Source organism: Ptychodera flava, chromosome 10, assembly GCF_041260155.1.
Source record: "Ptychodera flava strain L36383 chromosome 10, AS_Pfla_20210202, whole genome shotgun sequence".
Lineage (NCBI taxonomy): Eukaryota > Metazoa > Hemichordata > Enteropneusta > Ptychoderidae > Ptychodera > Ptychodera flava.
In genome coordinates, this window is record NC_091937.1 from 32,697,665 (window position 1) to 32,761,810 (window position 64,146).

At 39.1% G+C, this 64,146-nt stretch overlaps 4 protein-coding genes across 4 annotated transcripts; all 4 read right to left on the minus strand.

The window, feature by feature from the left end:
* Nucleotides 1–532: 532 nt before the first annotated feature.
* On the minus strand, nt 533–12,770 carry LOC139141615 (vesicle transport protein SFT2B-like). Its single transcript, XM_070711208.1, has 7 exons — nt 12,627–12,770; nt 8,477–8,563; nt 8,176–8,192; nt 7,884–7,967; nt 5,540–5,657; nt 1,094–1,152; nt 533–699 (listed from the first exon to the last, which is right to left on the minus strand). The coding sequence occupies exons 1-7, from the start codon at nt 12,693–12,695 to the stop codon at nt 630–632; spliced, it is 504 nt and encodes a 167-aa protein (XP_070567309.1). The 5' UTR covers nt 12,696–12,770; the 3' UTR covers nt 533–629.
* A 4,920-nt stretch (nt 12,771–17,690) lies between these two features.
* On the minus strand, nt 17,691–30,211 carry LOC139142562 (snake venom 5'-nucleotidase-like). Its single transcript, XM_070712540.1, has 8 exons — nt 29,749–30,211; nt 24,654–24,870; nt 23,659–23,844; nt 23,131–23,334; nt 21,667–21,921; nt 20,946–21,101; nt 20,116–20,319; nt 17,691–19,620 (listed from the first exon to the last, which is right to left on the minus strand). Exons 1-8 carry the CDS (start codon nt 30,085–30,087, stop codon nt 19,379–19,381), a joined length of 1,803 nt encoding a protein of 600 aa, XP_070568641.1. The 5' UTR covers nt 30,088–30,211; the 3' UTR covers nt 17,691–19,378.
* Nucleotides 30,212–33,868: 3,657 nt separating this feature from the next.
* On the minus strand, nt 33,869–41,923 carry LOC139142545 (leukocyte cysteine proteinase inhibitor 1-like). Its single transcript, XM_070712507.1, has 3 exons — nt 41,763–41,923; nt 35,389–35,490; nt 33,869–34,648 (listed from the first exon to the last, which is right to left on the minus strand). The coding sequence occupies exons 1-3, from the start codon at nt 41,847–41,849 to the stop codon at nt 34,538–34,540; spliced, it is 300 nt and encodes a 99-aa protein (XP_070568608.1). The 5' UTR covers nt 41,850–41,923; the 3' UTR covers nt 33,869–34,537.
* Nucleotides 41,924–49,997: 8,074 nt separating this feature from the next.
* LOC139142546 (cystatin-B-like) lies at nt 49,998–54,978 on the minus strand. Its single transcript, XM_070712508.1, has 3 exons — nt 54,793–54,978; nt 51,764–51,868; nt 49,998–50,735 (listed from the first exon to the last, which is right to left on the minus strand). Exons 1-3 carry the CDS (start codon nt 54,868–54,870, stop codon nt 50,625–50,627), a joined length of 294 nt encoding a protein of 97 aa, XP_070568609.1. The 5' UTR covers nt 54,871–54,978; the 3' UTR covers nt 49,998–50,624.
* Between the last annotated feature and the right edge of the window lie 9,168 nt (nt 54,979–64,146).

Sequence of the window (64,146 nt, forward strand, 5' to 3'; positions counted from 1 at the left end):
TTTACACTAAATTTTTCCAAAATCGAAAATTTTACTTACACAGAGATGGCGACCATTTTGAATTTCAAATATTGGTTAATGTCAGGTAATTTGTTTCTCTAGTACCAAACTTTGCACTGTGGCCCCTGATTTTCATTCTTGATTTGGTCAGAGAATAGCTGAAAATTTTATTGAGGAAAGTTTGGGAAAAAAGTTTCTTTCATTTTCGAGGGATGTTCTACCTTAAATAAGTTCTATCAATGCCTGCAAAATATACAGCTCTTGATGTACACATTGAGTACATATGTACTAATGTGATGTCACATACAACATCTACTGTCAAATCAATGGGTGTTAAAATCACAGCACTGCTGAAATGGTACAGGAGAAGATAACGTACAAGTCCATTTCACTAACGGTATTAACAATGCAGCAACAACAGTGTCCACATGACATCAAGCACTGGTTTACATTTTACAGTGGTGATTATTTCAAAAGAATCATTCTAATATACAAATAAAAACACAGAAAATATGCTGGGAGTACCACAGCAAAGATGTTTGGATAACCTACAATCTTGCACAAATGTCCGCTTTGGTGCATGGCAACAGTAGTGGTTGGAGGGTTAACATCAGTCCAAGCCTAACTTGTTAATCCATACACGAGGTGAAACACTTTTTGACCGCATCTCTTGCAAAGGGGATGTACGATAGAGCATACCTGTTGCAAAAAAGAGGAAGCAAAAAAAATTGAAGTCAATACCGCGTGTAAATGAGTACATGTGTGCCAAAAAAGCTACAAGCGTTTCCTAAATTGTTGGGAAAATAACGTCTCCAACTCAGGCTACTTAACTGACTTGATACTTTCGTAGAGATCAAGTTGGTTATCACAGTTTTGAATAATCATATTCTCACTCTGAACAAGACATTAAAATGAAGAAGTGTCATTTTGGGTTCAGCCTTTTTTTAAATTTAAAGCCTATAAGGAGGATTTCATTCCAAACATATCTTATTATATAAAGGTTTTTGTGTTCTTCTTTCCCTTCTTCACTGACACTTTTAATTCTCATTCTTTAGGTTTCATTATTTTACTGCTATTGTTGTTGTTTACTTACCACGTCAAGGCAAGAAACTGTATAATACAAAACACCAAGGCCAGTGCACCAATTTTCCACTGAAACAAAATACAATAATATACATGAACAGAAAATGTGCAGATCTAAGCACATAGCAGATTCAGCCTCAATTTACACCACAAAGAACTATCTCATTACAAAATTTTCTCAGTAAATCAATATCTGTCCAGTCAGCTGTTTAATATTACAACAGGGCCTTGTTAACACTCTAGTGTAGAGTAAGATTTTCAATTTAATTTCAATAAATTGTTGCCATACTTCTAAACAGTGATGGTATACCTTTTGATAAAAATAATTTTCAAGCTACTCACGTTCAATGACTTGGCCACAGTACATGTATGTAATGTTCTAGATACTAAATTCTATAGAGGGCGCTTCATCCAAGGGTACATTGTGCAAGTGATGTGACTATTGACACAATTGCTGATGGCTGCAGTCTAACCATGTTTTATTTTGCATTCCAATGCAAATACATATGCTTTTTAATGTATTTTTAAATGTTAATGTTATTGCAGCTGCGTTATTGCTTGCTTATCTTGATCAAAGAAATACAATATTGATGACGACGCTCTGACTGCTGCATAATACGGCTGGGCTAGCAATAGTGGAGACTATGTATCATGGAAAAAAGTCTTATGGTCTGGTAGAATGGATGCTTGAGTACAAGTAACCCACTTGCAGTCACCTCTGGGGGCCGCTGTGCAAGCTACTGTACAAGTATTAGGACTTCAGCAACACACATTTTTAGAATAGCAGGCTAGAAGTGTAAACACTAGACAACAGACAGAAACTATTCAACAGAGCAATACTATAGCCAGTTTTATTACAAAGAAGCGAGATACATGTAGACCACACATTAGCAAAATACTTTGTTCACCAATCAGCGTTGCAGCCAGGGGTCACTGTGTCCCGCTACCATTTATTTTTTGGGACATTTTGCACATTTTTTGGGACAATATGTGTCACATGTCAACCAAATTTTGTATTATTACATTATAAATTACATGTAGTTTAACAAAACAAAATTCAAGCTACCGGAACCACCTTGCTATGCTTTAATTTCAGGCAATTATAACTAACAGTATACCGTATCTGCCTCCAATCAGAGCTCTGTCGGACTTTGCTGCAGATCCGTAACCCTTCCACTCCCTGACTGTTTGTATTGGACAGTCAGGGAGTGGCAGGGCTATGGATCTGCAGCAAAGTGCAGAGTTTTGGTTACTTTTAAAGGGGAAGTTCACCAAGGATGAGTTTTACATATGTGCTAGCTTTGTGGTCATTTACTCCGGAAAAGCTATTTACGTCACTTGTAACTCGAGCAATTTTTACAAACACCTCTAAAAATAGTACAGGAAGTTGCTCATGTAATTTGCATCATGGGAAAAAGCTCCAGGCTTGGAGCTTGCATCATGTGATATGGAAGGGACCATCTTCGGAGTGGTATGGCACCGCATTGTTCACTCACAGCAACACAGTAGTAAACAGCAACACAAGATCTGACAGTACCGGTATACAGTTTATAATAAGTGATTCATTGTTTATGCAAGGATACTCAGTATTAACAAAAGTTATGTAAATATGCACAGCCTGGTTTGAGCGTAGGTGAGTGGACAATGTCATACCCATGGGAAGATGGTCCCTTCCATATCATGTGACGCAAGCTCCAAGCCTGGAGCTTTTGTCCCATGATTCAAATTACATGGGAAATTTTCTGTACTATCTTTATTGGTTTTTGTAAAAAAAACGCGCGAGTTATAAATGAGGAAAATAGCTTTTCCCGGGTAAGTGACCACAAAGCTAGCACATACGTAAAAATCATCCTTTGTGAACTTCCCCTTTAATAACACATCAAAAGTACGCAAATATAAGCCTCAAAATAAATAGCGTTCTCACCAGGCTGCGATTCAGCGATATTCTTGCGTATATTTCTGTTTTGTCGCGGATTTCTGGGGCCGTGTGCGCCAATAAGTGGCGCGCATTTAAAATTATAAACTTTCGTGGAGCTAGCCGTATGGCTAGCCGGCCGTATCATGCATATGTACACCTGGTACTTCTCACCATGGACGTAAATGATTGACGTGATTAATTACATTTCCTGATTGGAACCGAGACAATCTGGAAGCAATGCCCGTAGCGGGTGTACTTTAAACCACAGTCACTTGTGATTCCATACACGATGGCCGCTGTGTGGTATGCATTATGTATACCACAAAGGGGCCGTTGTCTATTGAACCACAAGAGACTGTGGCACTGATGCACTACACATGTTCGCGTTGCACATGTCCACGGAATTCGCGGAAGCTGGAGGCGTCATGGCACAATCAATATTTTCACAGATTATGACAATAATAGTCCAAACTACGAAAACACAAGAACGTAACGCTTGTATATCCCTAAATTTTTGAAAACAATGCGAAGCTGGTCGCATTATACCATGGGTTCCGCATTGCAACCAGGGTATGGACGGGCGCCACGTTTGTGTTCGCGCCGTTGAGATTCAGTCGATTTTTGTTCTCGAAAAACAACACAACTTTGTCTGAGATAATTTTTTTAGGTCTTTGCTATGTTTGAAACTGTGTATAAACTTTGCGGGAGGTACGTGTTGCGTGATGTCATCAGGTATTTGCTCCATTCCTCGCCCACACGACCTAGTACCTATGACTGGAAATGACTGACAACTTGCCCACTGCCGATTGATGATATTGTTCTAAAAGTAGTTCAGAGGTTTAAACGTGGAATAGTTGGGGAAAAGTTTTCTTATTTTGCAAAAAATTATCAATTCTTGGCTTGTGCATGTGATAAGTACATTATTATAGGTGAACTCATACGTGAGATCATGAGCGTCTTTTTTTTACGTCCATGCTTCAATCGGCAAAATTTGTAGCTTTGGCTGGCGACCAAAATTCCACGTCAAAATGTGATGATTATTTACAAACATCATAGGGATATGTTTCCTAACAAGAATAGCTGCCATAGCACTGATTTTGCCAGTTCATTCTGCTGACTGTGAAAGGGGATTTAGTGTGCAAAACAACCTAACTTATGACAGAAATCAACTTAGCGCTGAACGGCTGGACACTCTAGCAGCCGTTATGGTAGATGGCCCCAAAATGGAAAAGTTCAAATTTATCGGTGCACTTTAACACTGGAATGAACAAAAGTCCCACAGAATTTTCATTAAAAGGCACTGATATTCAATATCAGTTGTGTTTACCGAGTGTTTATAAAAAAGTTATTAAGATGAATGATTTGTTGAGTCCTTATTTTTTCCATGCATAGAATAAGGTTCGTATTTGCAGTGTGACTTTTTTAACATATTTATTTAACATATTTATATTGTCCCACAAGTCTTCTGCTGTCCCGCTTTTTTTGGGTCAGAGGGACAAAATGTCCCACAATATTTTTTTTCTGGATAATCATGCAAAACAAAGGCCACCGCCAGTAACAGACATTACTTGCAGACTATACCTAGACTCTCCACAGTCGCTGTGCCTTGTTTTGTGCGCGCCCACGATGGGCCCGTTCGAAGGCTGTGCAGCAGTGAGCACGCGTTGCCAGACACAGCGACTGTCGGTTTTTTGCAAGTATATGAATATTCATAAGGGTAGTGACGTCAAAAGAAACACCTATCTCACTGGGCGGAGAGAATATATACTAGCTGGTAGACCTATATAATGGGTATGTTTTTATTTTTCATTTTCCATTTTATTTGGCTATGGTACTTGCCATTTGTTTTTGATTAACGGATGTGTGCAGTTCTATAAAGTACCCGGATAAGGCAGAAATCAAACCGGTCGCTTGCAAGAACGTCCAGATCCTGGGATTCGCGTCACGTCGCGTCTTTGAAGGACGCGCGTGTGTTCCAACTGACAGGGAAGAACGCAAATCACAGGGTCTCTGCCAGACTAGACTATATCCATTGAATACAGTCGGCTCATGAGTGCGCCAAAGATGACCCGCAGACTGCAAGAATGCGGGACAACTGGATGTTTGGGGGACATTGTCGCAATGGCGCAGCCTGGCTGCAACACTGATCAATGATCAATTTCCTGTGTGCCCCTGTATATCAAAACAGCACTGATTTCATTAAATTTCAGTACAGGAAAAATGAATTCTTATTTGTACAGAGGTATTGACCCTTTGAGAGCTGTTATTTTCTCACCAACATTTCAGTGCAACATTTTACCAATTTTTATGATTTTTTTCTGTAATTTGTTTAGAGTTTTGGACCAAATAGATAAAACTATTTTCAATGGCTACAGTTTTTGACCAAAAGTTTGGGAAAAAATCTGAAAAAATTGTTGGCATTCATGATTAATATAATACTTTATTGTTTAATATTAATAAAGGCAACAAAATTTGGCATTGGCATGCAAAGGGATAAACCCTATAGCTTGACAAGAACATTGATGTTAGCTGACTTACCCAGAGACCTGCACATAAGGTGAGAGCAAAACTAATTATAACAATAATTGTTGCTATGATCCTTTTTTCACTAAACATATTCTTGAGTTGCCTCACTGGTCCCATCAGAAAGCAGGTACTGCAAGGTAGATGCGACAATATTTGTTACATAAAGCATATTATATTAGTAACACGAAGTGCAACCAAGAAGGCATACACTGCAACTTTTAATAATTTTTACTTTTGCTGTGTTTGTAAATTGCAATCTCTCGTTCCACACATAAAGTCATAATTAGTTACTGTGTGTTCAACTTGTTTGTACATCCTGTATGTATGGTATGCAATGTCCAGTATTATTGGTGACAACTGAATTTCTGTCTGGACTAGAATTCAAATATCAACAGTAACACTGCACACTGTACGCAATGACTTGTGTACACCAGGTTAATACTTCATATTCCAATAAAATTTCAAGAGAAAGATAAGACGTGTTCACTTTACTGAACAAAGGTGACAAAAATAATTATAACAAGTCATCGTTGATGACACAGTCCCCACTTGCTAATAATGGGTACTTTGATTACATGTCCTCAGAGAGGATAGAGTCCTCTTCATTATAAGGTCTGTGATAAAAATACTTTGATACACATGGCGCTCAATGGCCAAGAATGAGTTCCATGGTGATGAAAACATAGAACCAATGTAGGCCACCATCCTAAAGTTCATAAAATGAGTCAACTAGGAATTAATCAACAGGATGTTGCAAAACATTTTTGCATACAATTCTAACACTTAACAGATTATCACTGGTACCATATTTCATAAAGTTTGATGCAGTATTTACAACACTATGAGATCAACATCTGTATCAAGTTGCATCACATTGACGTTGTATTAATTTGTGGCTATATCACCCTATTAGGAAAGTTCATTACTTACGCAATTACAAATTAATTAAAATGACACTGATAAATGTCTTTTTCAATGTTAAAGCCATGTGAGCTTAACATCAGTTAACATCTGTATAAAGTTTCATGAATTTGATGCAGTACATATTTCTTGACATATCAGCCTACTTACGAAACTTCAATAATTGACATGTTACTGCTACATGACGTGAAACAAATTGACGAGCATATGTATGAAATAGGTCAATGTCAACTTTGAATGATACTGGTGGAAATATGTCTGAGTTATGGCTCTGTACATGAAAACATTTTAATAAATGGCTGCCTAGCGACCATATTGGATCGTATCACATAAAAATCGACGTAGATATGTATGACATAGGTCAATGTCCTTGTACCAACTTTGAATAAAATCGGTTGAGATATGCCTGAGTTATGCCTCTGTATATGAAAAAATCGTAACAAAATGGCCACACAGCAGCCATATTGGATCGTATCACAAACAAATTGACGTGCATATCTATGACATTGGTCAATGTCCTTGTACCAGCTTTGAATAAAATCGGTTAAGATATGCCTGAGTTATGCCTCTGTATATGAAAAAATTGTAATAAAATGGCCGCCTAGCGGCCATATTGGATTGTATCACAAAACAAATCGACGTGCATATCTATGAAAGTGGTCAATGTCCTTGTACCAACGTTGAATAAAATCGGTTGAAACATGTCTTGAGTTGTGGCTCTGTACGTGAAAAAATCGTAATAAAATGGCCGCCTGGCGGCCATATTGGATCGTATCACAAAACAAATTGACGTGCATATCTATGACATTGGTCAATGTCCTTGTACCAACTTTGAATAAAATTGGTTGAAACATGTCTGAGTTATGGCTCTGTACATGAAAAAATCGTAATAAAATGGCCGCCTGGTGGCCATATTGGATCGTATCACAAAAAAAATTGACGTGCATATCTATGACATTGGTCAATGTCCTTGTACCAACTTTGAATAAAATTGGTTGAAACATGTCTGAGTTATGGCTTTGTACATGAAAAAATCGTAATAAAATGGCCGCCTGGCGGCCATATTGGATTGTATCCCAAAACAAATCGACGTGCATCTGTATGACATATGAAGTAATCCTTGTACCAAGTTTGAATGAAATCGCTTCTTGCATCTCTGAGATCTCTGTGTGAACGGACGGACGGACGCACACACGCACGCACGCACGGATGCACGCGCGCATGCACGGACATGACCAAACCTATAAGTTTCCCCCGGACGATGTCCGTGGCGACTAAAAAGTGACGCCTATCTTCCTTTTATGACAGGGTCATGAAGTCTTATTGATATTTTTCTGATTTATTTTTCCTTACACATACATGTACTCAGCTTCTTTTCAATCACTAGTGTCTGTTTTGGCATCTAGAGCATTTTTTGTTGGATATCATATCTCACCTGACCATAGCTATAATGTTTCCCAGCGTGTAGAAGATTGCAAATAAAACCAATCCGTTGTCCCCAGAAACAAAAGGAAACACCCTGAAATGAGAAAAAAACCCACAGGTTTGATACCGAGTAATTCAGGGCTTTTCATCATAATTATAATATCTCTCAATATGATTATTGATGAATGTTTCTAGAAATCAACATGTATGATTCTTCATGTACCTTAATTTTATAGAATAGTTGAACATAAAATTTAGCATATCAGTGACCCAAAATTCTGCTACACTATGTGAGAACTGACTCCAAAATTGTCATTTTCTGTACTATTTTTCATATAAGAAATTTATGCTATAAAATTCAGAAATGATAATAAAGAATTAATGAATAAATGAAAGAATAATATTCACCCTAAAGGCTACTTATCACAGCTATTCCCTTTTCAAGAGATTTTTCCAAACTTGGAACACAAATGCAAATGAAAGCTTTTGCTGACAGTCAACCCTTTCCCCACCATGGTTCGGTCCGAACCCGTCATTTTAAATGGCCATTGTGGACGTGTTTACAAAGAATTGGGGTGAACAGGTTGAAAAATCTTTACTTACCAAGAATGAACAAATCATACCGATACAAAAACATATGACGAATCCCTTGACTCGCGTGGACCAGCTAAGAGTTGTGGCATCTGAAAACTGAGCAAAATTGGTGACAAAAAAAAATTAATGTCACCATTTCCAAACTGCAAACTTGAACTTGAACTATGTTGAGGTACTGGTCTTAGAAAGATGCATCACTACAAACTGTAGTTATTCAGAAAAACATAACAACGCTCTGGTCTTGGCAGAGACAGGTCACTATTACCATGACACACAGGGTGCCGCACAATGTCCTTTTTCAAGTGAGCAAACAGACGTTCACCATTGGCAAAGACAATTAATGAGCATCTTTCATGTCTGGGGTCCATCAACTAACTTGGTGCGTATTTAATTTATGGTGATGTGAAATCTGCTGTACCATGGCCACATGTTCTGTTTTGCTGACTTTAGCAAACTTGAACAATGGATGAAACCACTGGAAATGGGTTATTCTGATGTACAAGCAGTTACAGCCTGGTGTAGAAATATGGGAAAGCGAAACTGAAAGTTAGAATTCATAATATGGTAAATGTACAGGAACTCTAGTGTATAGACCTTAGTCAGCAACATACAAGTTTTATTACCCCAACTTTTCTAACGATCACAGCAATCAAGAACTCTACACCGTGAACTATTGATTTTTCAACTCCTTATACTTATGAATGTACTTGGGCACAACTTACAAAGTCAACAAAAAACGCTGTTGTTTCTAACAATAGAGGACACTGGGGCTAGTCAAAGTTACATGTAGCTATGGCTGTGGTTGAAGTAAATACATGTGTGAATGCTGTATGTCTGCCTTCTGCCTGAACATGTGACTACACTGGCTAAAACTTTTAATGTCTTTCAAGAATTCCAGTATTTTTGTTCTATTTGTGAAATATTTGTAAATATTTATAAAACACTGTGCAGCTTTCAGAATCAAATCACAACTGTTTCCAAATTCTAAACATCAGTCATCAGTGTTTGTCTAATGTCTTATTTTCACTGTTGATGTCTGAATTCTTGTCTGGACTCGAATTGATCAGTTGGCACAAACACTGCTCTACAATGTTTGTGTTGCCAACACGAAAACTTTGTATGTTGGGAAGAAAAAGGAGAAATCATGAACACAACGAAAACCATCAAACACTACCACTATTGTTCTCTTAAAATTAAACTTTCGGAATAATTACAACATTGTGAGATGGTTATTCTGAGTGAGGCACATCTTATAAAATTGTTCATTCATTTGCCGTCCACAGATGGGTAGGTTTTTACACAAGATGTTTTCATGCAGTGTTTGAGGTATTATATTAAAAACTTGCTACAGTGTATTTTCTTTACCCAACCCAAGAAATACATAATTAGAAAATTAGTGTATGAATTTACATTGTGTTTTATTTTTGTTCTTGTTTTTTCACCTGGAGGGAGGGTAGGTTTGGGGGTAATTCCAAGATGGCAAATAAAAATTTTGCAAAAAAAAATTTTTACAAGGACATAAATTTTTATAGTATTTCCTCAGTGAGTTTGTTATCATACATATTTTCATGTTGTTCAGACTAACAATACTGAGGCACACTGGATTGTGATCAAAGTTGCTTTAAGGTAGAATTTCAGACCTGAGCTCTATGGTAGAATGCACCTTGGTGCCAGATATTCAGACTCTCAAGTTAACTTAGCAGTGCTGGCCATATATTCAAGAATGAGTAAATAGTGGCTAACTTGTTTCTCTACAACCAAATTTTGCTTGATTTTAATTCTTTATTTGAATGGGAATTACTTAAATAAAGTATCCTTAAAAGAAGGTTTGAGCATACCGTATGTTCAAGTCTTTAAATTTTGAGATGCTTTCTATCTCAGAACACCACTTCACAAAGTCTGCATAGCCACATACTACACTCATAACTTTTCAGAGTTCTCCTTCACTGAAGATTTTCACAATTGTGTTGGGTTATTTGTTACGGGGAATCATTCTGTCGACTAACAAGCCAGGACTACCCGCAATGAATTGCGCAGGGTTAACCCTTTGAGCGCCAAAGTCAATTTTTGTCGCCTTTACAGAATATACCTCAGCCAATTTTTTCAGATTTTTGCCAAAATTTTGATAAAGAACTGTAGCCAGGAAATGTGATTTCTGTTTAGTCCAAAATTATCAAAAAAAATTACAGAAAATTCATAAAATTTGGTAAAATTTGCACTCAAAATTTTGGTGAGAAAAATTACAGCACTCAAAGGGTTAAACAAATTATCATCATGACACCACTGTCATGATCATAAACAGCTGAAACACTTAGTTGCAGAGGCATACAAACGGTGAACTAAGCATTCTCCCTTTCCACATATAACAATGGACAAGAAGGCTTTTGGAAAACTGTTTAGTTTTCATGCAGAATCTGACTATCGGCACCACTACAGTCTGAAGGATTGTATTTCAACAAGGGCAGTAGTACTAGAAATACAGAGCAAAAGGTAAGAGAATGAACTCAAATGTGGTCAATGTCACTCCATGTAAGTTTCCTGACAAAAACAGGTACACCACAAAATAACATGAAGAAAATAACTTTGATTATTGCTTGCATAAGTTGCATTTGATATTAATTTTCTAAAATTTCATGAACAGTAAAAAGTTTAAGACTGCTGACCCAGTTTTACATTACAAGACTTTGAAACAGTCCATTCACACACCTCCACCAGATTGAATGGAACAAGGTCACCTGGGGGCAACAAAGGCTGTCTTTGTTTCACAGCCATCATTCAACACAAACAAAAACCAGGAGACAGTGTAAAAAAATTTCAGGTTGGTCAGACTGACTTCTTCCAAGAACAGAGGGTGCCTTGTCCCCGTGCTCCATACTATTGTTCTCAGTCACTAGAGGTGAAGGGTTGGAGGAGGGGCTGTTTAGTTTGGCCAATGCAGGTGTGACACAGTGAGACCCTGTTGGCTGGGACATTTCATATCATGCATGTAGACACTACATTCTTTTCAAGCTATAATCCCACGGTGAATAAATACAAATTTAACACTCTCACAGCTAAACCGTTGCCTAGCCAAGTGGTTTACGATAGCATGGTTGGACTGCTACACTCAACAACAGGGGTGAACAGGTTGAAATTGCTGCACTGGACACCCTTGGTGAGATTTTCCTAGTTTCATAGTTAACTTGTCAACTGTTGTTATGCATATAATACTATCAACAAGTACGATATGTCCAACCATGGAGGTAAAATTATAGCATCAGGGAAAGGCGCTTACAATGTAATTATTTTGTAAATATTCAACAACCCTGTTGGTGGCGACATCGCTGGCGTCAAGAATTCACTACAGTTTTAAAGCCATTGATATCAAACCACAGACAGTGGCAGCATTTGTCGATACAAACACATTAGCTATACCTTTATAAACTGTAAAAAATGTGTGATATGATAAACTGAGTTGAGGGGTACTATGCACGTTCAAAATTTGAGGTTATTGGTTTGGTTGTCATGAACTGGCCGCGTTAGTTACTTTCATTTTTTATATAAACAGATCTGCTTTGGAAACACGTCATGGGAATGAGTCAGTGTCACGGTATACTTGTTGTAATTCACCCATTGACGTGAATATTTAACCTGAATACCAGCTGACGAATCAAACCCGTTTCAAATGCAATTTATGGTATTTTTACAGATCCTGTTCCCGGTTCATCTGATTCGCTGTTAATATCAAGGTTGGAAATCTATCTGTGAAATCAACTTCTTTGAGTTCTACGTTTATGGTTTAATTAGCTGACATTCAATATTACGTTTTAGGTGTCTGGCCACGTCACGTGCTGACCGGTACGTGGTGCTCGCGTAGACGTTCGCATCCAAACGAGGAGCTCCGCCTACCCGTGGTGTTTCCGGAAGACAGATTTCTATGCTGGAAGACTGTCCAAAAGCGTTCAAGACAGACCCCATAAAAACAAATTATAGTCCAGATATGCCTAAAGGGTGTACAATGTTGTCTTTGTCGCCGAGCGCTGGTGAATTCAGGATTGTTTGGCCGCAACAGTATATCGTACGTCAACATTCGGCGCGGCGCACAGTAACACTGACTCGTTCTACAAGTTGTAACACATTGACATAAAACCACATACGAATGACACGGTTATCAACTCACTTGTGTATACAGACTCTGGTCTCCTTCTTCCTCATCCTCTCCTTTAAGTACTTTCTTCAGTTTATCCATAATTTGCAGCCACCCTTCGACGGGATAGTCGTATTTTCCTAAGGCATAGAACGGAACTGGCGGCTGACCGGAAGCTAATTTAAACTGTTTGTTTGTTGGTGTCAACATTACTTTGCTCAACTGTGCAGTTCTGATATGGGTCCGCCGCGCCCTGCACATGGCCCCTTTGTACCGACGAAAACGACAATTTTCCGCACTGTATAACATTTCTCTCTACTGTTTAAAATTTCTCTACTGTTTGAAATTTCGCTCTACTGTTAAAATATTCTACACTGTATAAAATGTTACTTTAATTGTGACACGGATAAGGCTTAACCCTGAGCTTGAAAAACATCTCTATGCAGCTAAAAAGTTGAGATAACATGACCGGTACGTGGTGAAATTCCGTTTGATCAAACTCATATCAGAAACAACATAAGCAGAAAAACCTGCTCTGAATAATCTGTCCAAAAACAAACAAATGACAATCAAGCCCTTTGATATAAAGGAAGAGGCATAGCAATTGTGAACACGACAGATTACATTAAAGAAATTAATAGCCAGAAATTCAGAAGAGAGAAATTTCAAACAGTAGACAGAAACTTCAAACAGTAGATAAGAGATATTTTAAACAGTACAGAGAAATTTCAAACAGTAGAGAGAAATTTTAAACAGTAGAGCAAAATTTCAAACAGTGCGAAGAATTTTAAACAGTAGAAAGAAATTACAAACAGTAGAGAGAAATTTTAACAGTACTAGTTACAGTAGAGCAAAATTTCAAACAGTGCGAAGAATTGTCGTTTTCGTCCACGGTACTACAGGAGCGTCTCAAGTTATTCCAGTACAAATACATGTATTTCCAGGGTTCGATCATGAAAGCGTCAATTTTCGGTGGCCCTGGTTTTTTTTAGGCTGTCCGTTCTACAAAATTTATTATTCATGCGCAAGCCCCTCCCCTCTTGTGTACCAATCCACTATGCTTTCCTGGAAAAAGGAAAAACCCAAGATAGCATGAACGGCTAGCGGTTAGATATTCACTCAGTAAGTGTACAGGTACATAGGTACATGAAAAGTAGTTTATAGGCCAAAACGTACTATGGCTCCTTGTTTCTTTCAGGACAATATTTGGTTAAAAACATGATAGGATGAATAATTCGATATCAGCTCGGCGCTTTGGAAGTTTAAAGAAGCTGCCTACCAACTGCGAAATACTTATTCATGCTGTAAAGAAGGAACATACTGCTTTCGCAGACGCTTAAAGATAAAAAAAGTTCCAATTTAACCTAAAGCATCGTCCCTCAAACGAGAGCATGACTGTGCCTGAGGCTTCACTAGTGACCACCTGTTAAATCTGTCTTCTTATAAGTCGTCTGCTGAGCTTGTTTTTGAACATAACCTGGCTTCTTTGGTATCATCAGAAAGGTTATCTATTCGTCTTTAGATTTAATATGCAATATCTTGCATACTTTTCATGGAATATGACCAAAACGTACCCCACACACTTAAAGTTTATATCTAAAATTACTGTTATAGCTAAATTGTACCATTTTATATATATATATATATATATATATATATATATATATATATATATATATATATATATATATATATATATATAGACATGACAAAAAAATTCAATGCTTTGTATGAAATCTGTTTTATTTGGTATTGATATATACTTTTATCAGAAAGAATTATTGGGATAGTAAGCTTCATAGCTGTAATAGTCATTTTTGAATATCACTGTACTGAATAAAACACAATATAGGTGATATCGGAAATTTCACCCCCTCATTGATTTGCTTCAGCCCGACGTCATCAGTCTGATTTTATTTGCAATACTATAGAGAGACATTTTAAACAGTAGCAAAATTCCAAACAGTGCGGAGAATTGTCGTTTTCGTCCACGGTACCTTTTGCATTTCGTCACGTTGGAAATAGTGATGATTTATCTTCTCATGATATCATATTATTTGGAGAAATAATGGGTCACTTTATTTCACATTTCTTTCCTTTTTAGGGGGGGGGAGATAAAACTTTCCATTTTAAAATTGGCCTAAACGTAGCTCACGTGGAAATTCATAATTCATAAGTAGCTTAGAGATTACACGGGTTTAAATGAACAGCTCATTTGCTTTTTCGCCCATTTAAACTTTCGCATAAAAAAATTTAAATTTAAATCAACTATTCAGTACACATTAACAACAAAATACCTGAAATGTCATTTGTTAATAGGTATGCAGGCCTAAATATGCCTATCGAGGAATTTGTTCGATTGATTATTTGTTTGTTTGTTTGTTTGTTTGTTTCTTTGCTATTGCGATTGAATGTAAGCGATTTTCAAGTAGGCTTGAATACTTTATTTGGGTTGAAATTCATGACTCATGTTCAAGCACAGTCCCTCCACAAACAATGGTCATGGTAATGTACGACTGACAACATTTTCAGGTCGACTCAGGCAGGTACTCGCAAGGGGTCTGATAATCTCAGCGTTTTACTTTATCAGGAATAGTTCTACCCAGTATATATACGGTAAGTGGAAACTATTTAAATTTGGGGGGTCATGTATACAAGGCTACACAAATGCTGGAAAGAATTTCTAATTATGTTATTATTTATGTGTGTACCTGCCTAGCAGATATTTCCAACCGAGAATATCTGCAGGTGTGCAAATAAGATTGATTTCGTGTTGCATAAAGCATAATGCACCTACGGGTTGAGAAAAAATATTGAGATTATTACGTTCTTCCGACGTTTTCTGTATTATAACATGTGTTGCCCAATTTTCAAGTCGAAAGCCGCAGAGAAAAGTAATAAGCGACGTGAGACTGACTACTATTTTAGTATTTAATTTCAGATAGTCCGAAATTTTTCCGGTGCTACGACGATCTCAGTGATTGTTGTTCATGAATACTAAAGACAGTTACTCAGCGTTTCCTCGAGCGAAGTGTGAGAAAAACTTACATATCCAGATTTCCGAGTGTCGGTAATGCACCTTACTACCAGTACGTCGGCAAAAGATCGCATCGATTTTCGAACGCCGGCCTTTCAAAATGTTCACGACAATGAAATAAATTACTCTTCTTTTTCAATGTGTACGATATTTCACCTCTTCATAGCGGTGCATTCAATACTTCAGTGTATAATCGCTGACATTCGAAAGAATAAATGTAGAGGCGATTGCAATATTGTTAGAGATCACATTATTTTAAGACATTTAACGAATACTCAGAAAAGGTGAAGCGTTTTCTACTTTCTAAAGTGTTACTGGCCATGTGTCGTATTATTTGAAAGAATCCCCAAGTACGTGATAATTTACATAATTTTAAAGTTTACTACGCAATTTTTCAGGGTTTGTAGGGTGTACACATTTGTTTGTTTAATATATGAGTATATGCTATTTATGAAAACAATATTCTATCAAGTTAGTAACTGGTAAATGTCGCTATCAAAGCTTACCATTTGGGGCTTTTTCTTTTTTTCGGCTATCGTTTTAGCTCTATTACATTTGATGCATCTGTTCCCGTATTAGGCCTTAAGTTGGTCCTTCAGTAAAGTTACCGTTCTATTGTAGAATTAATGTCATGATGTGTTTTTGTAATATCCACGTTAGTTCTCAGCATTTGAATTTAGTCCAGACTTGAAAACATTCGTCAATACTAACATATCGCATATTTTATTGTACTCAATGCGTCGTCTTGCGGAGGCTAAAACTTTATATTCCAACACGCTTCAGGGTGAGAAGAAAATTTTGTTTTATTAGACGTGAAAACGGAATTCGAAGGTATCATAAAAAGTTACAGCTCTTGAATAGGTGATCGTATCTTTCTATGCATTTTTGTTCTTTTTTAATTATGCCCTTTCAATGTTATGCAGGGCGCTGTACCCGCGCACGATGTAAGTTCATGTGACTAGACCCGTTACCTTTCTCCTGAGTGTTATTGAAGACGTGTTGGAAATCTATATAAAGCGTATTCCTAGTCTCTGTCAAGATAAAATATATTGTCTCACTTTTAGTAGGAACTTACTGTTACAAAAGAATGTTGTATGTTGAAGTCAGAGATAAATGTGAAAGAAAAGTCATCAAAACACAGATTTTTTTCCCTCATGTCCATGTATGACACCTTATCACTTGTAGAAAAAAAATTACATCACAAATTGTTCCAGCATCGCATAAACACAAAGATGTTACACGTAAATTAAATTACAAATCGACAGTTCTAGCTCATGATGTACCGAATTTCGCAATTTAGATTCGTGTAATTCCATCAAAATAACAAAATTAATCTCATAGAATTTACTATTCACTTCAATCCTAAATACAATGTTCTACCAACTCAAAAGCTTGATATGAGTTAAACAGCCTCTGCCCTAATAGTATGTTTTCTACAATTCCTCATACTTCTTTGGCGATGATACAGTCAAAATAGCGATGACGAGTTGTGTCTTTTACATTACAAAACGCATTATCTCTCATTTTCCATAGATACAATTGTACATTATTTATACATTTTCATGCAAGAATTTCAAATGGAGTGGTCTTAATTTGTTCTCATTTGTAACTCTATGACTATGAGCTAAAGTCCATATACCCTTCAAATCGATGTTTTTTTCATATTGCCAGCTCAAAGTACTGGCAGGTTGTGTAACACAACTGACAAGAAGTCTATATACATCTACTGTCTTCAATTTCATCAAATGCACTTCTTCATTCCGAATTTCAATGTATGCCTTATACGTATTCTAACACCAACAAAGTCATTATATTTACAGTTCCACAAAATGGTATTAACAGTATTGTTTACATCTTTCATGGTTGGGATAAAGTTCCATGCTTTCAAAACATGTTGATAATATATGTAGGGAGCAAAAGGCCTTATCTCTCTCTCAAAATCTAGTTTGATACCAACTATCATATATTTAAGATATTTAACTTGAAGTCCAAAACGGCCACCATCCGTGTGTTAACTCTATGAGGAAAAATAAAATGTTCAATTTGTGTAAAAGTTAGACGATAACTTTTTTTGCTATCTGCAATAACATGAGCCCACACAAGTGGTAGACCGGAAAAGTTTGGAAACAATGTGACAGTCCGAATATCTGCTCCCGTGGAACATTCTACTTTTTTTTAATCAGTCCATTCTAATCAGTCCATCATCCAACGGGCGTTAGCCCAATTACAGGATGAGGTACGCATAACCCACTAACCCCCAATGGAGCACTGAACTATTCATGACTTTGTGAACATCAAAATGCAAGCTTGACTTTTGAGGGCGCTGTTCTCCGGTCTTCAGTACCAGATGCTATTCATGCACAGTATTTGATATTAAAGGTATACTGTCACCTGTTCCAATTTTGCCACAGTTACCATGGAAAGAGTAAATCTAACCAATCACAGATTTTAAATTGGTGGCCGCTTTTTATAAACAGCGCCCTAACATGGACATTTTGAATACCAAGGAACGCCCCTTTGACCATATATGGGCATATTTAGATCACAGGTGACTGTATACCTTTAAAACATCTCATTGTTTACAATTATACTACATACCACAAATAACACTATTGCAATACCACCACCATCAAAAGAACTTCTTTAGGGTCAGTAAGAAACCAATTATCATTATATTTTGTGCACGAAAGTTTGCAACATACTTTTTGGAAAAAATGGTACACAAATCTCGACGCAAATAGAACACAGACACAGTCACACCGCTAGTAAAGGACCGACAGTGAGACCTTGGCGATAGCAAAGGTACCCTATCTAGGGCACAGGTACCGCCGTAGTTGACAGCGCCTGTTGTAGTAGTAAGCGCTGTCAACTACGGCGGTGCCTGCGATCCAATCTCCGTACAGAGATTGTAGCGCCTTGGAAAATGATAACCTAGCTGGGGAGTCTCAGCAGTAGTGGGGGCGCGTGGTCAACGACTCGGAGACCCTCTAGCTTGGTTCGAAATATCCACGCCGCGATGCTGCCCCCACTGTGCTTCAATCTCTGTGTGGAGATTGTCTGCGATCTAGGGTGGTTGATGAAGCAAGCTGGTTGAAAAAATGCAAAGAAAAATATTCGCTTCACTAAACAACCTGAATGAACCCGACGTTATCTGAATACAAAGCTGTACACGTACAGTGCAACACATATCTCTTCATTGGCAGGACCAATCACTATACAAAAAGAGTGTAGGTGGGAAAATACCCAAAGGACAAATATTTAGCACGACTTTAGTCAAGCAACATTAACCGAGGCCCACGCTAACAGCGCCACCCACGACAGATTTTCAAAGAAAGTTCCAAGCGCCAAAAACCAGAGCTTGACCCCGGGGCATTGTCATAGGAAGAATTATGGAGGTGAAAGGTGTCATATACACTTTTAAAATGCTGTTTTGAACCGCCTCCCCTCAACCTTTACGCCAAATGTACATTTTCGACGAAGGAACTATTGATAAAATTTCGACCTCTTTTCTGTTTCCAGCACAAGTTTGGCCATTATTTTTAGAAAATGTATTTAGGCCAAAATGAAAACGTTTGAACACCCCCCCCCCCCCGATAAAACAGTAAATTGTAGAGTTTGTGCTTTGGAATTCAACTGTCACGGGCACAGTTGTCCCCAATGCCGGGATGACTGCACCGGGGAGTTGACTTGATTATATACCGGGCCATTCGACGAAACGAAAGTCCGATTCGGATTCGTATTCACTCATTCAACAGTTGTTGCTTGTACACTGGAAGGACAAAATCCTCGCTACATAGCCACTGAATTGTGCGCACGCAAAGAGAGAAGTCAGTAGCAGCCAATAAATGTTCTTCGTCACTGCAGCAGAACTCACATCACATCCTTCGACCGGCTCCGAAGGCTGTAAAAATTTGATACGTCGCTCCAGACCGATAGTTATCGGTGTTCGCGTTTCAATGTACTCGATCAGGACGTCTGTGTCAAGATCGCCTGGCAAGAGATGAGAAAGAAACGTTAAAGGGTATACAAATACATCATATAGTGGAAGAAATTTCAAAGCAAAGGGCTATGGCCACGTCATATGTAAATGTCAGCGACTTTTTCATGAAAGATTGACCCATTTATTTCGATCATGGGAGGGTGGCCAGGAGGCTACGCGTTTCAATATTTGACAAGATAACCTTTTTTTCGAATTTTGAAATTGACATACATTTTTCGGCCTACCTTCATGTGAATATTTTTCCCCAAAGCCAACGTGAATGTAAACATTTTGTTGTTCTGCATGGTTTTTTTATTTTTGACCACACTTCCATGGATAAAACGATGCTGACAAACTTTGATTTTCAAACCAAACTTTGATTTTCAAAACAATCACAAAATTCATGAATATGGTTTGACTTTCACTGTAACCGCCTATACTATTTGCAAATGGATGTTCCTGTTGCTTGTGTCTACAGTTATGAACCAATGAAAAAAAAAGGTTACCTGGAATATGATAGGAAATTCTTTCGTCCACCAGCATGTCGTACCCATCGCCGCCATTGGCCAAGTAGGTCGGCATGACTAATTTATAGGTTGCGTCAGATTCCAGGGGAAAATATTCGGGCACGTTGCACTGGCTGCATTTGGCCTCCACTTCCACGACTCGCTGCCCAACAGGACGATTAAGATCATAGGTCACCAATAGCCCTGCAGAGGCAAATTATTGTTCGTATAAAAGTGATAGTAACTGTAACTCTGTAACTCTCGAACTCTTTATTGTTTTCCCTGTTTTTTGTTTTGTATGTTAATAGCAAGTTCTTGTTCTACTCCTCAAAGCATGTTGAAACACCTATACTATTTCATGTTTTATTAACATTGCGTCTACACTTTTGTTGTTCATATTTGAATTTAATTCAGCACCAGATTTTATTTACCCGTGCACAAGGTGAGCTGGCAAGCTAAATACTAAGTATTTCAACATGCTTTGGGTAGCAGAACAAGAAAACGTCGTTTGCATTAAAAAAGAGTGGTGAAAAAGTCATCGAAAGTTACAATAATTAGCGGAGTGAGTCAAAGACAAGCAGCGTTCGTATATTATCATTGGCTGTTGTAAGTTCTATGTATCGTTGGTAAGTAGTGGGTGAGCGGGTTGCAAGGTCCGTTAAAACAAGAAAGCGTGGAATAGTACATTTTTTCATGACCTGCAGACTCGGAAGAACTGACATGCCCAATGGAATTATGGGACACTACAATTGAATTCATTACACTTGGAAGTCGTCGCTATCCATACACATATAACGGCGTAAAACTTCGAAGCAGAAACAGGAACAAACCTGAGACTTGAAGAAATCGCCCGTGCGGTTTCTCAAGAATGTACTCTGACACGGATTTTTCCAAGACTTTCAGAAGAGTTGCGCCGGTGATTTCCATCAGGTCGAGTGTATTTCTGAACGGCTGAATGTCCATCACATGTGCTATGCTTACACTCTCTGAAAGAAAATCATTTTTTTCCTCAGTTGATTGACGAATTATCGTCCGAATTTTTTGTTAAGTGACTGACTGGTTGGTTGTTTGATCCAATGATTGATAACTTTTTATTAAAATAAGGGAAGAAAAAAACTTGTTTATTCGGATACTGTATGTACCTGCATGCATAAATAAGATAATCAACATGTGGCTTAATATGCGTATAGCGCTGAGTCTATATACACTCAGCAGGACAAATATTTCCCAAGAGTCTTTCGGTACACTATGGCAGAGATTTCGCTCAACTGTTCTCTGTAAACGTATCACTTTGACGTCGGTTTTGTTGTCAGAAACAAAGGTTCACTTTAACCATCATCGGCTTTTTAAAAGGAAAGTGAAATAATTTATGATATCTTATAATTTCTACTGTTGAAAATCAAAATCACAATAATGCGAAAAGCCTTCAAGAAGTTATAACATATTTTAATCCAGCATCTCGACGTCGTTTTTTTCGGCCCTCGTCCATCCTCCGCGGAGTATGGACGAAGAAAGACGACGTTGAGATGCTATACTATCGATATCACATACTAGATCCCTCCACAGAGCTTCGTACTCCTCCGCCGTTCATAATTGCGATGCTGACGTCACTCCACTTAACCTCGTCCGCGTGTTTGATGTTTTGGTGCACCATGGCGTCGGCGATGAGGTTGCCAAGGTTGCATTCTTTAAGGCGACAACTTTCACGTCTGCCATCCAGGAACACGTGCGTTCGTCCTATCACTTGTGAGGCTAATGATGATATAGGTCTTGCCCAAAGTTGTACATCTTCTAAAGTGGCATTATCTGTAGTAAAAGTTACAGCAGATATAATTATTTGCAACCTACAAAATGTATACTCTACTAAAGTGGGCTAGAAAAGTTGCAATGAAACCAGGTGCGTATCATTACGCGATTTAAATCGTCTTAAGTCTTCAAAATATTCTCATTTTACACCAACGTTTCGCCGGTAACAAACAAGATACCTTTATCAAGGTACACCGATAATGAAAATAGGAAAATTAGAATGATATAACTTAAAAAGTACATAAATCACAAAGAATCATGTTTTCGTACTGCATACTTTTCATGTTCGTTCATTCGTCACTTTCATGTTTGTTCTCTATTCTATCGTTCACAGTTCTTCGACTTTTTATCACTGTGTAAAATTCTTATCATCAGCGTTACACTTGATTTAGGCAACTGGTATGTTGACGAAACGCTGGGGTACCAACGAAGATCGTTTGAAGACTTGAGACGGGTCGAATCGCCTAGTTTCATATAAGCTTCTCCGTCTGACCGCACTCCTTTAGCAACTTTAACTGATGTAGTTGTATTGACTCTTCTAGCTACCCTGTGACAAAACATGACTGAAAATGCTATTTTAAGATATCTGCATGTGGTAATAATTGTTGTTGTTGTTGTTGTTGTTGTTGTTGTTATAATGTTCAGAGTTTCCTATGACTACTTGGGGAGGAGAAATTGTTACAGGTATCACTGAAAAATGACTTTCATACACGTTAAAGGACGTGTTCGAGTAAATAAATATAAAAACGCATCTTTTACTTTTTATCATCGACAAGGTGTAAATGTCACGGCGACGCACAGCGTAAAGTACCTCTAATGGTGCAAACTTGAGATAAGTGAAGAGTTAGTTAATTTTGTGTGGTTTTACTGTTACAACCGAAGAAGCAACTGAAAGAACACAAACAGACCTAAGACGCGAGCTAGAAACAGGCGGACAAAATGGCGGCCCGGGGCAAACCCCGACGAGGGAGATTTAAAGAGGGGTTTAAGGCGCCTCCTTCTCGTCGCGTTCCGCAAAGTTTGATAAATTGAAACCAATTTTGATGATCGTAGATGCAATTGGAGAATGACAAGTGCTGAAAATATGTCCTGTTGAGAAAAGAATCAAGAGTGCTTGCCGATGTAGAACACGAGAAGGGATATCTCTACCCAAGTAGCACTGCGGTCTGGGTACTGAAGATCAGCTAAGGCGAGTTCCCCTATCCTTACCTTGTTCAACACTATGGTCCAATAGAATCGGATTTCCTCCCCAGGAAGTGACGTTGCCATCCTCGTCAAAGGTCACGTTTAAGTAGCCAAGGTATTTACCGAAGGCGTAGTCCTGCACGATGAGTACGTTCTGATCCGTATTCCAAGCTGGGTGATGCACCAGCGGGTACTCGCCAAAGGGATCCTCGTTTGATGGTGGCTCACCTTGAAAAGAGCGAATACTGATGAAGATAAAATAAGCGTAACTTTGCAAAGGTTCGAATCGTAGCACCAACGAAAACATCAAAACCTAACCGATATTTTAAATTTAATTTGGTCACTGCTCTCATGTAATAGAACACTGTTTCCAAGAATTAATGAATACTGAAATTTGTATATTTAAGGACAAATTAGAAGATTATCGAAAATATTTGGGACTTTCGTGAAATTTTCTCTCATATACATATGGTCCACTTGCAACACTCTTTGTAAACGTTCTCCAGAAAATACATGCATGGTCATATTCCTCTTGCCTAACCTTTGACCTACCTGTATAAAGGAAAGTATTTGTATGTCCACCGACGATTACATCGACGCCCTCTACTTCGTCAGCAATTTGTAAGTCCACATATATCCCAGCATGCCCCAGGGCAATGATCTTGTTGATGCCCTGAGATCTCAATCTGTCCACCTCCGCGCGGACGGAGTCGACCTCAGAATTGAAGAGAAGCCTTCCTAATGGAAGAAAAAGTGCGTCGTGCGATTTAAAACGAAGATAGGCATGGTTTAGGTTAGTTTCAAGAGGTTGTCACAAGACAACTTCCGGGAATACGTGACAATTTTGATAAAGAGTCTACATGGTTCGTGCGCAAACATAACTATAAGTCTTGAAAAGCGTGATCGTTGAACCAGTGCAGGCACACCGAACTAGCTGTATCAATAATACTGTGCAGCCGTACCCGAATTCTGAATTCGTATAACGCCTTCGTGTGCTATAATAGAGGAGAAAGGCGATGTCTTAATATATTCCAATCAAAATAGTCAAAAAGTCAACCTATTGATACTTTCGTTGCATATAAAAACTTGTTGTAGTCATCAACACGCGAAGTTAAATTGTCGTTCTTTCTGCATCGAGGGAGTTTCCGCATTTAGAGAGGATGAGAATAATAATCACCATAAATCCATCTTTTAAAAAGTGGAAACAATGTATGCTTCCTGGGAGGCATCAAGGCGCAGAGCATACGGTAGCGGAACCGCTATCTGAGGATGGCGTGGCGAGTTATAGAGTTGGTTGGCTATAGGATTAGTAAAAGAGACGCCCTACTTTGGAAGGTGATGAGTTTGGGACTCAAAGACGGTGTTGTAACCTTAGGCAAGGCACTTTACTCCTTATGACGTCATTCGGTCATAAGTAGTGCCAGGTGGGCACCTCGCCTGTCCTGTCACGAACAAGTTATTATGAATAAGTTAAGTGTACCATGCGCCACGACTTTGTTTATCTTCGGGTGAAATCTGTCGAAGACGAAAACAGATCTAGAAATTACCTGGTGACGACAGCTGTGGTGTCTCTGCCGTGGTGTACCCTACTATTCCAACAACATCGCCACTGGAAAGTGTAACAGTGGCTGATCGGGAATAAAGTCCCTGGATAGCTGGCTCATCGGTATCGTTGATGTTACAGCTGAGAACCGGGAACGTTACGTTTGTCAGGAACGGGAGTAGACCGTCTATGTCGTTGTCAAACTCATGATTGCCGATAGCCTGAAAAAATGACAGGAGCAATTCTCACTATCACATTCGACTGTACATTATTTTCGGATACTTTTTTTTCTTAATTTCGTACCTTCGCTTGTTTCTGCAAATTCTCAAAATTCTATTTCAGAACACGAGCCTAAGGCCGAACTTAATAACAAACAAGTGTAAACAGAAAATAAACAAACTTACAACCAATAATATAAATAAGGAAACAAAAAAACCTAAATAAAATGACAAAAACATAAACAAAGGGGAAAAAGATTCAAATAAAAGAACCCAAAGGACAAACAAACAAAAAACTATGAATAAATGTGTAATAAAAACAAATAAACAAATACACATGCATACACACTCTGATTGCAAAAACATTTGACATATATGCAGTGCAGGATAAGTATGAGATTTCTAATCAACTTGAACGTATTCTCACCCTGCTTCGGAACAGTCCTACTTTAAGACTACCCTTGACCCCAATAACCCAACTTTCCTGGCTGTCGTTTGACTTTAATCAGAGTCCATTTTAGTAAATCGGACATTCCTTGCCCTAGGTGAACTTGTGATATAGGTTGACGTGACATACAGTGCAGGTGTGCCTCCCAAGAATGCCCTTTCACAAAGATACAAAGCGCATTAGAGTTGCTTTGTGCAATTTTGTTGAGAGTGGTAAAAGCTTAACCTCGAAATCAAAAGCGACTTTCTTCATTATGTTGGTCCACTGCAGTATGATCGTCACTGGGCCCTGCGCGGTGTGAATACTAAATTGGCGTTTACCTTTGAGATTGACAGCGACTGTTCACTGACAGGGGGAAACCACACAATGAGTTTCGTCCTGACAACCGACCTGCAAAGTTCGACCACCTTCTAAAATTGAATATCCCGCCGGCAGAGTATTATGACGACACAAGTTTTAACAGCGACGTCTCTATTACCTGCCAGCCGGCACTGCCATACACTGCTGCCCCCCCCCCCTACTATCCATCGCCTGCTTTGCACCAGCAACATTTTCCAAAACACCCCAATCACCTGGAATTTCTAGTTGTATTTTCCAATGAACTTTCGGTTTGTATCATAGTATATTTTTGTTCTACTCTCGAAAGCACGTCGAAGCGCCCTCTTGCCCGACTGTTCATACAACCATAGACTCTCGAGAAATGATACAACCTGTATTATCCAATGTTATTGTTTGTGACTCAGATTAATTCTGAAGACTTCATGAATCAAGTGTAAATACAGTATATACACAAAATATTGCATTGACAAATACGTTGTAATTCAACAAACTACAATTGTAGAGGGAACAACAAGACAAATGTACTTTTTTGTGAAAATTCAATAAAAAATGCGAAATGTAATCAAAAGTCCAGTGTTTTCCTTTTTAGCAGTAAACACTATTGGAATCTATATCCGTTATTTTCCTATGCAGTTCGTATTAACCGATCAGAGCGTTTCCGACGACAGGAAACAAATATTAGCACAAGATGTTGTTGACCTTTGCCTGTCCGAACAACATGTAGTCCATCTCATTGGAACGCCCTCACAAGGGTCATCAGGTACAAAGTTGAACAGGCAATAATTAATCACAGGACGATACGGAACATATAATTTACTTATAAATTTGTTTCCCCTGCAGCATTTTGAACAATTTCCTCAGGTATGTCATTCTTGTGTGACAACAGGGAGTCATGAGCACAAGTTTTTTTCAGACGATCGGTAAGTTTGACATCGGACATTAAACCTGAGCAAAACATGACGAGTCGACGGATGGAATAGTAAAATATTGTATATATGAAGTTTCCATGTAGTAAAGAATATTATCAGGTTTATACTTTATTGACAGGAAAGCTGGTCACACTATGTAGTTTACATCCCTGGGACACTAGTTTTGCAAACTCTCATTTTTCTATTCCGCTAAAATACTTTAACGTGGATAAATTGTCCAGGGTACGGTCGTATTTTTTGAGACAATATCGAATTTAATTTTCTTCATGGCGTTAAAGAGGCACTCCCACTTGGTAACATTTTTAAAACACATTTCTTTAATGCCAACGGTCGATATTTGACGTGGCGACTGCGCGCGGATCGCGAGATATCGATAAAAACATGTCATTTCCCGAGCGTATTTTTCACATCCCGAAGTTTTACGATCGTTACTGATTTTGACCCGAAATCCCCCGAAGGTTTGTTGTTGTGCTGATTGACGATATTCTAGGGAGTCTACAATAAGTTCGAACGACGCAATTAATTTACTTCCCACTGCAAAGACTTTATATATAGCATTATGCCATTACCTCAGGTAAGTTTTGTAAAACTTCTCCTTAGTTTTGTCGTTTTCATTATTCTAAATCAGTTGTACTATATTTTTAACCAATACCACATAAATATCAGTTTTTACGTGCTAAATATTAGCCGCCTCCGATGACTACATTTTGTCGTCTGCCACACAGTACGCCGCGCGCGTGGTATAGTATGCGTCTATGCATACCACTCGGCGGCCCCTTAGTATCAACCGCACGTCACCGAGTAATATCATAGACTGTCTATGATATTACTCTGTGACCGCACGTAACCGTGCCAGTCACCATGCGAATTCTGGTGGAATCAAACTTTGTTTTCCGTTTTTTCTCAGAGTCAGTATGACTAGGCTTTCCCCCAGGGGACATGACCGATCACCGACGTGAGTCACTGTGGCATTCGAATCTATGTTTTTCCATTTCAATTTTGAAAATCTGGCAATCTGGCAACTGAAACAGTGTCGGGAAGGCAACCTTGGTGAACAGCCTCGCTTATTTAAGTCTCACGACATCCAATAAGGTTGTCAAGTCCCCGGTGGTTTGTGGAATTAAATCTTCATTATTGTCACAATATGGTCAACTATGCAACAATCCCTCTGCGACTACGCTCCATGAGAACGGGCAATACAAACAGAAGATATTAAATAAGGAGCGGATGCAAAGTAAGTCTACTGTAAATGTCCATAGTTTTATGAACGAAAAATGAACACTTAGGCCAAATAAAAATGATGCTGTTCCGATAACCCGGCCTACCCTATTTTTACCTGCCAACCGTACACTTTTTAGAGCTATGTAAACACGGAAGTGAAAAAAAAGAAAGAAAAAAACCGTAAAATCACACGTTCGTTACTTGGCACGTGATTTTTGTTCGAACGAGGATGTCTTTTATGTTGTTTTTTTGAAAATGCATATTTAAAAATAAAAAATGTTTTTGAAAAAACTCCTGCCGACCTACCTACCCTATTTTTGAAAACCGTGTTTATCGGAACAGCGCAATTTATTTTTTTTTTGGCCTTATCCTGGAGACAACATTCACCAGACAATCACACATGTACATTATCTCGGTGTTCTATGAAGACCGTTCGGTTGTCCCCATGTGTTTGAGACAGGTGCAGCCAACGGAGCTATTCAATGAAAAAGCTATTCCGGGAGCCATTTTTGAGGGCAGGGGAAATTTTAATTTTGGGAAGGAGACGTATTTTTAGCTAGCAGGGAGCAGATTTTAGTTTTTTGTCGGACAGGGCTGATATCGGTTGATTGGCCTGGGGACCGGCCAGGAAGCCACTGCAGATATGTCAGCAGGGGAATGTTAATTTTACGGGGCAATGTTTTTACAGGGCAGGGAAAAATCGACAGGTTTTTTCATCACATGGCAGGGAAGCTTATTTATTACCCTCTGGACTTAAAATTAATCAGTTCACATTACTTGTCCTGCACAGTACATCTTATCATAATAAGGACCCCTTTAAAAGTGCATTGTACGTTGGCTGCACCTGTTGACAGTCATGGGTTACCGGATTTTTCTCCTTCCAATCTGACAAAATCATTTCTTAAGACACATGAAGATAAATTGTGCTATGCGCATTGCTATAAAAACGACGTGATCGTTGAATTTTACCGCTCTCAACTTTAAGTGGAATCCTATATGACCCAGGGTCGTGAGGTCACTCAGTGTGGGCGAAACTTTACCGAGGGTCTACCAGGTACTTTTTGTTCGTCTGTCACTCTCATTGTTAGGGCGAGACATAAATTTCGTACACGAAGGCTGAAGTCTTGAACTCGTGTTCTTGAAATGCTCATGTATACAACAATAGCAAATACCCGTACACCTCTCTCCCTTTATGTGAAATCTCCGGTTGATCGATGGATAGGCTGAAAGTCCCCTGCCTGGCTGGCTCTCTTACCTGTTAAAACATTTCTGGATCGGGTAACACTCAAGACAAAAGCATGCGGCGCAGTGATTCTTAAAAAAGGTCTGTTTACAGTCCCGACAAACAGTCAAACAGCACAAGGATGTATTTATGACTGAAGAGGTCGACAAACGCATGCTTATGATGGTGCTATGACTCTGTGAAATAAGTACCTTACCATTTATTCTTGGTTTTGAATACGGCAAAGGACCATCCTCCATTCAATTTGGATGGCCTTTAAATAAACGGTTGTGGCAAGGCTCGCTGCGCAACGAAATCTCACCAGTGTACCGTGGAGTGGAACAGTCTCGTAAACTATGTCATATACGTCAATATCTTTTGTCTGTGAGAAGGGCATTTTGTGTAATATATTTCCATGGCCATCTCGCTAGTTGTTGGGTCATGAAGCAGTATTGCGCCACCTTGTGAGGATGTTGTTAATTAAAGACAGTTTTTACAATAAAGAATGAGTTTATGCTCTCTGTCGGTTTTATATAATAGGAAGATTCTCTAATCCTCTTTGTTTGTTTGGATTTTTTGCTTGTTTGTGTTGTTTATGTTGTTTTGCGTCGTGGTGGAACCCAGCTCATGCAAGCAGACAGACAGCGTGAAATCAAGATATATGTGTTACATTGGCGAACCCGTTCAAGTATTTCTAGGTCTCAAGGACGATAAAGACTTACCATCGCATCGTAGCCGATCATTTCCATGAAGTGCGCCGCGGCTCTGCCCTGGTAGAGATAGAACCACAGAGTGCCTTGAAACTGATCCCCTGCGTCCAGTAACAACACGTTCTCGTGTTGATCCCGTAATTCGTTTACTTTGTCAACGATTCTAGCCACGCCGCCGTAGCATTTTTGCTCCACCGCGTCCTCATCGCTGCACACACCGCCGTACTTATTGGCCTGCGAGAACCGCGCGTGGATGTCGTTCGTGTGCAGTATCACCAACTCGAGACCAACAGCAGACGACAAGTACAACGGTAGTGCTAAAACGCACCAGCTGTGAGCGATGTTCGGCATCTTATTTTTGCAGTCGCTCGACTTGACGACAGTGAATGTTGTGATTTGAACACACTGTGCGGTACGAACCTCATGGGAGTGTCTGTGGTCTCTGTGACCATAGGCGACCTTGTGGGTACTATCGAGTCACGTGGGCAAATCAAAAAGTCAGCCCTAACTGATTTGAAAGAGCAACACCGGCGTGAAAGGGGGTCCTACTTTATATAATGACGTCAACGCTGTTATATCAAAGTAGGTTTCCCTTTCACGCCAGTGTTTCTCTTTCAAATCGGTCAGGGCTGTCCGCCGGTCAGGGCTGCCCGCTGTATGAATGGACATCAAAAGGGGTGACTCCATTCACGAAACTTCACTTTCTCTCGATTGGTTCAGTAATCTCATTGTGGCATATATCGTCAACGAATCAATCAACCCGTTCCATATATACTACCTCCAGTAATTTACAACTTTAATCTGACAAGTACATTCATTTGATCTGAAAGTCGATTATGCGGCTAAATATAGCTTTGCAAGCAAAAAGATATATTGTAAGTTCATTTCATTTTTGCATAGCGATTTGATACAAATATTTGCTCATATACATGTCTGAATCCTACTGAGCTCGCGTTTTCGCTTTGTAAGTTGCGTGTTAACTTTCCAATTTTAAAGTATTACGTTACAGAGAAAAAAGTGAAACTTCAGGTCGCATTGAGACGTTGTTTACAAATAGCGATATTACACACAGTGTTCCTGTTGTGAACAACAATTGGATAGTTTTAATGCAGTTAACATTAAAGTAATATCAAAAGAGCAAACTAGCCAGCTAGAAGTAACGTTACGTAACAAACATGCATCAGTAAAAACGCGCGTGGATACGGACCAACACAGAGTTGACTCCCTAGCAATTCTGCAATGCTGAGGTCACTGGTTGAAATTTGTCGCACTACAGGGATTTGCAGGGATTTGCAGATTCGCTTTATTCGTTGTACTGAGTACGGTGGTTTCTCGGGGCAACTTAAAGAATGCCAGAGCAAGCGTACGACCTGAAAAGCTCAAAAGTAGGTGAGGACAAACACGCTAACAAATGATGTGCTCCAGGCCACTTCACTGGGTGGCCCAGTTCAACAGTAAGTTCTATGTGTACGACAGTTAGTTTTGTATTTGTCTTCAGCTGCTTTTCTCGCTCTTACTTTCCGTACTTTACCGACAATTATCTTATTAAATTCTCCCCTTTCATGACGTGCGGAAGCTACAATGAAAGTACCTATAATCCCAATAATTTTGCCTTTAAAATTAGATCAAGAAAATTCGAACACTTTTTTAATATGTCTTTTGTCGGAATGTGACTCCACAAATCGTCGAGATTTGCAGAAAGTTCTGTATTTTGCTGCCATTCATGTACAACCTCAAGGAGCAAGTTTTGATATGAGCTAGGATTGATTATTTATTTTCCATTTCCGGTGAAAAGGAAAATGAAAAAAAAAAGTTTTTAAATGTGATTACATTGCTCGATATGATGTATACGAACTACACATTCTCAAGTCTAGATGTCAGTCCGGATTCTAATGAACTCTGTCTTTTGGTTTTACAAATGACACATCGCTTTTATCCGTTGAAGCAAAGCTAATCAGGTGCTTGTATCTTCCTGTCAATAGGAAAACGCGAGCAAAATAATAAATAATAATTATTATAATGAATTCTTGGATGGAAAGCTTTAGAACATTCTTTAGTATTTCACAGTTTTGTTTCTGTATCTTGAATATAAAGCATAAACATAGTTTGATTCGTGGTGACAATAAGTACACTCCGATATTGTGTTTAGTATGCACAGTTACTATGCCGGATCACAGGGGCACCTGAATGGCCCATTAAAATATTTAAAAAAAAGGATACTGACCATTTGACATGTGCATGCAAGTTAATACTGAGCTGTCATGACTCAATACACAAAGGACGGTCCATAGAGAAAGCGACGAAACATAGGAGCTATAGAAGAGAACAAGGGAATATGGCTTGTACACAAATTAGGTTTAATATCAGTATTCTTTATTCTTTCTCATACTTTAATGAACCATTTATGTGACCCTGTGGTGGGATTGAGGTTGGGTCACCCAAGGTCATGCAACACTTCGAGGCAACACCTGATATGGCAGTTGTTTTGAAGCGGGAGTGAGCCACCCTCTTTTCAAAGGTTGCTTTAGGATCCCTCTGTGTTTTTCCCATTGACGAGAGGTCAGCCACTTATGCGGTGCACCAAAATTAATCCACCGATACTCAAAGCCGGCGAAACTGGTTTGTCCCTGAGAACAAAAGCTAAAATATGTCAGGATCGAAATTCGAAACTAATATCACCAGGGGTACAATGTGGAACCTAGCCGTGCGTTTCGTATCCTTCGAATCTAAAATAGGACCGTCAAACTGTTGCATATTAGGCCTATGTGTAATTGTCATGGATGAGGGACTAATGGCACGCAGTTACACGGCACCATAATTGATATGTTTACTTGCAGACCCTGAATGAGACCAGAGTCTAGGTTCATCGCGTAGCAGGGTACATTGATACCTGGGGTGCATTTAGTTCAACTTGGCAGTGGGTAATGTGCAATGTAGGGTTACAGGTGAAGAGGGGACCTAAAGTTGGTCACTCAGAAGCATGTCACAACTTCAGTGTGTGATAAATACATTTCATATTGGGAAACTGACGGATAAGTGTGAAACCGATCATCTGCTGACGTCATAGGTTTATATTAACTCAGAAAGACTTACTGATTTCACTTCTTATTGTTACAGGTACAGCAAAAACATAGAATCTGGCTTATGGCATCAGTTTAGAACTAAAATATACTCAATATTTATCTGTCCATGGAAAAACAAACAGGACTTACTTATATTGTTTAGTTAATGCAATACTATGCAGATAATTTGTTTTCATACTTACGCTCAATCTTTTGGCTGTTCAGAGTCCACACTTCAACTTGACCTTCAAGGGAATACAGGACCACGAACACGAACTCTTGTTGATAGGTCTCGGCATGAAATGAAATCTCGCGAGAAGTATAGATGGGTAGGTAGGTAGGTAGGTAGGTAGGTAGGTAGGTAGGTAGGTAGGTAGGTAGGTAGGTAGGTAGGTAGGTAGGTAGGTGGGTGGGTGTGTTGTTTGGTAGGTAGGTAGGTACAGGGAGGTAGGTAGGTAGGTAGGTGGGCGGGTGGGTTGTGGGTAAGTAGGTAGGTACAGGGAGGTAGGTAAGTAGGTCGGTTAGTCGGTGGGTGCGTTGGTGGGTAATTGGATAGACACAGGGGGGGGAGGGAAGGAGGTAAGTAGGTAGGTAGGGAGGTAGGTAGGGAGGGAGGGAGGGAGGGAGATAGGGAGGGAGGTAGGGAGGTAGGTAGGTAGGTATTCCTGTAAAAAAGTTATGTTTATGCCCGAGGAGAAGTTCAGTGACTTACTTATTACCATGGCATTACGGTAGATTATGTTAATGACATGGCCACTGCTTTGGCTCTGTAATGATCATGGAGATAGAGCAAGATCTGCGTAGCAGTGATAGAACAATTTCCCCTGAAACTGGTCACCACCGTCTTGTACAGACACATTTTTTCAATGAAATGTCTCACTTCTGTCAGTGCGAAATATGGTTTTACTACACGTCCTATAGAGGGCGCCCCATAAATCAACTGAACTCAGCGTTGAGGGAGCTTTACATTCTGTGGGAAGAATCCGCCAGAGCTGAAAGCTGATTTTAACAGGACTTTCTGTTTCCATTGGTCTATTGAGGGCGACAGCAGTGATGAGTTATTTTGTTTTACGTGCATTTTTTTTTATTCAGGCGCAAAAATATCACATATTGAAAAGAATTACCTGACTACGTTGATGACATTCTCAGTTACCTACAAAAAAGTGTTATTCTAAGCTCTGTTTTCACATTGATTTCTGAGATCGTCACTATACTTCAAGCAAAGTTTTCTCGAAGGCATAAATACGGTCATTAAATATACATGTGCAGAGACACATACAGATTTTTATACATGATGAGCGGAGAAAGAGAGTCATGCACTTAATAAACAGACGAGTGATGCTGCAGCTGTACGTAATTAAGTCCACTGCATCTGTACAAGTTCCTGGACCATTGCCAGAGCTAGGCTTTAATAATAGCGCCCTACACGTATGGGTCCCCTAACGGTTACATTTTCACGTTCCGTAAAAAGACTCCGATTAGTCCGAATAGCACGGATGAACAGTAACGATGCCAGGAATTATAAGTGACAGTCCAGAAGACGCATCGGTATGCTGCTTCAAGCGTCTACAGTCTCCTTTTTTTCTAAATATAAATAATATCACGCTTCTCAGTCCGTCTTGTATGAGTCGCGTGACGCCAGTAAGTATAGACTGATTATCTGACGCGAAGACCACGGGCAAGCCATTCCCCCGGTATAATAAAAGAGTAGATGAGATATCCTTCTTGGTTTGTTCTCTCTAAAACATGTCATCGTCTGTCTTGTTGATTTTGACGGACCTCAGGTTGATCTTGCCTTTCTGGTTCTCGAAGAGTCTCACATGGATGTACATGTCGTCGCCAACGTGGACCTGGACAAATCAGAGAAGATCGGTGTTCACTGAAAATGTGTGATAAAAATTTTGCACATTTGTGATTGAAGTGCGTTTCTGATATGCATTCCATACACAAATGCATTTCATATACAACTTGAATTCAGTGCTTCCCCTGTCAATAAGACACAAGAATTGACTATGCTAGCGTTTGTAAAAGAAAATCCCATTACCAATTCCCAAGCCCTCTCGTTAACAAGACATTGAGCTTTGCTCAGTGTAAAGTCAGTTATCCATTGCGTTATTCTAATGGATTTAATATTCATTCATTCAAGTTAAAACAAGATGTCTTTATTGACGATGACCTAAATTTGCTATCGTGTGTCTTGAGGACTCCTTGAGTGGACGTTTGCAAGTACTTAGCCGACTTAAACCAGTGAGTGAGCGTGTCTCCGCCCTCAATCGAGTAGTAGAATGGTAAAGCCGGACAGGCCCTCATTTGCACGCACTCACATCTCCTTGAGTTATCGCGTTTGCATACCAGACGTGACACCCGTCAGAAGATCATTACAGATTTGTGGAATGTTTTTCAAACACATGTCAGAATTAGCCAGACTGCGTTTCTCAGACACTATGACCTAATTACCTTTGCAGTCTCTCCAAATATCTTTTACGCGCAATCCTGCTCGCTCTTGCAAACGAGACCGAAATGAAAGCTTTCGGTTCGGAAACTTAGACTTCTTGTTCTTGCCGATTAAAAAAGTAGCAATGTTTCCTACCTTAATCCTGTAGTTTGTTCCTGTTGCCACTTGAGTCGAATAAGTCTTCACTTCAAATGTATCGAAGAAAATCCCCGCTTTATCTTCGATTGCCTCTTTCAACTGAAAAAGGAAGAAAGAATTGCTTTCAAATGACGAAATGACCTGTTTATTTCTGAAACTCTGGGTTCGGAGAACCAATTGCTACATGTAAATATTAGGGACAGAGAAACCAGTAGAATGTTGCATACAATGTGTTATTGGTTATATTTGAGAAAAAGGTTGAGCTTGTACGCTGACTACAGGTATGGTAGTGTTTGTGATGGAAGCACCAGAGTGAAAATGCTACGTTAATTATATTTAGCATCAACTTCCAACTCAGTAAAATTTTGAAGGGACAGTAGCTGTAACTTTTATCGATTTTTCACTATTTTCGGTATTTAATGTCAACCATTTTACTCCAAAGAACATTGAGAAACACAGTGTACAGCTTGTAAACCAAGCCTGTGCATGTTTACACTGCATTGCTATTGTTGACAAGTGAATTCTGATCCGGACTTGACTCTAAATGTAAACAACACAAAGTGTATTTTACTAGGATGGACGCTGTTGACAAATGAATAGTAGGTGTTTTAAGGAGTAGCACAAAACCTTGAAATGGACTTACAAAACAAAATAGTTTAAGCATTAAAAGTTACAGCTGTTGGCCCTTCCAATATATCTACGCGAAACTTTATCCGGCGACATCCAGTTCTAAGTGTACGTGCGAACACAGGCGAAAAAGTCGCTTAGGGACTTCATAGGTTAAAACGTACACTGACTGTAAACGGTCACAAACACAGCAGCGTTGGTGGGAATATGGCTTCCCGTTTGATTTATCGTGGGTTGTGTGGTAAAGCAGGACATTTTGAATATAACTTTGTCATTCATTCGTCCAGGTGTCGCTGGTATAAATGTACAGCTACACCTAGAGAGGGCGCACTTTTGAGATAGTCCGTGCCAAGTGTATCTCCACTTATTAGCAATAGATAAGAGTGTATTTGCAAACGGCAGTCTGTAGAGTGTGACATGCGGAGATGTCACCGATATTATCTTTCATGATTTCGCCTCCCTCAATGAGAAGTAATCGATACCAATACGTCCTGTACACCCCTGTCATTCAGCTTGTCAGCACAGAGTGTGGTTATCCAGTGAGTGCATTAGTATGTGATGATTAGAGATACAACGTGGTCTGTACATTAACAAGTATTGCGCTGAGATTTTCATTCAGTCATGTAGTCAGTCTTTATTCAAAAAAGTAAATAAATTAATGATACAATACTTATGAGAAAGGTACCAATAATAGCTAGTCATGAGAACCTAGTCTATTTATTTTAACAGCAATGGCGATAAATTACTACAAATTACAGAGATGACTGTTCCCTGAGATACCAATGTAGCGAAAGTCTTGATGTGTTATAAAACAAGCTAAAAAGAGACTACATAAATAATATCACGTGACATCAATGAAACAATCAATAAAAATCTGAAAGGACACAACAGAGCGGATGATTATAAAAACATACAGATCCTAATGTGTAATACTTGTTCATATCAATTTCTCAAGCGGTAAGTTGATATTTTCGAAATCGTAGGGTTATTCCACGCCAGCGGGACAACAATTTAATCGATGCGTGACCTGACCTACTTTTGAAGGACTCGGGAGGTTAGGGAATTTTCTCCAAGAACATTACCCTCAATTCTTTGAAACGGCGAAAAAGTTGATATTTTCACCATGTTTAACAATCACACGGTATGCAGCTCGTCTCTTCCCTACAACTCTATTGCACCATGAAATTGCTGCGTGTCCCCTAAAAATTTACCATATTTGCATCCGAAATTATATCTGTCCCCTTGATGACTCACTATTTCTTTTACGAGTAGACATTTTTCCAATTTGCACGTCTGTTCGACCATATTTCATGATGTTTAATGCAATTACATTCCTATTACATGATGAAATTGACAGGTGTTAGGAGTTCAGCACCCCTTGACACGTCACCTGTCAGTTTCACATTCTTGTCATCGCGATGATGTAATTTTCCAAGATTTATGTCAGGTGCAGAGTAAACGACATCGCCCTGCGGCGCCAGAGACCACATTCGTTGAAATATAGTCGCCACATGCTATATTCGTTATGGTCCGGGTACCGTTATTATGTTCGGAGAGTAGTTAATCTAAACAGGCGCGCAATATGTAAAAAGGTGTCTAGAAAAGACCACCTATGTACTTCATTTGTCGGACATAACTAAAACCTTTTGTATAAAGGAAAAAACAGACTGTCGTTGATAGAACGCAAATCGATGTCACATTCAACGATGAAGCGTTGGTACTGTGTTTCGTACACTTTAGCTTTTGAGATAAAACTGTAATCGACACCATGGTCACCCATTCCCTTCCAACATTTCATTTCCATTCTGTAGAGCCGAGGAAGACGTGTCCACTACTGATTCGATCCCAAATAGCTTCGTAATTAACTTCTGCAGCGTCCTGAGGTTGAATTTCTACCATTCGCCGTGTCCAGTCAGCATACCGAGACGTTGCAAATCTTTTATTTCATCAGAGTAGCTCTACAGTCTATTTTATATCTGTCCTCACTTCAATGGCACTGAACCTCAGTATGCAGCCACATTCTTCAATTTCCATTTTATCATCTGTTATCCGGTTTCTCTTCTTTGCATCAGATGCATAAGTGATCATAGATTGATCTCTTATCCACCTTGTGCGAGCTTGAGAATTTCCTCATCTGGTGTTCATTTCAACTCGGCATATTTTCCATCGTCCAATTTTTGAGACCATAACTATGCTAGACATATACCTGGTTCATGTAATCCCATGGTATGTATTTTGATCGTCCACACTTCGCTAGCGTGGATAATAACATGTCCAAATACAGATGTTACTATACTTTACATAGTGATCTCCTTTGACGAACTTTGCAAAAATGTCTATATTTGAAAGCAATGCATAATAAACATCCTTGCAAACGTTCGAACCGCAGACCCTTCGGATTTGATGAGATTTTTCACGTAGTCAGTTCAAACATTATTTTGGTGATGTCTTCGATATACTAGAGTGTCAACTTTACTTTTGTGTGCCATTTAATAGGACTGCAGTCGCCATGGCTATAGCGATGTCAAGAGTTTGTTCTGTGTTGCTGCACCCCTAGCTTGAAAAGCGATGTCCTCGTTTCCGTTTAAGCCTCAGTATTCGATCCATATGAGATGTGTTTACTCAGCAGAAGCCTCAGACAAGAGTTTTGAGTTGGTCCCACGACCTGCAGCAAACTTACGCGCGTCGAGAATTTATCCTTTTCAACTCTATTGTCACCGTTTCCTGTTGCCCTCGAGTTTTCGAAAGTTGGCTCTCCAAGTGTAATTACAGTCTGAGGGGACAGATGTCAGTATCCTGTCAGTTCAAAGTATGCAAAAATCCCTCGGCATTTCAAACGTTTCCGTTTGTTTGTTTTTGCCTTTTCTTCAGCTCTGAAAGTTACAAATGCCAACGAAGGGCTGAACAGGTATTTTGGTACTGCAACTTTAAGTGTAAGCACAATCACTTTGTGTCATAACCTTCGATTAAGAAGAAAAACGTGCCCTATTTCTATATTAAATTTGTTTTTTACTGCCGGGTTGAGTGAGAAGTGTGCTCTATGTCATTTCTTGCCTGAAATCTCTCTTGCTGGAACATCCCGTGGGACTCCCTAGACATTACAATCCGACAAAAAACTGTCCCGGACTGCAACGGAAGTTTCATCCGATATTAGGGCTGTTAAAATTACCGTACTATCCTCCAAATGGTCAAGTGGAGTCCCAACTCATACATTTTTGAATTTGTCACATGTGAACGCGATTTGATATTTCTATAAGCGGGGAGAGTGTTCACTTGTTCATACATACTAAAGCCAGACTTCATCATTGCTACAACAAAGCTATGTCTTTAAGGTAGAAAGCACCTCGCGGACAGATAGTCTGACTCTCAAACTTCTAAAGTTCTTTCTGATCTCCCACTTGTGGGGGTCATTTTAAAGGTATTATTGTAAGAAAAATTTTCACAGTCTTAGTTTTTTGAAAATCGAATTTTTTGTTTTTCTCTTTGGAGTTAACATAGAGGTGGCGGTCATTTTGAATTTAAAATATCGGTTGCTCTTGAGTAATTTGTTACTCTAGTACCAAAATTTGCACGGTGACCCCTGATTTTTAATCTTGATTTGAAAGAGAATGGTTGACAGATTCCTTGAGGAAAGTTTGAACAAAAGTTTAAATCTTTCACTTTCGAGGCGCGAATTACTTTTACACGAAAACACACAAATGACGTGATTCTTATGTGCACATCCAAGAAATTCATACAAACCTCCAAAGTAGGGTGAAAGCCATCGAACTGAATAACACCGAGCGACTGGCACACATTACACCGATAACGTTTACAAACGAAGCGCTCAGTCTAAATCAAACCGCTAGGTGGTAAAGTAAGAAACAGCATTTGATATTCATATGCTGAGAAAGATCCCGACAAAACTATCAAATGCTGAAATCACAAACTGCTCCTTCACTGGACTGGTACCATTTTTGTACATACATACACACAATAACAATGAAAGTCGGTTTTTTGTGAGCACGTTCCAATGCAACTCAATATGAGGGGTGTGCTAGCACGTAGAAGCCAGAGAACTTTTTTTTCTGTAATGTTGGACATTCTCCAGTAAATCAGCCCAACTTGCTGACCCTACCATGGTCAGTGGGTAGGCTCTATTGGATCTTGTTCACTTGGAAAACTTTCAGAGGGAGTGTTCCCAAGACCGCAATGCATACGAAGTTAGTCACGCTGGCATTGATTACGCAGTACAAACGCTAGTTTCGGTGGATTTATTTCTCTTGCTAGAACATTTCTACCGAGCAACATGTCCTAAAAGGACACTAAATGTACACGTAATTTCTGCAGAAATTTTCCCTGAGTGACGTGACTGTCACGTTTTTAGTCCCAATGCTAACATACACTCTGGAACGAGGTCCCGTGTGTCCCTTCCATCAAACCAAGCCCAGATTAAGATTGTGAACGAACGACCTACAGATGTTTCTGATTCCACTGTTGTTATTGTAACATCATTCGATTTGACAATTCAAAGGAGACACGGCGAATGATATACACAGCCAGCATTACAGGTTCACCGGGGTAGATTTCAAAACTTTTCCTTGCATTTCGAAACACGTCCTCGTTCACGAACCTTCAGTTATTCTACAGTACAGGTAAGGAGACAAACGCGCCACGAATTAAGGTATACTGTCCCTCGGGGAACAAATACTCGGACATTTACAAAACGTAATCGGTCTACCACTTGTGGGGGCTCATTTTGAAGCCATGGAGAAAATGAAGTTTTGATCAGTCTAATATTTGTGAAAATCGAAAATTTAATTTTCTTCCATCGTGTTAACACAAGGGATGACGACCATTTTGAATTTCAAGTGTCGGTAAATAATGGATAATTTGTTTTTGAAATGCTATATCTTGCTCGGTAACCTTTAATTTATTCTTTACTTCGAAAGAAATTGTTTCAAGTGTCCCTAGGAAAAGCTAAGTCTTTTAATTTCGAAGCGCGTACTACCTTAACAAACATGCACGCAAGACGTGTGTAATTACTTATGACCCTAGATACTTTTAGAGCGTTTGCCACAGACGCGGGAAAATAGGCAACGCGTTATGTTGCACTGCCTGCTAGGCGGCAAAAGTTACCTGCCGACGCGAAAAATTTGATTTTCGACACAATGATTTGTTGATTGCGCCAAGAAACAAAGAACACAATCCTCATAATGTTTGACGCTTGAGAGCATTTCCTCCAAAGAATGTTCAAACCGCTCGAGGTCACGAAGAGTGCCAGACATAAATGCTATTTCAAACGGTTCTAAAGAATCTCAGAATCGCACAGGCTATAGTTCAAACAAAATTCTTCCATCTTCTGAAGTAGTTTGTTACTCTTCAAAATTGTTTTTTACAAAATAGTGGCATGACTGTGAATTGCAAAGACGTAATCATGCCGTCGGCGTAGACCTTAGTATCTGCATCGAAAATGTTTAGGTTGTCGGTTTACACGTGCGTACTCTGCTGACAAGATGCACAGCGTACAAGACCACGTGTTGATTGCTCGCTCCAAACGGTACGGAAGACGTTTCTTTCCTGGTAATTGTCTGTCATTAACACCGGAAAAGATACGATTGAGTAGATCTGCAAAAACGGCTCGAATGGGTAAGCTTTTCGCGGTGTGCTCTTTTCGAACATTTCCTATTTTTGCTCACCAAATCCTTTGGACAAACGCGACACGTGGGAGAGGGATTAAAACGAAATTCGAAAAAAGTACCCACCGACGTGAGCATCTCCTGGACTTCAGGAGTTGGCGGCTGTGGCTTGGTCCACCCTCCCAGCACTCCGTCTTGCAGATCTGTATCCATCTTGGCACGAGGAGTAGAAACTGAAGTACTGGCGTGAAACTACCAAACTTCTGCTTTCCCTTTATTATTATACCCTGACCTAAAAAGGGGGTGGAGTCAGCGACAAACCAAAAGTAGACGCCCCCCCCCCCCACATACAGTCAACACTAACGTTCCAATGTCTTACATCAATTTAAGCATTTCCACAGTTGCTAAATCTAACGCATCTGCATGCACTTTGTACCTTTTAAGGTGATTACGTGACGATGGTTTGTAACGAATGAAAATACCGCAAGCATAAAAATAAAAACTCCAAAGGGGCATTTGATTTGCTTAAGCTACATTCGTGGTAAATATATGAAACATAATCTACATTCATTGGACGGATCACGCAATAATTTATTTCAACGATGGTGAATTACGTTTACCCCAGGACCGTCAGAGATTTAAAACCGAGCCAGTTTTGGTGGCGGCTTGACTAGATACTATGTATTTGTAAGGTGATATTCTTGTATCGAATTCACGCAGACGACAAAAATACATTGGAAACGAGTAGTCTGAAGAAATGGGGGAAACTATCACAGCCTTGTGACTTTTAATGAGTAAGAAGATCAGCGCGGTCGGAGCATGGCTAACCTAACATCGATTTGTGAGCATTATAAATCTCTCAGCACCTGCATCTTCCTGCAAAAATTCCTTATGACAAATCAACAGGCAGGATTTTGTTAAACAACGGTTGAACTCATAATTGCTTTACGCATTTTCGCTAAGAAATGATTGGTTATTTTTAATATCAGACATGGATGTTCTTAGAAATGGACTGACTATTTTGTGGGGAAAAGCACAGCGGAACGCGTTATAAAAGAGTAATCAGAAACGCCTCTGCTATATGCAAATTAACAACCGATTCTAAGATTACAACCGGTCGAAACGCGACAGTAGTGCAAATTCATAAAACCGACAGAGGTCAGTTTTGATACGTGCCATGTTTTTGTTGGCGGAAATCATTCACTCAAATAGACATGTGACTTTGCTGCATAAATCATTGCCCTGGCGCGATATTTGGTCATCATGGATATGGTGCTATGATGTACCTGTTAGCATCCCTCTCAGTCGGAGGAAGCTACCTTCTACATTGGATCAGCGAGAAACAACATCCTCATAACTTACTAATCGTTTTTATAACTATAATCGTTTACAATAGAAGCTACGCTAGACTTCGATTGCTAAAGCTGACAAATGTAGAATTGTTACATCATTTGTTCGCTGACTGAATTCCGAGAGAAACAGTACAGTAATATAGTATTTGATGAATGTCACAATTCAGGTTTCTGACATTCTCTGTTAAGGTTTTCTGAAATTAAGCGCACATTCGAAGTGTTCATACTACTTGTATCCAAAGGGAGGCATGAAACAATGCACAGAATGTGAAGTTCAGAAGCAGCCTTCGGTCATGAACCTGACAGGTAACCTTCAAAGTTAAACGGCAGTCTCTCGTCGCTTTATGATATTCAAACTGTTCCGAGGTGCATATCAACTAAGAAACTTTTTCCGTAAGCTATATATAGACTGCAAGCTTGTTGAAAATGTCAATATTATTTGAGAATAACAGATATTAACGTTCTCGTATTGTTCGGTCGGTCTGTCTCTCAACTACCTTGTTACATGAAGCTTGTTGTTGTCCCCGGTTGTTGTCACTATTGTAACTCCACGGCTATTGAACGAGTGCATAGATAGTAAAGAGGTAATATGGTTAATAGAAGTGCGCCCTCATCGGGACGAATGCAAACTATTTGCTTCATCAGTAGTGATGACTGTTGAAGATCAAAATTTGGTGAGCAAATTAGACATGTCCTAGATATGGTGAGCTTAAAACAGACATGGATGTGTCTTTAAGTCTGCGTGTGTCTGTTTGTCAGTTTTTCTCTCTGTCTGTCCGTCTCCTGTCTGTCAGTATGTCTGTCTGTCTATGCCCGCCTGTCTGTTTGTATGTATTTGTGTATGTATAAGTTTTTGTTTATTTGCTGTTTGTATGTTACTTCGTTTGTTTGTTTGTCTGTCTGTCTGTCTGTTTGCACGATTTGTGTTTCTACACGTAGACATAAGTTCCTTTACGTTGGGAAGCATTCAGTGCTTCTCCAAAATTCAAAGGCATCTCTTTTTCATAGCAGAATATTAAATTACATTCAATGATCTTTCTTCGTACAAGAAAGTAAACCATAGATGACCACTGACGGTATCTAATTAGTGCGTGGTATCACTCTGGTGTACCAATTATAAACCCAACATCAACGTGATATACAATACAAGACGGGGAACGTAGCTTCATTTAAAACGTGGCGTATACATTCCATTGACGAGTAAAGTCATACTGCAATAAATATATATATTTTGTTGACTGTTATGGTACTGTATGCATGAATATCCTATGTGAATATGATCTGTATTAATCTTTGATATCCGCTCTTTCTTCCATCAATCTTACATCGCACAAACACTGCCTTCTTTTAGCTTTGAGGGATTTTTTCTGTTTGTGTGAATTTTTTCCCTTATTATGTTGGTCCACAGGCAACATAGAAATCTTGTTCTTTATTGTTTTGTCATTTGTGAATAAAATTGAAGATACTAATGATTTGTTGTTGTTGTTGTTGTTGTTTCGATCATATTGATATCGTTGCAAACACAAGTAAAGAAGTCAAGAAAATAATGAATTCAATGGCTGTAAGGACCGCGCAGATATTGAGGACTGTGGCGAACGTTACACCCGTACCTATTATGTATAATCATAGAAAAGACTGACACTGTCCTAAAAAGTTACAGCCCCTAGCCATGAGTATGGTGCTCCTCTACGTGTGTTTGTAACAATATCAATATGACTGTAACATCAGCGATAACAAATAAGTGTTCTTCAATGTTATTTCCAAATAACAACACAAACAAGAACAACAGCCAGACGTCTAAATTCACTGTGGTGGGCAAAAGGCATGTCAATCACCAACAGCCAATTTGCGATTTAAATTATCTTCACGTATAAGTAGATTGTTGACATCCGAACGCTAGCTGATCACAGTCGGCAAGACGTCCCTCGGGGATGATAAGCTTTATTACACGTGTCTGGAGCTGAAAAAAAACGGCCTCAAAACCTAAAACCTTCGTTTCAACCAATACATATCTCAGCCATCATAAAATAGCACAGAGTTTCCGGAGAGTTAATCTATGCGTCTATAAACTTATATCGCCCTGTTAATTGACAGATGGTGTTATTTGTCCTACTCAATACTCTGAAGGCATGTATAATAAACAGAAATATACTGCTGACAGATCCATCAAAATGTTTCTAAAGATTGTCAACGTGACGATACCGTGTTCCAAACAGAACTCCGTCTTGGCCTATTGCTGTATCCTAGTAAATACTGCTTTAAATTGCTGTGCACCGAGCTAAAATTTGGTGCCTGAACAGTTTCTGACTGTCATGGGTACAAAAGTCTAAACTACATTATTATCATCGTTATTGCCAAAATCGCCATTTACTGTGTGTTTAAATGTGGCAACGTATGGGACACCGGAGACGTAACTGTAGCAAACCAAATGTCTATTTTTAGTTTTCTAAACTCCAAAAGAATTCTTCATAGTTATATTTTTACCGCCACCACCGCCATGATTGTCGTCACCACCACCACCACCACCACCACCACCATCATCATCATTATCATCATTGTGACTGTATACCTAGCCCTAAATCTTATCCCTGTGCAATTGACAATGGTAACCCTAGAAACATTGGTTTGATAGTCTACAATATGTCTCTTTTCTAGTACAATTAGAAAACAACATTTAGTTACACATCGCTTCGAGTGCCTGCCAGGAATTCACTCACGAGGGCTTTCACTTCAACATGCTTGTCTTTAAGATTGATTTTCTCGGGGTCGACAGTTCTGGGCGTCTGCTTATACGCATAAGGTCCACACCGATTACTTAATTTATGGGACCGTTCTGTACATCTAATATGTTGGTCTATTCTTAGAGCTCTGAGCACTGGAACGTTTGCGTGGGATGGCCAGACATAACATCTGAGTCAAATTTGGAACAGTGGAATGTGATGTTTGTGGTTAGATGACAGTAATGATGGGGTTACTGTAAGGGCGTCTGAATAGTGGATTCTATGTTGAAAAACAGTTGAACGTTGCTGGGCTTTTGCCAATACCCTTCAACTCTCTCTGGTGAAAGCAGCATATCTTCTAGGACTTGTGTGTGTGTGTGTGTGTGTGTGTGTGTGTGTGTGTGTGTGTGTGTATATATATATATATATATATATATATATATATATATACGTATTTATTTCAATTTGCAGTTTCAATTGATATATACATATATATACTCTTATTAATTTGTGCTTGAAGTAATATATATACATATCTTTATATTTATATATAAATATATACATATATAAAAATATTACTTATATTTACATATATTTATATATGTGTTATATATAGATTGAGATAGATAGATAGATAGATAGATAGATAGATAGATAGATAGATCAATAGATCGATAGATCGATAGATCGATCGATAGATAGATAGATAGATAGATAGATAGATAGATAGATAGATAGATAGATAGATAGATAGATAGATAGATAGATAGATAGATAGATAGATAGATAGATAGATAGATAGATAGATAGATAGATAGATAGATAGATAGATAGATAGATAGATGAACATGTATTCAAATGCACTTATAGGGGTTCGTCGATCACCTGTATCTATAATGTCCAACCATGATCTTCAAGTTAAGCCTGTTAGGACCCTGTAAGTCAAAACCAATGGAAGACTATACGATGGAAATTGTGTTACTTAGGGTTCGAACGCCAATCGTTTGTGGTAACATTACGTTGATAATATAATGAATATAATATAGAAGGTAAAATATTTTTTTAATTATTGCTACATATAAACTTAACATAAGCATAGACCCTCGAGAAAACCCTCGAGGGTCTATGCCGTACAAGAAATGGTTGAAAGTAAGTCATTAGGGCAGTTCTGACTGTTAAAACGAGTTAGTGCATTGTTTGTGATCGAGGTCGCATTCTACAGTTTTTCCATAGTAAGATTTCAAACCAATATCGTATCTGATTCATTGAAATTTACGGCTCGTGTTTGGCATATGGTGCACCAACGAATAACCCCGGAGGGTCTACAGTTAGAAATAGCTTCCCAGTCTTTAGGCTACAGATGAAATGCATTCTGGTTGGCACTTATTGGTGTTTAATTGGTGCGGAATTCCAGATATCTATAAAGGATCAAGAGTCATCCGGCGAAATCACTTACATTATTAAAATCGCCATTGGAGACACCTCTTGTCATAGTTTCAAGTTCGCATGTGTCACATCATGATGTGTTGGGAACTTCTGTTTTTCCTAACAATGGCCTTGTATGACTCCAAGCCTGGAGTACAATTCAGTTACTTCTCCCATGACCTGTCGAAAATTAGGTCACCAGATGACCCTGATATAAGTTCGAGACTTTTTATTAAAAAGCGACATCAGATTTGTTACATAATCTGTCATGTCACAGCTCATTACATCCTTAAAATTTCCCTGCTGAAAAACATTTCATTTTGGTTACTGAGAGAAAGTAGTGAGTGTCTACTCAGCGAGTTTAAGAGGAATCTGTGCTTCGTCAGACACACTTTATTTCTGCTTTCAAGCTTTCAAAGAGGAATTTTCATCACTCTCAATTGGAGTAAACATCTGGATACACGAATGTTGACCCGTCGCCGACTCTTCGAGTTGTTATGATAAGGCTGTTGACCTGGTAACGTCCCAAACATGGTGTGTTATCAGCTGCAGATTGACCACGTCTTTCTCACATTCCAGAAGTTAAATTTAGGCCAGGGGTAACCGTGGCGTACAAACGACTTGTTCAGAATACGACAGCACAAAACGACAAAAAGTTTTCATCGAGAAGTCTTTTCATCCTTCTTAGGCAATGTTTATTTGCTTTGTCTGTTTTGACAAAATGATAAACATACCAATTACCAACGAAAAAATTCGCAGTTAATAGGTATGTTTAGCATTCAATTTTATAGCCACGCTGCTATTTTTTCAAGACAAGTTGTTCCATTTCTCGAATTCTGAGAATTCCTCAGGCCATAAAAATCGTGAATAGAACTGCCTGGAATAAGTACATGTTGTGAAAGGAGTGATTGGAACAGTGCTAATGATTGCTGAATATTGCTGAGCTTGTCAAAGCCTCTCTTCAAAACTATGTTGACCAGAACACGATCGGGCGATGGATTTCATTCGTTCATTATAAACCTCCCTGGCATGGACTGCATTTCTGGGAGCACCAGCACATGTATTTTCCATCAATAATGATTCATGGTCGATTAATTTGCATACCAATACGTTGCTTAGTGATACGCTTTGCCTTCATGAATACATTATTTAGGGAAATTACGCATTTGATATTCCTCTGAACCATAATAAATTTAAATTGACTGTTGTAGTGTCATTTGCAAGTCAAATCAATCCACATTTTTTTATATTAACATTACATGGATCCACTGAGCCCTAAATGATAGATATACACTCAGCATAATATTGGCCAGTATCTGTGCATTCGTTTTTCACTCGGGGTTTACAGAGCTCAAAATAAACCGCGTGTGTACTGAACTAAACTCCGAGCGATGTCACACAGAAGCCCCCAGAGTTCAGTCTTGTTCAACTTGAACATATTCGACTTTTCATCTGTGCTTTGTTTACAACAGCCAGTGGCCGAGAGACCGATCCGTACGTAGCCTTGTGCTAAATATTGGATGGAATGCTCTCTGAATGATCGTACACCGACAAGTTTCAATTTACAGTCATGTAACATCAAAGCCAATGTGTTGTGATGACACTATGATTAACCAAAGACCCTCGAGAAAGGGTTTGTGGATTAACCGAGCTATTGAAAGGCTGTATCCTACTTTACATGGGACAACACAAGAAAGAAAGCTCTGAATGTTCCTGTCGAGTTCTGATGCGTATAGCTCTAAATGGATGTTCAGTGCACATGTGACATAAGATTAAGGATTACATTGAAATTTGCTGGAAAATCAATTTCTACTATTGTCATTTTCATGAAAATTTGCACAAAGCTCAGTCTAGAGAAATAAATAATAGTGATCAAATAAAATGATATGGTCACCGCGCTAACTTTTGAGATAAACAGCATTGAAATATTTCGTCCATAGAAAATGCATTGGTGAAAAAATGCTGACTCAGCATTTTTTCTCATAAATGGCAAAATTCATGGTCATGTATCTCAAAAACGAGCACGGTGACCCCTATATTTTATCACACATTTTGATAATACTTACAAAGGAGAATCCAAAAATAGACAATTTAGAGAAATGACATTACTTATAATTTTACCGATCGCTGGGAACAAGATGACATAATATTTAGAGCTAGGTACAAGCTGACGACAAGTATTGAAGCTGGTGTTTCAAAGTTCTTACCGACAACAATTCAAGAAGTGGTATAGCCACAAACTGATATCGTCACAGACGATTTGCAAGTGGGAATGCCAGTGTTCGAATCAATATAAAGCATCCATATCGGACAGATTAGGAAATCGGCAATCTTGAACACTGCTTATTTGTACCAGCCTGTCTTCGTGTGCTCACACACATGGAAATATCTGTCTCTTTGTCAGAGTTTTTACATTTCGAGTAAACTATGTCATCAAAATTAACATTTCAGGGCATAAATTCTGATTTATTTTGTATCCAATTAATCATGGGTGAGCAAAAATCGGAAGAAGACTGATGCGAAAGATGATTTCACTCTTCAGGGACTGGTCAATAGCAGCTTCAGCGGAGAGTGAATATGTGCACAAACATGTGTCCATTATGGCATGCAAAACAGCGCCTCCAACGCCAGAGGAAAAATATGAGCTGAAATCCATGCAATGAAACTTGATCATGTAGGTCCTTAAAGAATTGGGAATTGCGCCAAGTTAATACCCTAGGGTTATGCTGTCAAAAGTAAGCAGTTTATAAAACGAGAGTGCTTCACATTCTTAAGGAGTTTTTTTTTTCAGGGAAAGTCTCGATTTTTAAAAAGAATTCCATGCGGGCTTTTGCCGACATTAAAAACAACGACGCGTTATAGCGTTCGATTAATGCCTTTTTATTGTCATATAAAAAAGGATATGTAGCATATTACAGATATACGCCGAAATCTTCTTTTGTTCCATTATAACCACTGAGGGCGCCCTAACTCTGCTATCAATCGTGAATAGCACGAAGCTGAGAAAGCAACACACAATGTTCTGCTGAAGATAGAAAAGAGAAAGAAATCGAAGAAGAGCGGAAGAAAGAGATAAAATACAGATAGCTTAACCGGTCTGGTTTCTAATATTACGACGGTATGTGTCTGGATCAGACACGGGTCACCTGCTGTTAAGCGATGGCTTATTTACACACGTGGAGTTATGATCGGCTCGCGTTCCATGGGACCCTATACAGATGTTTGTTACTGTAGCACTATATAGACGGGAAGGATCGCATAGCCTGTAATACGCACACACACAAATATGTGAAAGTATTTCGAGGTGTAATTCGGGTCAAATACACTTCATGCTGCCATGTTTTGGTTCTCGTAATTGGTCACCCGGTCTGTTTTGGGTATGCGTGACACTATTTTTCACTCGTGTTAGCTTTATTTTATGTGATGCTATGGCAGGCTAGAGCGAGACACACAGAAAGGCAAAATTGGCGCGAGGTGATTCAGCTTCGCCGTTAGAACACGTCGTCTACTGTTTTGTTTATCTGTACAGATCTCAAAGTGACTTTGCCGCCATCGTCTTCAAACATCCTCACGTGGATGAATTCATCGTCACCAACGTCAACCTTGAAAAAAGAGACAAAAAAAATCAGAAAAACATTGCAAAAATATTTTATCGCCATTCGCCGTCAGCCAAATTTATATCTTTTATTTCAAAGTTATGAATTTCACCAACCACTTCTGACCGGTTGAAGCTATTTTAAACTTTGGTCAAAAGAAGTTCTGCGCATGAGCATGATAAACACATGTATACTGTGACTTAAGTTCTTCACCTCTCGCAGTTGCACGATAATAGTTCGATAAATCAATGAGTTGACAAGCAGTGGTCATGTTCCCAGTTTGTTATGTAGATCTACACAATTAACAGTTCATCGATAAAGTATTCCTGTTACTCTGGCGATATTGCGTTGTTGTTGTTGTCGTTGTTGTTGTTGTTGTTGTTGTTGTTGTTGTTGTTGTCGTCGTCTTCGTTTTTAATATTTTTTTTCGTTTTATTTTGCTGTGTCTTCTTGGTCTCTTGGCTGCAATTTATAAAACCAGTTGTTCTTTCTTTTGGCTTTGAATTCCTCTTTATTGACGGTGCTTGAAATGTATTTTGAAAAATGCACGCGCAAGCTTTTCCTTCACCCATTAGTACCTACAACAACTATCAGATACGTTTCCGATCAGCAGCCTGATGAAATAACTTTACTTCATGAAAACTGGACGTCAAATATTTACTTACAACAGAAAAAATTCCCTCGATCATAGGGCGTGTTAAACATAAACGCATATAAATAGGAAAGTTATTACTGAATACGTATTAACATTTTAAACCCATGGAACTACGACCACTGATGGAGGCTGATGAATATATATCATAATTGTATAGTTTGATTCTCTGTCAAGTAATCCTGCGTCTGTGGTTTCGAAAACTCTCAAAATAGAATCCCCACATAACTCAAAGAGTGTTTATTTCGCTTCTTGCTCTCATGTCAACGGAAACTATGAGAAATAAGCCTGCCGCCCCGCTGATTTGAAGCTACAAACCCGGGCCACCCTGGAGCTACACAGCCGTGCGATAAAGGTATTTGAAGCCTATGGCGGTCGTTACCTTAACTCTGTAGTTCTTCTTGCCGGTAACAACTTGCACTGAATATGTCTTGACTTTATAGACGTCGAAGTTCAAACCCGCCTTGTCCTCAGCTTTGTCTTTGACCTGGCGAGAGAATGTAGAGAGATTATTCGGACCACCTGAAGGTGGAACGGAGAGTCAAAACCAGTGATTTTTGTATGTGCAAACGCTTTGCCGAATGCGCCGATGATTTGTCTATCGTACAAACTTGAGCTAAAACCTTTGAGCGCCCATGTCAATTTCTGTCACCTTGATAAAATATAACCAATGAATTTTTGTTCAGATTTTACAAAATTTTGATCAAAAACTGTAGCTAATGAAAAATGAGGTCCATTTGGTCCAAAATTACCAAAAAAATACATAAAAATATCACAAAAAGTGGTAAAATGTTGCATTAAAATTGTGGAGGGAAAAATTACAGCTCTAAAAGGATTAAATAAAATCCTTCCAAATGTATCCTTTTGACGCAATATGAAAGCATGTCGATTACACATGGTACAGATCCTCGCGCTTATGCTGTAATAACTACATTCAATTCTCACATTTTAGTTAAATCTTTTCGGTGAAATATCACGCGTCAGAACGGTTTGAAATATTCGAGCAATGCACTGATATATAAGTCAGTGCTACTTTTTTACGTTTGTGTAATCGAATATTCGTTGAACGACCGAAATTTCGTCGAAATCGTCAACAATGAATGTCGCAGCTTTCTGTATGGAGACGGCAGAAGCATCGATCACTGTCGGTATCATGTCGGTATTCTGCAGTGCTGCGTGCTGTGCTAAAATATACAGCGGCATGCTTTAGCGAGACGAAAACATATTTCATTCTGAGCAAGTGATCGAAAGACGAACGAAATGCTCATCAACCATTTAGTGTATTGAATTACTCTCATGAGTCATCTCGCCTAATCTCTTCGCAGTCACTTTGTTGTACAGCGATTGACATAACAATGTTTCACTTGACCCTAGATGTTTTCAACGATAGACCATAAATCACGTTAAACGAATTAGAATCGAGCCCAATACATGGTACATCGGAAACCAGTGGAATACATCGGGAACAACAAGCCGAGTTGAGCTGTCCTGAAAGCTTTCAGAAACGTTTATGTAACGTATGATGATGGATGAAATTCCAGGTTTTGGTTTACTTTCATAAAAGTTGGGCTTTTGGCAAAAACAAATTGATTTACACTACAAGAAAAACAATGGAAGCATGAAACACCAAAACGCACCGTGGGTACAAAGGGGGTACAAAATGTTTACTTTTCCCGTTTCTTAGGAACACATATTTCAAAGCCCACTAGTAAATACATATATACAATGTAGATAATAGATAGATGCATGTATACCTACCTACCTACCAACCTACCATATATATATATATATATATATATATATATATATATATATATATATATATATATATATATATATATATATATATACTGGTATTCTCAGTATAAATTCTATCAACACGATTGGAACTAATTTGGAATAATTATATTTTCACATTTTTCAAATTTCTCAAAAATGTGAGGTGCCCTATAGCTGAATGTTGCGATATTACAAATTACTCATAAAACAAGTGTGTAACATAAAAGAAAAGCATATGGGCTTAAATTTGCAGATCAAATATGCATTACTTCACCATCAAATTATCCCAAATTTGTTCCAATCGTGTTTATCATACTCCTGCTTTAAGGTATGCACCTCGAAAGTAAGTACTAGTCTTAAACTTTGCTCAGACTTTCCTCAAGTAATCTTTCACCCATACTCTTCCGAATCAAAAATACAAATCTTGGGTCACCGTGCAAATTTTGGTTCTAGAGAAACAAAGTACAAAAGATTTAGCAATATTTGAAATTCAAATGACCGCCATTCCTGTGTTAACTCTATGAGAAAAAAATAGAATTTTTGATTTTCGAAAAAACTAAGCAAGTAAAAATTTTTCTTACACCAAGAGCTTCAAAATGAACCCCACAAGTCGTAGATCAGAATAGAATTGTAAAAGTTTGAGAGTCCGAATATCTGTCGCCGATCGAAGCGCGTTCTACCTTAAAGTGTCCATGAATAGTCAGATACACGTTGCAGCATCATGAGTTGCCCTATGTGCCTGCCCAGAGCCTTTAAACCCACCCAAGAATTCGACGTCTCTGATTACCGTAACTTCTAAAAGGATAATCGTAAAACACTGACGATCTCAGAAGCAATCGATTCGTTGAACCCTATAAAGAAGTTTGTTTCTGTAAAGTTTATGACTGTTACACAGCTATTTGCACGTAGACGATGCAGTATCAGCCAATCAAGTGAGTTTCTTCATTTGCATAATTTATCTGAAGAATGTGGCTTAGATATGTGTCATTAGTGTTTAAACTCAGCATTTTGTTGACCGAGTAGTGGTGAAAATTCTCAGCGAAAGCTTGTTATGCACAAAGACTTTATTTCGTCGCCATCGACTTTTTCCGTAAACATGCTAAAGCAAAATTTTGGTGGTCAGTGTACTAAATTTGGAGGAAAGTAATGTTTTTTTGTCGCAGATGCGACTGAAGATTCACCTTGCTGCAGAAAATGGAAACAATGCTATAGTAAAAAATTGATTGAATTCAAATTCATTATGCCAGATTAACATCTCTGATTCATATCGTTCTTTCTTACTTTGTGTGATCAAAACATGAGAAATATTAAATTTCTGCCAGAAGAAACTTACAACCGAGTGTTCAGAGCCTTCAATTTCTGGTAATCGTCGGTGAACTCAACATTGAACGAAAACAGTCCCTGGAGCTCGGTCTATCGAAAATTTGGCGAGCTCAGAAATACAACATACTCTCATCGTCAAAATATCATATCTTTGCGTGTTTGAAGCCACAATTTTCTCTTCCAGAAATCATGTCAGGAAAAGTTAGATACTGCTTATTTAGTTTTATTCCATCTTTCTGACCACGTTCTGCCTAATATTGCTTTCAGACAAACTTAGAAACAACTAAAGAATAAATGGCATCGACTTACTGAATCTAACATGGCTTGAACTTCTGGTGTTGGCGGCGACACCTTCGACCACTCCCCGATCATCACTTCGTCTGCCATTTTGGTGACTTCAAGACTGCGGCTTCAGAGTGACGACGTTGTGAACCGTCTGCGTCGACCACACTTCTTTTATAAACTCCGGCATATTTTACTGACCCCAGGGTGGCGCTATTTTTAAAACATATATAGGTAGCTAGGTGGCTCTTAACATTCTTGATTTCGATGTAAGAAATGTTACTGACGCAGATATGTGTTAAAATACTCAAGCTCTGAACGAAGGGATTTCTTTTTCAATTTCCGATCGATCGCATTAACATTAAATACAGTTTGGTCAATGCCAAGTTTTAAAGTAACAGTGCAACATTACGAGAACAGCACTTCAAAATCATATTCCTGCAATATTTTGAATTTGAAAGCCGATATTATATCAGGGCATACACGAATCTCTCATTTCTTTGCATTATTGCACCAGATTCGAGAGCCTAATAATGCTCTGTTTGGACAAGCATCCAAAATGAGTTCAGAATAAGGATGACTTTCAACCACGAAAGTGTGACGTCATCACTTTTACAAATCAGCATCGGTTATCTGGAGTGAAGTGAATTTTCATCCTATTTCGACAATTCCTTTACCGCGCCCTGCAGCGTCCGCTAAATCATCTGCTAAGCCGTCTGCTGAAATGAACACATATATTGCGTGCATATATTAAAACATACCAAGGAATAGCGTCAACGCGGCTGCGTCACGTGACTTCCAAAAACGGGATATTCTTGCTCCGAACGGCATAGCATCTACGAAACACTAAGTCCCCTGCCGGGCAAGACCCCCCCGCGATGTCAACTTTTAAGGAAGCAGTCTGTTCCATCTTCAATTACTTGTTTCCAAATCTGTCTCTTACCAAACGAGCAACGATTTAATCTTATGCAGACGTATCACATTCAACGTTACCCAAGGATCAACACTGATGAAAAATATGGTATTTATTAGGTCACCTCTCGCTGGCCTTTGGTTTGTTAAGACTCTGTTGCGTCTCGGAAAGTTTATCCAGGCGTATCGTGTTTATCCCCGATGTAAAAATAATTCAAAACACGGTCCTCTTGCTGAACGCGACGATTCCTGCCCTCTCGTTGTATCTGCTATACAACGTAACCAGATATTACTGTGAGAAATCGATCATAAAATTCTTCTTACCAGGTGATTTGGTTTGAAAGACAATGATTTGCTCAAGCCCAACTGCACAGAGGAAGTTTTTCGCTATTTTTTGTCTTTCAAAATGCTAGTTTAGTTTGATCACCAACACGTCTGTTTTTGTTCTTGCCCTCGGTTGCCATGTTCAATGATATATGATAAAATCCCTATACCATACATATCTAAATCTACGACATACAAAACTACGCGCTCATAAAACAAAATTAATGTTAACACGAAGATGGCGGCAGTCATTTTTCAAGAAGCAGACGACACTATATAGTTTTCGTATGGTGTTTTGATGGTATAGAGTACTTGACCTCATAATGAACCGCTCGGAGAATTAGTGAAGGTCAAAGGTGATGACCTAGGAGAAATAGGCATTTGTAACCTGTGCGAGGCAAAATTCCGGTGTGTAATGAGAATATGATTAAGTTAGTGTGCGCCTCGAAAGTGAACGACTGAAACTTTTGCTGAAACTTTTCCTCTATGTAATTTTCAACTATTCTATTATCAAATCGACAATGAATATTGGGGATACCTTGAAAAGTCTGGTACTAGAGGAACAAATTACCATGTTAATTTTTGATTTTCGAAAAGACTAAGATGGTGACCACAAACGGTAGATCAGAAAAGAACTGTAGAAATTTGATAGTAGGAATATCTGTGCCCGAGGCGCGTTCTACAATCTTATTTGCGACAGTAGAAGTGGTATTCTTCTTGAACATCACTCGGCGGTCTGAGAGTTCTAACCTTATTTGCCCACGCATAGGCTGCGTAGCATATTCCGCTCCACTGTCTAATGTTAACGTCGCAAACTACAGAGTTGTTCGTCCAAAACAGCTTTAAAATAAATCTTTGGGGCTGCAAACAGCGTTCTGAGCTCCACTCTCCCAACCTGACCGAGCATGCGATCGGTCCTGTATCTGCAGCATGCCAGTATGAAGATGAAGCGGCTAGGTTGACAGTGAGCAGAGAACTACTCGCGTTTTCTGTGCCATATCGTGACACGTTTTCCAGCGCATGTGTAAGTCAGCGTAAAGCTCTAGGAAATCAAACACTGAGACACACTTGGACGAGTAGGACAAGGATATCTAATTCCATCCGACGATAAAAATAATCCTTTACAATGTAAACACAACACCAAAACTTCAGTTGGTAATAGCAGAACGACAAGGTGGCATTCTCTCAGAGATTACAAACGACAGCCCCGAACTGAAGAGATGGAATCAGCTTACACGCATGCTGGTATCAGCAGACAACTACCACAATATATAATACGGTATTTTCGCCAGCCAGAGCTTTTTTCTGCTGCACGAACCTACGCAAAAGTCAATCTCATTGGCTACACGGGTAGCTGTTGCCGTAAAACGGCCTGTAATTTACGACGATAACCAATTGCAATTCTCAAATTGAAGGCCCTTTTTATCATATTGGTCAGGGCATCCGTCAGCAATCGATTGGGAATAGTAGCATACTGCCGGAACAAATGAGTTATTCCTTCCATATAGTGATATTGTTCGTTCACTTTACAGTCTGTAATCTGCACAAGATGTTGTTACATAAATCTGAACATGTCAGTTAAAAATTTGAATAGACCGATAAATTAGAGTTTCTCACAATTTTATTAGATGCACTGAATTTTGGCTTTTCCCTTGACAAAGTATACTCTGGAGTCAAAGCTTGAAATGCTCCCTTCTTAAACTTTCGAACAGTCACGATGCAATATTTGTCACATGTATATATATATATATATATATATATATAATATATATATATATATATATATATATATATATATATATATATATATATATATATATATATATATATATATATATATATATTGTACTTTGGTGACTTGATTCATTGCAGTCAGTTTACAGAAAGCTATGGTGGTAATTCCTTAAATTCTTTAAATTTCGATGATTATATCTGTCGGCCAGGGAAATTTATGTCAGCTTCTCGATCTTCAGACTTTTAAGTTTAAGTACACATTTATGTGTACATTATGTTTACAAAATGTGTACATTATGTGTACAAAATTAAATCGATCCCAGCGACAATGCCTTATTACTCTTGAAGTAAATCAAAATAACGAGGATGCGTCAGACTCTCAAACACGTGTACCGGCAGACTAGCTGATCACTCCCACCACCACCTGTCGTAGCGTCAGCGGGTGAACTTTTCAAGGGCGGCACTTCTTAGAGTAACTGTGGGCATGTATGGACGCTGACAGGCTGGTTGTCTTAAGGTAGAACGCACCTCGGGGACACACATTCGAACTCTCAAACTTTTACAATTCTCTTCTGATATACCACATATGGGGGTTCATTTTAAAGCTCTCGGTGAAAGAAAACTTTTCACCGGCCTAGTTTTTCGAAATTCGGAAATTATTATTTTTCTCCATAGAGTTAACACAGTGATGGCGGCCATTTTGAATTTCTAATATCGGTAAATCTTGGGTAATTTGTTTCTCTAGTACCAAAATTTGCACGGTGAACCCTTATTTTTATTCTTGATTTAGAAAGAGAATAATTGAAAGATTCCTTGAGGAAAGTTAGAGCAAAAGTTTAAGTCTTTCACTTTCGAGGTGCATACTACCTTAATAAGGGACCGTTCAGTTTTTACGGCCGGGGGGGGGGGGGGCCGGCAAAATCTTGTCGCCGGTGTTCAAAAAAATGATGACCCCCTCTGCATTTTTCGCGAAAAAATGATGACCCCCCCTTTGTCAGACGAAAAAATTTGATGACCCCCCCCCCCCCCCCACACACACACTGAAAATAACCAAAACCCATATGTCAAATTTACCCGCACGGTTTGGATTTGAACTCCGGTACGCGCGCACTTTATTCGTGTAGCAGAGATGCCAGTGTACAAACTTCTCAGCCACATCCATGCAAACGTCTGTTAATTAGGACGACTGTAAGGCAATTTTTAACTTCATTTCCATAGACAACTTATGTCCATGGACATTGTATAAAGTAAACTTTATTGGAGTGGTTCGCCAAAGGCAGCCCTCCGGTTAAGAGGGTCATGGGCCATTACGTAAAGTCAACTTTATTCTAGTGGGCAACCAAAGGTGGCCCACTGGTAAAAAGAGGGTCGATCATGGCCATTGCATGAAGTAAACTTTACTGAATAGGGCCGCTGAAGGCGTCCGGCCGTTAAGATGGTCATGGGGTATTACAATAAGTCAATTTATTGTAGTGGGCCGCCGCAGGCGGCCCGCCGGTAAAGAGGGTCGATCATGGCCCTTGCATGAAGTAAACCTAATTGGAGTGGGCCGCCAAAGTCGTCTGCCCGCTAAGAGGGTCATGGGTAATACATAAAGTATATTTATTGTATTGGGCCGCCAAAGGCGGCCCGCCGGTAAAGAGGGTCAATCATGGCCATGGCATAAAGTGGACTTTATTGTAGGTATTATGTTTTGAAAATGTGGTGACCCCCCCTTTCCTACCAGTGAAAAAGTGATGACCCCCCCTTCTTGGATTCCAAAATTATGATGACCCCCCCCCCTGGATTTTGCCGGCCCCCCCCCCGGCCGTAAAAACTGAACGGTCCCTAAATATATATTCTGCCAGATACATGGCCGTATATGTGGCCACCTATCTTTGCTAACCAACTGCCCGGTACCCACCTTTTTTGGTCACGTGTTTAACTCTCATTATCCCTCTCCATCTGTTTCAGATCATGTCACGGTGACTACAGAACTGCAATAATTACATCCCTTTAGACAAAAACCTGTCGGCCCAACGGTGCCAAGTCAACCAGCCGACAGGAAACAATGGTCTTCAATTATCGCAGCTGCATGCACAGTCCCAGATGTTCGCTAACTTTTCTGTCCCCCTATTACATCCCAGTGTACATACAAACCATGGCAACAGCATAAAAAGTCAAAATATTTTGCATTTTGTCGCGTATAGTACTCAAGCATTACTATTTGTTTGAATTTTCTATCATAGGACAAATGTGAAAATATGTGTCATGAGCTATGAATGTTAATAGCAATAGCTTGCCCATGGCAAAAGCTTCAAGGAGCAGGCACGTAAGCTATTGCCCTGTTGTTGAACTCAACTGAACTAGTTCCAGTCTGACGCATGCGCAGTTGCATTGTTTATGTGTAAATTGCTTTACTTCTCAAAGGGTGAATTGGCCACTCAATAAATTATTTTTTTCCTGACTTGCAACGGTGAAAAGGAATGAAAGTAAACGGTCCAAAATGCTGGCAGCGCCACTTTTCTGTTGTCTCCTTCGAATTTCACTCAGCTGACCGGAAAAAAAGGACGGGGCACATCTAAACGTGCTCGGTAAACCTCTCGAGAACTCGATCATACTGTACGTTTAAATTTCAATGGTATGGCAATAGTTTGTTGGGTGACGGTTTTAAGAGATCGAATCCATCGGAAGAAGTTAGAAATGTAAAGCTTTTGATGCGTTGAAACTGAACGGACACAAATTGTTGTCTCTAGAGAGTTAGTAACTAATTTGAATGTGTCGCTTGCAAAGCAATGCAGTGATTATAAGTAGCATAGGCGTCAAAGGTGACAGCCATTAATTTAAGAGGTAGATGTCGATACATTCATCAACTTTAATCTACCGATAAAAGGAGACAGCATTTGCTCAGCAGATGTCATACATACCATAGCGATTGGCTTTATAGCGGACCCCTCGGGCCAGGCTTAGCATTCGCGCTTGCATGGCTCACAGCTGTCGACACAGAGCCCTCTATTGTCCAATCGGGAATTTCAGAGACGACACAAGTGTGAAAAGGCTTAACTGGTCTCGGGCAGAAGTGATAACACACGAAGTAATGGTCCATCGATTGTTTCAATGCATTACGAGGAAAGTAGCTGAATGGAGAAAAACAAAAGCAACTAATCTTCCGTCGTGCGCAGCGTAGTCTAATTATACACACTTTCCGTGGATTATGGTCAGACTAGGAACTCCCGCCAGTAGCAAAATAAGGCAATAAAAAGCTTTCCGTCAACATGTCCCCAGGAAATAGGACAGTTGACCTAGATTTTTCCGACTGTTAATTTAGTGCAAGGAATAGTTCACTCTTTTGTACGCAAAGACAAATTGATTGAACTTAGCGGACTGAAGAAAGGACTTCTGAAATATGAAAATCGACTCTAAAGACAAACTGCTGTAAGTTTGTGTATCTCTATCTACAAAGTGAACACCGTTTCGATGAAACCGACATTACGCGTCAAATAAAGCAAGCAACATATATGTTACGTGCACTTTTCATTTGAAAAGCACACCGTGGTCTGCCGTAGGCGATTCAAAGGGTGTTAAGAAGACTTTGAAGATGTTTAAGACTACAGCATCGGGTGTCCCTGGGCGCAGTGCACTATTTGACCCTAGCAAAAACAGTGAATAATAAGTGAATTTTTTTCTACCCGAAATAGAAAAGCTGTCTTAGTTATGGTGGTCGCAATCAAGGGAGGAGTGTCGTGCTGTCAATATCAATTTAGATTTCTTTGAGAAGAAAGTGCATTCCCTTTAAAGCGTTCTGCAGGGAAAAAAAAACATGATGGATGAGGTGTACACAGAAATGAACTGAGGTGTAGTAACTACGGCGCCCATTGGTCACCTCTGTCAGTCGCCAATACAGTTTTACGGAATATTGTTATTTAGGATGCCTTTGTCGACACATCGGCAGGTTCGTCTGGTGTTGTTATCTATATGCAAGGAATTGATTCGATGTAAACTAATTATGTCACAGTCAACACAAATCGCATACGCGTATACCTGCATGATCTGGAAACTGCAAACAAGGCCAGACTGAACGGCGTTTTCATCAGATACCGATGCTAGATATTCTTTACTGTGTAGTTATAAAAACATGAATTCACATTTAAATATCAAAACAACCTTTGCGTCGATTGTTGTTCCTTTGTGGGACGGTATCTTTCAAAAATTTAGTGCAAAGTAAAAATGTGTCATAGGCCGACGACGATACCTTATCACATACACGTTATCTCGCTGTGGTTCTCAAACAATATTGTTTTCTACACCAACAACATCAATTGGAAGCTATGTCCAGTACTGGTTTTAATACTCTGTTTTTCGGAGTGAATACACATCGCACAGTTCGCTAGGTCAGCAAATGCACTGACAATTTCCAGAGACGTCACTCGGACGCAAGTAGAAAAAAATAATCATGTGAAACGTTTAGTCGGTGGTTTTGCGCCTTTGTGTGAGCGAGATAATTGGATGGAAATGCGTTGACCTCAGGTCTTGTTTTGAAAACCTTCGCTTTGCAGGACTGCAGTTATTGCTCCAACTCAATTCTCATTCGGAACATTTTGAATGCCAAAGAATTCATCTTGTCAACGTCGACAATGCCACTTTGATCAGTAAATTAACCCTTTGAGCGCCAAAGTCAATTTTTGTCTCCTCAACAGAATATATGTCAGTCAATTTTGTCAGATTTTTGCCAAAATTTTGATAAAGAACTGTAGCCAATGAAATGTGATTTCCATTAGATGAAAAATTATTAAAAAATTACAGAAAAATTTATAAAATTTTGTAAAATGTTGCGCAAATTTTGGTTGGAAGAAGTACAGCACTCAGAGTGTTAATATATTGTCTTAAATTGCTGCATGATTTACATAGAAGACGTAGACAGAGAGATCCAGTCGTGTTTGTGTGTGCACGACAAAGAGTATAATAGAAGACGATGAGTGAACACATTTGCCTGCTGAAACTCAGCCTGTATATCTTTATTTGACGTGTGATATGTGTCTGCTGGATGTACGAAAATTGCATCTTCGGCTACTACGTTGAGGAGAGATCGCCGACAGCCTCGGACATGAAATGAACACAGTATTGGCAGCCAGTCTTCAAGTGTGACACCTGTTTACTTATTTGGTTCTGGAAGTCACATACTGTCTCAGGCGGCCTGAATTCGTAAAGGTAGATCAGATATGCAGTTCATGCCCAAAATTGCCTGGTATTTCCACATTCGATTAACGTGCTTTAAATTTTCGTAATTTATATATTTTCGATAACACTCCTAAATACTAGTTTTTAATTCGCGACATACACAGGATTTATCTTGTCAGCTCAGCCTGTGTGATCTACATCGTTATTGTTGACAAGCTAATTCTTATCCTAACTAGAATGAAATTGTAAACAGTCTATTTTACACACATAGCCTCTGTGTTTTCAAGTAAATGCATGGAATAGTTGGTGTTTCAATATGCTTCGAGGAGTAGAACAATAACTTGCTACCAACATACAAAACAAAAATAGTAAAAAATAATAATACAACGTTACAGTTACTGGCCCTTTAGCTGTGAAGTCCTACCGATACAAGTGTCCCATATTTGTACCAAAGATGATTCATACAGAGGCAGCAAACTTTCGATCGCTTACTAGAATGAATTTGGCTGAAAAATAAACTGTGATTGTACGTAAGCTTGAAGAAACCAAGAGCATGGTGAAATGAATTACCTATTGCTTGAGATGAACGCGCCTTTGGGGTAAACAGTCAGACTCTCACAGAACGTGCTTTTCAGGTCTATTGTCTATGGCCTATTCAAGCTCTTAAATAAAGTTTTCACCGACCTTCTTATGAAAAGTCGAAAATTTACATTTCCCTCAAGCAGTGAATACAGACCTATAGATGGCAGTCATTTTGTTTTTTCTAAATATTGTTAATCTCAGTTACTGTGTTTCCCTAGGACCGACCTTCGCAAGGTGACCCCCGACTGTTATTCTTGATTTTGTAAGAGAATATTTTAGTGGTTGAAAGTCCCCTTGATGCAAGTTTAGCGAAAGTCTTTCACTTTCGAGGCGCGAACTATACCTTAAGTATGAAGTGACCCCTATAAGAGCCATCGGCTGAATGCACGTTGGGGTCAATCATCTGCACTTTTTGTGAGTACCAGAATTCTGCACCGCGTATTGGCAGCCTTGAAAACGAACAAATTGTGGGTTTTTTTGCCGAAACAGGTGACATCTTGCACATGCGTACAGCTCCCTTTTTCGAACTATTATAGATGGCAGGTATACAAACCTATGATCTTTTCCACTATTATAATTCCGTTATTTAATTCAATCGGGTTTTTTTCAGTTTATTACAAACTCTTTTTTTTACTTTTTTCTCTGCGAATGTAAGGGAGCGTTCAGTTTTTA

What these genes read in the sequence shown, in the direction of transcription:
- LOC139141615 (XM_070711208.1), bottom strand. Translation starts at nt 12,695, where the DNA reads ATGGATAAACTGAAGAAAGTACTTAAAGGAGAGGATGAGGAAGAAGGA. An exon ending in CCTTATGTGCAGGTCTCTGG is followed by an intron (nt 1,153 to 5,539) that starts GTAAGTCAGCTA and finishes ATTTTGTTTCAG; the next exon opens with TGGAAAATTGGTGCACTGGC. An exon ending in CAGTTTCTTGCCTTGACGTG is followed by an intron (nt 700 to 1,093) that starts GTAAGTAAACAA and finishes TTTTTGCAACAG; the next exon opens with GTATGCTCTATCGTACATCC.
- LOC139142562 (XM_070712540.1), bottom strand. Translation starts at nt 30,087, where the DNA reads ATGCCGAACATCGCTCACAGCTGGTGCGTTTTAGCACTACCGTTGTAC. An exon ending in AAGCTCTGTGGAGGGATCTA is followed by an intron (nt 21,102 to 21,666) that starts GTATGTGATATC and finishes ATTTTCTTTCAG; the next exon opens with AGAGTGTAAGCATAGCACAT. An exon ending in GCGATTTCTTCAAGTCTCAG is followed by an intron (nt 20,320 to 20,945) that starts GTTTGTTCCTGT and finishes TTGCCTCTGCAG; the next exon opens with GGCTATTGGTGACCTATGAT.
- LOC139142545 (XM_070712507.1), bottom strand. Translation starts at nt 41,849, where the DNA reads ATGGATACAGATCTGCAAGACGGAGTGCTGGGAGGGTGGACCAAGCCA. An exon ending in TCCAGGAGATGCTCACGTCG is followed by an intron (nt 35,491 to 41,762) that starts GTGGGTACTTTT and finishes TTCCTTTTTCAG; the next exon opens with TTGAAAGAGGCAATCGAAGA. An exon ending in GAACAAACTACAGGATTAAG is followed by an intron (nt 34,649 to 35,388) that starts GTAGGAAACATT and finishes TGATTTGTCCAG; the next exon opens with GTCCACGTTGGCGACGACAT.
- LOC139142546 (XM_070712508.1), bottom strand. Translation starts at nt 54,870, where the DNA reads ATGGCAGACGAAGTGATGATCGGGGAGTGGTCGAAGGTGTCGCCGCCA. An exon ending in TTCAAGCCATGTTAGATTCA is followed by an intron (nt 51,869 to 54,792) that starts GTAAGTCGATGC and finishes TTCTCTCGCCAG; the next exon opens with GTCAAAGACAAAGCTGAGGA. An exon ending in AGAAGAACTACAGAGTTAAG is followed by an intron (nt 50,736 to 51,763) that starts GTAACGACCGCC and finishes TCTTTTTTCAAG; the next exon opens with GTTGACGTTGGTGACGATGA.